Below are 72,089 nucleotides of genomic sequence, written 5' to 3' on the forward strand. Positions count from 1 at the left end.
CGCGTACAGCAGCTTCTGAACTTGTGGGTAGCGGATCTTGGTTTCGGACAGTACCTCGCTGACGAAGTAGACTGGCCTCTGAACGGGCAATGCATGCCCCTCTTCTTGCCTCTCGACCACAATCGCGGCGCTAACCACCTGAGTGGTCGCGGCGACGTAGACCAAGAGGGCTTCTCCTGCAGCTGGGGGCACCAAGATAGGCGCCTTCGTGAGGAGCGCCTTCAGGTTCCCGAGGGCTTCCTCGGCCTCAGGGGTCCAAGTGAAGCACTCGGCCTTCCTTAAGAGGCGGTACAGAGGTAGACCTCTTTCGCCGAGGCGTGAGATGAAGCGGCTTAGAGCCGCGTGACATCCCATGACCCTCTGTACGCCTTTCAAGTCCTTGATGGGCCCCATGCTGGTGATGGCTGCGATCTTCTCCGGGTTGGCTTCGATGCCCCGTTCGGAGACGATGAACCCCAAGAGCATGCCTCGGGGCACCCCGAAGACACACTTCTCGGGATTGAGCTTGACGCCTTTCGCGTTGAGACATCGGAATGTCACTTCAAGGTCGGAAAGGAGGTCAGAGGCTTTCCTCGTCTTGACTACGATGTCATCGACGTAGGCCTCGACAGTGCGGCCAATGTGTTCGCCGAACACATGGTTCATGCACCGCTGGTACGTCGCGCCCGCATTCCTCAAGCCGAACGGCATAGTGACATAGCAGTACATGCCGAAGGGTGTGATGAAAGAAGTCGCGAGCAGGTCGGACTCTTTCATCCTGATTTGGTGATACCCTGAGTAGGCATCGAGGAAAGACAGGGTTTCGCACCCAGCAGTGGAATCCACGATTTGATCGATGCGAGGCAGAGGGTAGGGAACCTTCGGACATGCTTTGCTGAGACCAGTGTAGTCTACACACATCCACCATTTCCCCCTTTCTTTCTCACAAGCACAGGGTTGGCAAGCCATTCGGGATGGAATACCTCTTTGATGAACCCTGCCGCCATTAGCTTGTGGATCTCCTCGCCTATGGCTCTGCGCTTCTCCTCGTCGAATCGGCGCAGAGGCTGCTTGACGGGTCGGGCTCCGGCTCGGATGTCCAGCGAGTGCTCGGCGACATCCCTCGGTATGCCGGGCATGTCCGAGGGACTCCACGTGAAGACGTCGGCGTTCGCGCGGAGAAAGTCGACGAGCACTGCTTCCTATTTGGGATCGAGCTCGGAGCCGATCCGGACTTGCTTGGAGGCATCACTGCTGGGGTCGAGGGGGACGGACTTAACTGTCTCCGCTGGCTCGAAGTTGCCGGCCTGACGCTTCACGTCTGGCACCTCCTTAGAGAGGCTCTCCAGGTCGGCAATGAGGGCCTCGGACTCGGCGAGGGCCTCGGCGTACTCCACGCACTCCACGTCGCATTCGAACGCATGTTTGTACGTGGGGGCCGACGGTGATGACCCCGTTGGGGCCCGGCATCTTGAGCTTCAGGTAGGTGTAGTTGGGGACGGCCATGAACTTCGCGTAGCATGGCCTCCCCAGTACCGCGTGGTAGGTTCCTCGGAACCCGACCACCTCGAACGTCAGGGTCTCCCTTCGGAAGTTGGAGGGTGTTCCGAAGCAGACGGGAAGGTCGAGTTGTCCGAGGGGCTGGACGCGCTTCCCGGGGATGATCCCATGGAAAGGCGCAGCGCCTGCCCGGACCGAGGACAGATCGACACGCAGGAGCCCTAGGGTCTCGGCGTAGATGATGTTGAGGCTGTTGCCTCCGTCCATGAGGACCTTGGTGAGCCTGACGTTGCCGATGACGGGGTCGACGACGAGTGGGTATTTCCCCGGGCTCGGCACGTGGTCGGGGTGGTCGGCTTGGTCGAAGGTGATGGGCTTGTCGGACCAGTCTAGGTAGACTGGTGCCGCCACCTTCACCGAACAGACCTCCCGACGCTCTTGCTTGCGGTGCCGAGCTGAGGCGTTCGCCGCTTGCCCACCGTAGATCATGAAGCAGTCGCGGACCTCGGGGAACTCTCCTGCCTGGTGGTCTTCCTTCTTGTCGTCGTCGTGGGCCCTGCCACCCTCCGCGGGTGGCCCGGCCCTGTGGAAGTGGCGCCGAAGCATGACGCACTCCTCAAGGGTGTGCTTGATGGGCCCCTGATGGTAGGGGCATGGCTCCTTGAGCATCTTGTCGAAGAGGTTGGCACCTCCGGGGGGTTTCCGAGTGTTCTTGTACTCGGCAGCGGCGACAAGGTCTGCGTCGGCGGCGTCGCGTTTCGCTTGCGACTTCTTCTTGCCCTTCTTCTTGGCGCCGCGCTGAGTTGACGCCTCGGGGGCATCTTCCGAAGGGTGGCCCTGGGGCTGCTTGTCCTTCCGGAAGATAGCCTCGACCGCCTCCTGGCCGGAGGCGAACTTGGTGGCGATGTCCATCAGCTCGCTCGCCCTGGTGGGGGTCTTGCGACCCAGCTTGCTCACCAGGTCGCGGCAAGTGGTGCCGGCGAGGAACGCGCCGATGACATCCGAGTCGGTGATGTTGGGCATCTCGGTGCGCTGCTTCGAGAATCGCCGGATGTAGTCTCGGAGAGAATCGCCGGATGTAGTCTCGGAGAGACTCTCCCGGCTGCTGTCGGCAGCTTCGAAGGTCAGAGGAATTCCTAGGGCGCACGTACGTGCCCTGGAAATTTCCGGCAAAAGCTTGGACCAGGTCGTCCCAGTTGGAGATCTGCCCCGGAGGCAGGTGCTCCAACCAGGCGCGAGCGGTGTCGGAGAGGAACAGGGGGAGGTTGCGGATGATGAGGTTGTCGTCGTCCGTTCCACCCAGTTGGCAGGCCAGACGGTAGTCCGCGAGCCACAGTTCTGGTCTCGTCTCCCCCGAGTACTTCGTGATAGTAGTCGGGGGTCAGAACCGGGTCGGGAACGGCGCCCGTCGTATGGCCCGGCTGAAGGCCTGTGGACCGGGTGGTTCGGGCGAGGGACTCCGATCCTCCCCGCTGTCGTAGCGTCCCCCACGCCTGGGGTGGTAGCCTCGGCGCACCCTCTCGTCGAGGTGGGCTCGACGGTCGTGGTGATGTTGCTCGTTGCCGAGGCAACCCGGGGCCGCAGGCGCTGTGTTGCGCGTGCGCCCGGTGTAGACCGAGGCTTCCCGCATGAATCGGGAAGTCGCGGCATGATGTTCCGAGGGGTACCCCTGCCTTCGGGAGGCGGAGCTCTCGGCCCGCCGGACCGCGACGCCTTCCAGGAGATTCTTGAGCTCTCCCTGGATTCGCCGCCCCTCGGTGGTTGATGGCTCCGGCATCGCGCGGAGGAGCATTGCTGCTGCAGCCAGGTTCTGGCCGACCCCACTGGATGCGGGTGGCGGCCTGACCCTGACATCGTTGGTGATGCGGTGCTGGAAGCCCTAGGGTAGATGACGTATTTCTCCGGCCGGAGGTTGGCTCGCCCATGCCTGCCCGACATCCCGGCAGATTGGCTCAAGCGCTCCTGCTCCCTCGTCAAGCCTGGCCTGCACCCCACGGATTTGCTCAAGCTGTGGGTCATGGCCCCCCGCCTGAACGGGGACCACAACTAGCTCCTGTGGGATGTCAACGCGAGGCACCGGCCTAGGGAGATCGCCGTCCTCCGGCACGCCGAGATGGTTGCCTTCGGAGGGACCCCCTAGATCGACGTGGAAACATTCGCGGCATGGGCCGCAGTCCTCGTTGCCGAGGCTACGGCTATCGTCGGAACACTCGGAAAGGCAGTAGTCGCATGCGGTCATGAAGTCCCGCATGGCACTGGGGTTGCCAAGTCCAGAGAAATCCCAACAGAAGTTGGGCTTGTCGTCTTCCTCGGACCCAGAGGGCCCGTAGGTCGAGACGTCCGCCAGCCGGTCCCAAGGTGACCGCATACGAAACCCCAGGGGGTTTGGACTTGCCTCTACGAGAGCGCCCGCCAAAGCGAAGCCGCTAGGCGGGTCGAGGCTGAATCCGAAAGACGTGGGATGGGAATTGGTCGGTACCTCTTGGTCGACGGGCGGTGATGAAGTCACGTCGGGGACTGACTGCACCGTCGTCTCAGGTACGAGGGTGACGTCCAGCAAGCCTTTCGCGAGCGCGCTGGCGTCGTCCGTTTGCCCGGAATCGGCGCGTTGCGGGGAGACGACGCTCGTCTTCGTCTCAAGCGCGAGGTCGATGCCCGGTGCGCCCCCCGTTGGGGTGCTGGCGCTATCGACTCGCTCGACAGCCGACGAGGCGCTGCCTCCTGCTTGGCCTTGGTTGCCCCGCCTCCCCCTCCGTCGGCGGGGAAAAGGGCGGGGTGAGCTCGAAGGTTGTTCTTCCACCGCGCGGGGAAGACGTCGTCGATTCCGCCGCCGGCGGGCGGGCTGTCGGCCGCCATTGTCGTTGTCGCCCGGCGGTGGAATGAGTATTATGTCGTAGCTGCCGTCGAGGGACATGAACTCAAGACTCCCGAAACGGAGCACCGTCCCGGGTTGGAGAGGTTGCTGGAGACTGCCCATCTGGAGCTTGACGGGAAGCTGTTCGTCAACACGCAGCAGGCCCCTACCTAGCGCGCCAACTGTCGACGTTTCGAGACCGGGGGGTCCCTAAGCCGACGAGTGAATGTCGCCGCGTGCCCCAGCCCAGATGGGTCGACACGAGGCCGAGCGCGAAGGGGGGGGGGAAGTGAGGTGGCCAGAGACAGGCGTGAGAGAGGTGGAAATCCTGCGGCCTTCGTGTTCGTTTCGCGCCCAGGTCGGGTGCGCTTGCAGTAGGGGGTTACAAGCGTCCACGCGGGAAAGGGAGCGCGCGGCTTCAAGCGAGCGCCTGTCTCGTCCTCGTCCCCGCGCGACCAACCCTCTCTAAGAGGGCCCTGGTCCTTCCTTTTATAGGCGTAAGGAGAGGATCCAAGTGTACAATGGGGGGTGTAGCAGAGTGCTACGTGTCTAGCGGGGGAGAGCTAGCGCCCTAAGTACATGCCATCGTGGCGGCTGGAGAGGTTTTGGCGCCCGGTTTGTGTGACGTCGTGGCCGTCGGAGGAGAGCTGGATCCTGGCGGAGGGACAGTTGTCGGGGCTGTCGAGTCCTTGCTGACGTCCTCTTGCTTCCGTAAGGGGGCCGAGAGCCGCCGTCGTCACGGAGTATGCGGGGCGCCATCATTGCTTGTCTGGCGGAGCGAGCCAGATGGGACGCCGGTCTTGTTCCCCGTGGCCCGAGTCAGCTCGGGGTAGGGTGATGATGGCGCCTCCTGTTGACGTGGCTGGTCTGCGCCCTAGGTTGGGCGATGTGGAAGCTCCTCCAAAGCCGAGGTCGAGTTTGTCTTCTGTGGCTGAGGTCGAGTCCGAGCCCCTGGTTCGGGCGAGGCGGAGACCGTCGGCTGAGGCTAGGGTGGAGTCCGAGCCCTGAGGTCGGGCGGAGCGGAGTTCGCCGCCTTCTGGGGTTGAGCCCGAGTCCGAGCCCTGGGTCGGGCGGAGCGGAGTTCGCCGTCTTCTGGGGCTGAGCCCGAGTCCGAGCCCTGGGTCGGGCGGAGCAGAGTTCGTCGTCTTTTGGGACTTAGCCCGAGTCTGAGCCCTGGGTCGGGCGGAGCGGAGTTCGCCGTCTTCTGGGGCTGAGCCCAAGTCCGAGCCCTGGGTCGGGCGGAGCGGAGTTCGCCGTCTTCCGGGGCTTAGCCCGAGTCCGAGCCCTGGGTCGGGCGGAGCAGAGTTCGCCGTCTTCCGGGGCTTAGCCCGAGTCCGAGCCCTGGGTCGGGCGGAGCGGAGTTCGCCGTCTTCTGGGGCTTAGCCCGAGTCCGAGCCCTGGGTCGGGCGGAGCGGAGTTCGGCGTCTTCCGGGGCTTAGCCCGAGTCCGAGCCCTGGGTCGAGCGGAGCGGAGCTTCTTATGGTGCCTGCGGCCGGGCCTGACTGCCTGTCAGCCTCACTCTATCAAGTGGCACCGCGGTCGGAGTGGCGCAGGCGGCGCTGTCTTTTTGTCAGGCCGACCAGTGGAGCGGCGAAGTGACGACGGTCACTTCGGCTCTGTCGGCTGAAGGGCGCGCGTCAGGATAAAGGTGTCAGGCCACCTTTGCATTAAATGCTCCTCCGATTTGGTCGGTCGGTGCGGCGATTTGGTCAGGGTTGCTTCTTGGCGAAGACAGGGCCTCGGGCGAGCCAGAAATATGTTCGCCGCTGGAGGGGGGCCTCGGGCGAGACAGAGATCCTTCAGGGTCGGCTGCCCTTGTCCGAGGCTAGGCTCGGGCGAGGCGTGATCGAGTCCCTCGAATGGACTGATCCCTGACTTAATCGCACCCATCAGGCCTTTGCAACTTTATGCTGATGGGGGTTACCAGCTGAGAATTAGGAGCCTTGAGGGTACCCCTAATTATGGTCCCCGACACATATGAAATATATTTATGCAAGTTATATTGTAGATCTGTTGAGATCGAGCACAACAACCCGTTTAAATAGAACAAAAATCATTGTAATGATTTGAAATATGTTTGAACAATTATCCCATGTAAGCAAGATCTACCTATGTAATATATAAAAAATTTTGTAGCACAATGACACTAACCGGTGTGGTTTATATTTCCACAAGCTAAAAAAGTATGGTCTATATCTGTCGGAGAGGAAATTCTCCGGCCGGGTGGCGAAACGCACCCGCCCTAAATCCTAAGATGAGGAGGGGGCCTAAGCGTTTTGCCTGCTACGTGGATTCGAGACGAACACAAGAACACACAAGGGTTTAGAGTGGTTCGGGCCGCCGGAGCGTAATACCCTACCCCACTATGTGTAGTATTGAGCTTGAAAGCTTGTATGAACTTGTGAGTTTGAGTGAGTGTGAGAGCGTGTAAGTGAGTCTGCCTTGTAACGTAGTGTGCCTTCCCTTTTATAGTTCAAGGGAGGCATACAAGGATACTGAGCCCCGACATGTGGGCCCAGGGGCAAAACAGAAGGAAGTAACTAACGCCTATAACGCCTGGGCGATCTCCGAGCGCCATAATGTCTGTAGTGCATATAGTATTGATATGCCACGCTGCTTCCTCGGTAACGCGTGAGTGATGATGAGCATAGTGTACGCCACAGCACGGGCGTACTGCCTGCCAATGGAATGGATAGGCACGCCGCCTGCGGGATGGCCTGGCCGCCGCCTGCCAGCGGAGTGGACAAGGCACATTTAATGTTGAGGCGGCACATTGCCTGCCAGTGGAATGGACATGGCTCATTAAATGCCGAGGCGGCACATCACCTGCCAGTGGAATGGACAGGCGGCGCGCCTTATTCGCAATAAATGCAGGGGCCGCGCGGCCCAGAGGCCTTACGTCAGGCTCCACCCGCCGGCTTACGTCACGGGCAGTAGGCCACGTGGCAGCGTCGGGTCTCCGCTTGAGCGGGGAGCAGAAGCGTACACAGTATGGTCCGGACACGTGTCGGCTTCGGACCCCCGCCTGGTCTTGATTAAGGCCTGAGTATTCTTTGTCCCAGAATTCCGGGACCTTGCTGTGAGTGGCCCGGACCCCACACAGAGGGGTCCGGTTCGCGCCCGTGGAGGTTCTGGACCGTACCCGGAGGTCCAGTCCGCATATACAGGGGTCCGACACTTTCCCATGAGGGTCCGGACTCACTGTTGATGCCTTGGAGTATATCGTCTTCTCTGGGCACGTGCCGGCCCCAGAGCCGTCCACGTGGTGGGGTCGGGTGCTGTTTACCACGTGACTAAAGATAGCCGCGTGGGCACCACGTCTTCATACTGTAGTAAGGGGCACCCCTGTTTCAGGGTACCGACAATATCGAACCACCACCCGAGTGTGACCTAGGGCCAGCTTGGCAAGGCTCTGTCTTGCCAAAAAACAGCTCTAACTCTACTTTTTTTTCTAGAAAGCAGTTTTAGGTAGAGTTGAAGCCATTTCACAAATTGGTTGGCAGAAATGGCTTATCCTAGAGCTAGAGCCATTTCCCTGTATTAAAGTGCTAGAGCCAGAGCTAGAGCCGGTGAAGCTACTATCTGTGGCTTCTTATTCATAGCACAAAAATTACTCTATTTTTAGGTGCTTTTCGCAGTAAGCCATTTTAAAAAACAATGTGTGGTAGAGCTTTGACTTTTTCCAGAGAGAAGGCAGAGACGAAGCCCTGTGAAACGGTCTCCTAATACGACCATATGACTGTGTGCCTCTATAGTATAGGTCCCCCTATTCTTGTGCGCTTTTGATCTAGTTCACCTCTCACTTTCTTCCAGTGATCCAGTCAGTTGCATTGTTTATTCATCTTTCACTCGTTTACCCGCCGGGAAGAATTTTTCTCATTTTACATTCCCGTGAGGAATAAACTTCGCATTCCCATCCCTTAAGGGCTAGTTTGGGAGACATAAAACCGGAGGGGATTGAAGGGGCTAGATTTTCCTTCTTATTCAAAATTGAATAAGAAGGGAAACCTAGCCCCTTAAGGGCTTGTTCGGTTATTTTCAATCCATATGGATTGGAGGGGATTGATACGGATTGGAGGGGATTTTGACTTACTAGGGATTGAAACCCCCTCAATCCCCCTCAATCCATATGGATTGGGGCAGAACCAAATAAGCCCTAAGGCTTTATTCGTTTCATCCCTAATCCACGAGGATTGAGGGGGATTGGAGTGGATTGAGGGGGATTTTGACTTGTAGGAGATTCAACCTCTTTCAATCCTCATGGGTTTGATAAAAACGAACATGGCCTAAATTGAATAAGAAGGGGAATCTAGCCTCTTCAATTTCCTCTGATTTTCATGCTATCAAACTAGTCCTAATAGAAGAATTCCCCGTGGAGAATCGGGGATCAACTCTCATTGCCATCTCTAGTAACAAGTTGACCTCAAAATAAAAGCAAACAAAAAGGAAAAAGTCATGGGGCATGTACAAAAAGAACCTTTGCTTCCATTGACCCTTTAGCCTTTTTTTTTTACACTTTCGCCGATAAAAGGAGCAAAGCGCGGTGCTTGGGCCGAGATCTTCAGGGATCAGGATGCACTAGCCGGAAAGGGAAGGTTAGCTCTGAAGCGTTCTCCGCAGAGCACGGAGCACCGTATTGCTGGTGTACGTACATGTAAAGCAACTTGGTTGTACTGCAGAGAGAGCACCCTAGCCTGCATGTAAAGCAAGCTGCTAGTTTAGGAGATTCTGATTGATGTAGGGTTTACGGAGGGATTGTGGATAATAATCGGCTATTGAACCGCAGTCCGCAGGGCTACTGCTCAGCATTTGAACTCCTCCTTCCCCACACGGCCACACCCCATCCGATTCGATTCAATTCAACTCAATAAATTCTCTTGGCAATAACTCAGCCCGATTCCGATCCCTATACCTATACCTACTTTAATATACAAATGCGTAATACACCAGGTCACCAGCTAGCTCGGGGTCCAACCATCTCTTTCTCCCTCCCCTCCCCTGCTTGCGGTAGGATGGGGTGGGTGGACTTCTCACCAACACCCATCCCACTGACCGTGGGTCGGACGTTGCATCGACCCCACTTACCAGCGGCTGCTAGCCTGGGACCCTCTCGCCCGCTCTGGAACCCGTCCGTCGTAGCGGAGCGGCGACGGAGCGAAGCACGCGCGCAGGCATCTGGGTGAGGGGAAATGGTGGAAAGCCAACGCACTTTTCGCCTCGCTCCGCTGCTCCGCTTTGCGGTGCTCCCCCACTCCCCCCGTCGGCTTGTCTTTTCCGCGGCCCGCCTGCGCCCCTCCGGCCCCCTGGCTCCTAAACCCCCCGCATCCCGCGCCCGGTGATGCCCTCGCGGCAGCCTACGCCGTCGCCGGGCCCGGCCGCCGCCGTCGCGGTCTCGGACCCCCGATCCCGCGGGCCCCGCCACCGCCGGGCCCCGCCCGCCGGCCCCGTCGCCGCGTGGGCGTCGGCCGCGGCGCTGGTCTTGGTGGCTGCCGTCGCGCTGCTGCTGCTGCTGCTGTGGCGGAGGCGCCGCCGCCGGAAGCTCACCGTGGCGGCCGGCGCGCAGCCCGCCGCCGACCTGCGGAGGTTGTCGTACCAGCAGCTGCGCCGCGCCACGGGCGGCTTCGCGGCGGGGAGCAAGCTGGGGCAGGGCGGCTTCGGCCCGGTCTTCCGCGGCGCGCTGCCTCGGTCGGGGCAGCCCGTCGCCGTCAAGGTCATGGACGCCGCGGGCTCCCTCCAGGGCGAGCGCGAGTTCCACAACGAGCTCTCCCTGGCCTCCCACCTCCTCGGCTGCGCCGCCACGGCCCACGGCGGAGGAGGAGGGGGAGGGCCCCCCGCACCCGACCCGCCCCCCATCCTGCTCCCGTTCGCCTACTCCCTCTCCACGCAGCCACGCCGCTGCCGGATGATGCTTGTGTACGACCTCATGCCCAACGGCTCGCTGCAGGACGCGCTGCTCGGGAAGAGGTGCCCCGACCTGGTGTCCGGCTGGCCGCGCCGCCTCTCCGTCGCCCGAGACGTCGCCACCGCGCTCCACTACCTTCATTCCGTTGTGCAGCCGCCCGTCATCCACGGGGACGTCAAGCCCAGCAATGTGTTGCTGGATGCGGATCTCCGCGCCCGCCTCTCAGATTTCGGACTCGCACGGATCAGGTCTGAAGAGGAGGATGAGTTGGGGAGCGGTGCCATTGGGGCCGACGCAGACGGTAACGCCAATCCCAGCGGTGGATGTGACGAGGATATGTCGGTGGCCGGCGAGAGCACCACTGCTGTCGTGGTTAATGGGGAAGACAATGCTGCCAAGTCCCCGGAGGATGATGAGGCACTCACCACGGCGTCTCCTGCTGCAGAGGCTGTGTCCACTTCCGGATGTGACAAGACTAGTGTTGGTAGTGGATGTAATGCCCGAAGCTGCAATGGGGGAGGTGCAGGAGGATCAGGAACTGGGAGTGACTGGTGGTGGCGTCAGGACAATGGTGGTGGTGGTAGTGGCGGCGGCGGCAGTGGCGGCGTTAAGGACTATGTGATGGAATGGATTAGATCGGAGATCAAGAAGGAGCGACCGAAGAATGACTGGATTGCAGGGCCATCTGCAGTAACCCCTGTTGCTCCAACAGAGAGGAAGAAGCCAAAGAGGAGGGCACGGGAGTGGTGGCGCGAGGAGTATGCAGAGGAGCTCACGAAGAAGCAAAAACGAAGGGCACTTGCCAAGTCAAAAAGTGATGCTGGTGCGATGTCTGGTTTGCAATGGTGGGAGAGGGATTGTGATTTTGAGGAGAAGGGCCATTCAAGGTGGACGATGATGAAAAGCTGGAGCCGGAGGAGCAGCAATGGCAATGGCAATAGCAATTCCAGCATCAGTTGGTGGGTGGACGGTGTGAGAAGGAGCAGCAGGGATTGGGCCAGCGGGGAATTTGTGCCTAAGAGTGGTGGAGCAGTGAGCAGCACACCGAGCATGCGTGGCACAGTCTGCTATGTGGCTCCTGAGTATGGTGGAGGAGGGCCTCTATCAGAAAAATGCGACATTTACAGCTTTGGTGTGTTGTTGTTGGTCCTTATATCTGGACGACGCCCACTCCAAATGACAACCTCACCAATGTCAGAGTTTGAGAAAGCGAGCCTCATTTCGTGGGCAAGGCATCTTGCTCAAGTTGGCCGCTTGCTTGATCTTGTAGACCCTGCACTGCAGGATGTTGACCGAGACCAAGCGCTGCTATGCATTACTGTTGCACTCCTTTGCATTCAGAGGTCACCAGCTCGCCGCCCATCAAGTGCAGAGGTGCTTGATATGCTTGCTGGTGAGGGTGAGCCACCGCCTCTTCCGATAGAGTTCTCACCATCACCTCCTGGCGGATTCCCCTTCAAGTCACGAAGGAAAGGCCGGTGAGTTTAGTTTGTTGGTTAGATGAAAAGGCAGTGTTAGTATTCTATCCTTATGTTTGTTTCTTCTTGTACTCAACTCCTAATTTTATCTGTTTAATTTGTTGATGTATAAAGATCTTGGTGGGACAAAAAAGTATCCAATTGGGTTCAGATTTGACAAGAATTGCTGTGCCCCATTAATCAATTGGATAATCTTAGTTTGGTTATTCCTTGTGCAAACTCCTTTCTATCTAGTGAAATATCGATTGCAAACAAATATGAATTTCAGTTGTAATTGACAAGAATTGTGTTCTCAACCAACATGCTTTAGCGTTTATTTGTTAACAGCAGGAATGCCAAGTTGATTTGATACTTGCATGGCCGCATGAGGTTTGGAGTTCCCCCTGTTTTTTTTGCTGGGAAATAGAGAAGCATGTTGCCATTTGGACATGCTTTCGGTGTTTTGGATGTAGTGCCCTTCCAGGCCCTAGTGCAGTGGATTTTCACCCCGTTTGACAACCATTTTCTTCTAAACAAGAACATCCACTTGTGTGATGATTTCAACTTTCAAGCTTTTGCTGTTCACGGCTCCCTGTCACTTTTCTCTTTCCACTAGGGTGGTACACTCACTTTCTCCAGCGATATATTCTACCTAGTTGCTTCAAACAACAACAACAAAGTCTTTTATGCTAAGCAAGTTGAGGTAGGCTAGAGTTAAAAACCCAATAGAACTCATAAATCATGGTTCAGCCACATGAATAGCTGTTTTCCATGCTTTCCTATTCAAAGTTAAACCTTTGGGTATATCTCATCCTTTCAAGTCTCTTTTTATTGCATCTTCCTATGTCAACTTTGGTCTTTCTCTTCTCTTCTTATTACTATCGCACCTTAAAATGCCACTACACACTTGTGCCTCTGGAGGTTTCTGTTGGATATGTCCAAACCATCTCAACCAGTGTTGGACAAACTTTTCTTTAATTGGTGCTACCCATAGCCAAAAGAAACGAGTACAGTGGTAATGACCTTCGACCCTGGAACGTACCACCATGTAAAAATATCTCACAGGTAGTGTACCACATTCCTCGATCGTATCGATCCGGGAACTTTGTGACTATGGTGTGATCCTTAACGTATCACGTATATCATCATTCCGAACTCGATCCCTTCTTGTATGGCCACAAATCCAACGCAGCATACGCATTCTGCAACATGTATGAACATGTCTTTTTGTAGACCAATATTCTGCACCATACAACATAGCGAGTCTAATTGTCGTCCTATAAAACTTGCCTTTTAGTTTATGTGGTACCCTCTTCTTATATAGAATGACTTTTAGTTTATGTGGTACCCTCTTCTTATATAGAATGACAGATGCTTGACGTCACATCATTCACCCTACTTTGATATCAATATCTCCTATAGCATTGATCCTAAATACCTTAAGGTGTCCTTTCTAGGTACTACTTGACAATGTTTTCAAGTCGTCCGATTAATCATGATTAGTCGCAATTAATCGCCCTAGTCGGTCAGCCAGAACGACCATCAAGTCGTCCGACTTGAAAACATTGCTACTTGACCTTTTAAACTAACATCTTCTTCCTCATGTGTAGTACCGAAATCACATATCATATATTCTGCCTTAGTTATATGAGTCCAAAACCTTTGGATACTAAAGTCTCCCGCCACAACTCTAGTTTCCTATTTACTCATGTCCGACTTTCATCAACTACCACTACACCACTACATGGTCTGCAAAAAATATACACCAAAGGATGTCCCCTTGTATGTCCCTTGACCTTATCCGTCACCAAGACAAAAAGGTAAGGGCTCAAAGCTCATCCCTGATGTAGTCCTATTCTAATTAGGAAATATAATAAACATCAAGTAGACTGTAGACCACTTTACTATCTGAAAAAAGGCCTTTCGTGATTTCAACATAGCTAGTGCGGGCATGGTTTAATGCCACAAAGCAATTGTTTAGGCATAAATCTTTAATTGGGATTGGCTGCCTGAACTGTGAACTCTGAAGCCTGAACCTGGCATAAGATTCTGGGTCCTGTTTCAAAGCATTTAGCGAAAAGTCCAAGCTTGTGCACAGTACTACTACAACCCCATGCTCTGTACCTAATATGAGAGATGTTCTTTTAGCGAATTCTTAGACTTGTATCAGATATTCAGCTGGCATCTAAGACTCTCGATTGAACTGGATTGCTAATTTGACACCCCTTTTTTGCTATCCTTTACTTTTGTATGCATTGGTTTAGTCTTTGCTAGCTGAGTTGGTTAGATAGTCTGAGTAGCAAGCCTTAGGTCTTGAGTTCGTCTCCCCGTGAGAGCGAATTTCAGGCTAGGGTTACAAAAGTCCCCTTATCTGTCCCACGCCAAAGCACAAGTCTAAGGTCCGGCTCTTGTCGTGGTCGTTCTCATGTAGGCTACGGTGCCTGCGTGAAAACGTCTTCTTCTTAATGTAATGGGCTGTCTTACTGGTCGAGTTTTAAATGGAAAGTAAATAGAAGCTCAAACCATTCACATTCTAATACTATATTAATTATAGAACTTCAGTGCATCTGAAGGGAAAAAGGTAAATCAGATAAGGGTTGCCTATTTAATGAGATTATTTAATGAGATGAGGTTACTTGACACAGTGATGAGTGAAATAACCTCATCTCAGTAAATAGGCATGATGAGTGATTAAACAGTAAAAGGGCCTCTAGCTGAGTTGGTTAGATGAATTGAGTAGCACTTCTCGGGTCCGGATTTCGAATCCCAGTGGAAACGAATTTCAGACTGAGGTTTTAAAAGGTCACTCGCTGGTTCCTCTGGTCGTGTGCATATGAGATGGACTTATCTATGGGGGGCACATCCTCGTGTAGAGGCTGGGAGGGCTCAAAGCACGAGTAAAGATATGATCTATAGGGCTGCATCGGGACCAGCTTTCGTGACTTTTCTGGGTTAAGGCTATGATTGAGCTTCTTCTTAATATAATACTGTGGGGTGGTTTTCCCTCTACCGACCGAGTTGTTTATGAGTGATTAAACCTTTGTAAAGATCTGTGTTTTTCAAAGTCAGATACTCGGATGTCGTCATGGTTTTCAAGAAGTATCAATTTCTCATATGGGTTGTACAGAAACAACTGGTGTGAAAATAGTCGTGGAGTACGTGTCAAAAATTGTTTTGATTGACCTCTGCTTCTTTGGGCTGATTGAAGTTGATTATCATATGCGATTTGTTCTCAGACCCTTTTATGTAAGAAAGCCTTGCAGGTGGAAATGTTGAACTTGCTATTACTGATTGAACATTTACCAGTCCAGTTTGTGCTGCTCTTAGGGCAACTACAGTTGAGATGATGAACAGAAGAGGAAAAATACCTTGATACAAGCAGCAGGTTTCTGATGTGAATGTTTTCCTGTTTGGTCGGCCAATGTTAACTCTGGCACGGTACTTGAATTGTAAAATGTTTGTGATGATTACCCTGTTGCAATATTATCATAATTCTGCTGGTGTTTGATACATTAATCAATGTATTATACTCTCACATCAGTCATGCTTTGATTCCAAACTTCACATTTATTACCATTAGATATACTATCTGTCGATTCTGAGCTGCTTTGAGGTTTGGACTAGGAGCGGTAATAGGCTCTAAACTTTATAAAATTTAAGGAACGAATCTAATTAGTATCAGACTCTATTTTTTATCAATTTTGTATTAAAATTAATTAAGGGTTCAAACAAATTATGAAGAAACATTTGGATCGCGATCTATTATCATCCTTAGTCTTGACTCAGTAGTCATCGATGCAACAAATGCAGTGTTGACAAAGACCCAAATTTGGGAACTTTTCTACATTATTGGCAATGCTATTATATTGTGCTCAATTTAAAAGTGAAAGGGCCATGATGCCCAAACGAAGAGATAAAATAGCCTTTTTAAAAAGTTCTTGTGATAGTTAAACCTCAAGAGCATAGCTTTACCCTAGTGCCTAGTGTGTTCACAAGAAGATAAATGCATTAGATTAAGCTAATTGCTATTATGACAATACTTTGGACGAGCCTAAAGAAGACTTTTAGACTGGTTTGGAGAATTCTCCTACGTCTATTATGGTGTTGAAGTCTTTGTTGCTAATTTTGGATGTTACACAGTGGAGCGTTGAGCTCTCTTGATTGTGTGAGAAGAATATAGGCTGAGTTTACTTGGGTTTTGTTATAGGAGGCCACATTCGTTTATATGGTCGAGGGAGCGGGAGACCTTGTCACATGGAGATTTTGGTGGAGGTGTCACTCCTATCCTTTGGACGCGAATCGCTTCCCGTGCTTTCGAAGGCCTATCGTAGCAGGTTCATGTGTTCCCATGCCCTTGTCATCCCTGAGATGACTGGAGCATGAAATGACTAGACCATGAGGGCAGCTAGACCTTATAGGTGTTCGAAGCCTTATCATGAGGCACGTCTCTAGGAGTCATGCCGGTGGTTTCTCAAAGTTCTCTTCTTCTGCTCTTGTCTTGTTTGGTTCTTTTGACTTTTTTACACATAAGGCGAGGTCCATCATGGCCTATGGGTCCTTGTTCGTACTTCTAAGGGCAAAGTAGTTGGATAGGGGAGTTCCTAGAGTCCTTCGTACTAACCTATCTTTGCCCATTGCATGCCTCGGTCAGAAGCCAAATGGTTGAGGGTCATAAATGAATAAGTGTTTCCTAGAGGTTTATGCTATATTTTGGTCATGGAGTCTTATATAGGATGTATGACCTATGTGAAAGTCGCCTAGAGGGGGGGTGAATAGGGCGAAACTGAAATTTACAAATATAAACACAACTACAAGCCGGGTTAGCGTTAGAAATATAAACGAGTCCGCGAGAGAGGGCGCAAAACAAATCGCAAGCGAATAAGTAAGTGAGACACGCGGATTTGTTTTACCGAGGTTCGGTTCTCGCAAACCTACTCCCCGTTGAGGAGGCCACAAAGGCCGGGTCTCTTTCAACCCTTCCCTCTCTCAAACGGTCCCTCGGACCGAGTGAGCTTTTCTTCTTCTCAATCAAACGGGAACAAAACTTCCCCGCAAGGGCCACCACACAATTGGTGCCTCTTGCCTTGGTTACAATTGAGTTTTGATCACAAGAACAAGTGAGAAAGAAAGAAAGTGATCCAAGCGCAAGAGCTCAAAAGAACACGGCAAATCTCTCTCGCTAGTCACTAAAGGCTTGAGTGGAATTGGAGAGGATTTAATCTCTTTGGTGTGTCTAGAATTGAATGCTAGAGCTCTTGTAGTAGATGGGAAGTAGAAAACTTGGATACAATGAATGGTGGGGTGGTTGGGGTATTTATAGCCCCAACCACCAAAAGTGGCCGTTGGGAGGCTGTCTGTTCGATGGCGCACCGGACAGTCCGGTGCACACCGGACATGTCCGGTGCCCCCGCCACGTCATCACTGCCGTTGGATTCTGACCGTTGGAGCTTCTGACTTGTGGGCCCGCCTGGGTGTCCGGTGCACACCGGACATGTACTGTTTGCTGTCCGGTGTGCCAGTATGGGCACGCCTGACTTCTGCGCGCGCTGCGCGCGCATTTATTGTCCTGCAGGTAGCCGTTGGCGCGGAGGTAGCCGTTGCTTCGGAGTCACACCGGACAGTCCGGTGCACACCGGACAGTCCGGTGAATTATAGCGGACTAGCCGTTGGCGTTTCCCGAAGCTGGCGAGTTCCTGAGGCCGCTCTTCCTTGGCGCACCGGACACTGTCCGGTGTACACCGGACAGTCCGGTGAATTATAGCGCGAGTGCCACTGGAAATTCCCGAAGGTGGCGAGTTTGAATTGGAGTCCTCTGGTGCACCGGACATGTCCGGTGGCACACCGGACAGTCCGGTGCGCCAGACCAGAGGTGCCTTCGGTTGACCCTTTGCTCTTTTGTTGAACCCAACATTTGGTCTTTTTATTGGCTAAGTGTGAACCTTTAACACCTGTATAACTTATACACTAGAGCAAACTAGTTAGTCCAATTATTTGTGTTGGGCAATTCAACCACCAAAATTAATTAGGGACTAGGTGTAAGCCTAATTCCCTTTCAATCTCCCCCTTTTTGGTGATTGATGCCAACACAAACCAAAGCAAATATAGAAGTGCATAATTGAACTAGTTTGCATATATATAAGTGTAGAGGTTGCTTGGAATTGAGCCAATATAAATACTTACAAGATATGCATGGATTGTTTCATTGTTATATAACATTTTGGACCACGTTTGCACCACATGTTTTGTTTTTGCAAATTCTTTTGTAAATCTATTTCAAAGTTCTTTTGCAAATAGTCAATGGTAAATGAATAAGATTTTTGCAAAGCATTTTCAAGATTTGAAATTTTCTCCCCCTGTTTCAAATGCTTTTCCTTTGACTAAACAAAACTCCCCCTAAATGAGATTCTCCTCTTAGTGTTTAAGAGGGTTTTGATATATCATTTTGAAATACTACTTTCTCCCCCTTTTGAACACAAAGGGATACCAATTGAAAATATTCATCACTTAAGTTTTTGAAATTGAAATTGGTGGTGGTGCGGTCCTTTTGCTTTGGGCTCTTACTTTCTCCCCCTTTGGCATGAATCGCCAAAAACGGAATCATTAGAGCCCTCGAAGTACTTTCTTCCCCTTTGGTCATAAATGAACGAGTTAAGATTATACCAAAGACGAAGTCCTTTTGCTCTCTCCCCCAAAGATGGAGAGTGGCTTGAAGCGATGGCGAAGGTTGAGTTACGGAGTGGAAGCCTTTGTCTTCGCCGAAGACTCCAATTCTCTTTCAATATACCTATGACTTGGTTTGATATAGACTTGAAAACACATTAGTCATAGCATATAAAAGAGATATGATCAAAGGTGTATAAATGAGCTATGCGTGCAATCTAGCAAAAGAAATTGCGTGAATCAAGAATATTGAGCTCATGCCTAAGTTTGGTAAAAGTTTGTTCATCAAGAGGCTTGGTAAAGATATCGGCTAATTGATCTTTAGTGTTAATGTAAGAAATCTCGATATCCCCCTTTTGTTGGTGATCCCTAAGAAAATGATACCGAATGGCTATGTGTTTAGTGCGGCTATGCTCGACAGGATTGTCGGCCATTTTGATTGCACTCTCATTATCACATAGCAAAGGGACTTTGGTTAATTTGTAACCGTAGTCCCGCAGGGTTTGCCTCATCCAAAGCAACTGCGCGCAACAATGGCCTGCGGCAATGTACTCGGCTTCGGCGGTGGAAAGAGCGACCGAATTTTGCTTCTTTGAAGCCCAAGACACTAAGGATCTGCCCAAGAACTGGCAAGTCCCCGATGTGCTCTTCCTATTGATTTTACACCCCGCCCAATCGGCATCCGAATAACCAATTAAATCAAATGTGGATCCCCTAGGATACCAAAGCCCAAACTTAGGAGTATAAGCCAAATATCTCAAGATTCGTTTTACGGCCGTAAGGTGAGCTTCCTTAGGGTCAGCTTGGAATCTTGCACACATGCAAACGGAAAGCATAATGTCCGGTCGAGATGCACATAAATAGAGTAAAGACCCTATCATCGACCGGTATACCTTTTGATCCACGGACTTACCTCCCGTGTCGAGGTCGAGATGCCCATTAGTTCCCATGGGTGTCTTGATGGGCTTGGCATCCTTCATCCCAAACTTGTTTAGAATGTCTTGAGTGTACTTCGTTTGGCTAATGAAGGTGCCCTCTTGGAGTTGCTTTACTTGAAATCCTAGAAAATACTTCAACTCCCCCATCATTGACATCTCGAATTTCTGTGTCATGATCCTACTAAATTCCTCACAAGTAGATTCGTTAGTAGACCCAAATATGATATCATCAACATAAATTTGGCATACACACAAATCATTTTCAAGAGTTTTCGTGAATAGAGTAGGATCGGCTTTACCGACTTTGAAGCCATTAGCAATAAGGAAATCTCTAAGGCATTCATACCATGCTCTTGGGGCTTGCTTGAGCCCATAAAGCGCCTTAGAGAGCTTATAGACATGGTTAGGATACTCACTGTCTTCAAAGCCGGGAGGTTGCTCAACATAGACCTCTTCCTTGATTGGTCCATTGAGGAAAGCACTTTTCACGTCCATTTGATAAAGCTTAAAGCCATGGTAAGTAGCATAGGCTAATAATATACGAATTGACTCAAGCCTAGCTACGGGTGCATAGGTTTCACCAAAATCCAAACCTTCGACTTGGGAGTATCCCTTGGCCACAAGTCGGGCTTTGTTCCTTGTCACCACACCATGCTCATCTTGCTTGTTGCGGAAGACCCATTTGGTTCCTACAACATTTTGGTTAGGACGTGGAACTAAATGCCATACCTCATTCCTAGTGAAGTTGTTGAGCTCCTCTTGCATCGCCACTACCCAGTCCGAATCTTGTAGTGCTTCCTCTACCCTGTGTGGCTCAATAGAGGAAACAAACGAGTAATGTTCACAAAAATGTGCAACACGAGATCTAGTGGTTACCCCCTTATGAATGTCGCCGAGGATGGTGTCGACGGGGTGATCTCGTTGGATTGCTTGGTGGACTCTTGGGTGTGGCGGTCTTTGCTCTTCATCCTCCTTGTCTTGATCATTTTCATCTCCCCCTTGATCTATGCCGTCATCTTGAGGTGGCTCATTTGCTTGATCTTCTACTTCATCAACTTGAGCCTCATCCTCATTTTGAGTTGGTGGAGATGCTTGCATGGAGGAGGATGGTTGATCTTGGGCTTTTGGAGGCTCTTCGGATTCCTTAGGACACACATCCCCGACGGACATTTTCCTTAGCGCGATGTACGGAGCCTCTTCAATACCTATCTCATCAAGATCAACTTGCTCTACTTGAGAGCCGTTAGTTTCATCAAACACAACGTCACATGAGACTTCAACTAGTCCAGTGGACTTGTTAAAGACCCTATATGCCCTTGTGTTTGAGTCATAACCAAGTAAAAAGCCTTCTACAGTCTTAGGAGCAAATTTAGATTTTCTACCTCTTTTAACAAGAATAAAACATTTGCTACCAAAGACTCTAAAATATGAAATGTTGGGCTTTTTACCGGTTAGGAGTTCATATGATGTCTTCTTGAGGATTCGGTGAAGATATAACCGGTTGATGGCGTAGCAAGCGGTGTTGATCGCCTCGGCCCAAAACCGATCCGAAGTCTTGTACTCATCAGCATGGTCCTTGCCATGTCCAATAGAGTTCTATTCTTCCTCTCCACTACACCATTTTGTTGTGGCGTGTAGGGAGAAGAGAACTCATGCTTGATGCCCTCCTCCTCAAGAAAGCCTTCGATTTGAGAGTTCTTGAACTCCGTCCCGTTGTCGCTTCTTATTTTCTTGATCCTTAAGGCGAACTCATTTTGAGCTCGTCTCAAGAATCCCTTTAAGGTCTCTTGGGTTTGAGATTTTTCCTGCAAAAAGAATACCCAAGTGAAGCGAGAATAATCATCCACAATAACTAGACAGTACTTACTTCCGCCGATGCTTATGTAAGCAATCGGGCCAAATAGGTCCATGTGTAGGAGCTCCAGTGGCCTGTCGGTTGTCATGATGTTCTTGTGTGGATGATGAGTGCCAACTTGCTTTCCTGCCTGGCATGCGCTACAAACCCTGTCTTTCTCAAAATGAACATTTGTTAGTCCTAAAATGTGTTCTCCCTTTAGAAGCTTGTGAAGGTTCTTCATCCCAACATGGGCTAGTCGGCGGTGCCAGAGCCAACCCATGTTAGTCTTAGCAATTAAGCATGTGTCGAGTTCAGCTCTTTCAAAATCTACTAAGTATAGCTGACCCTCTAACACACCCTTAAATGCTATTGAATTGTCACTTCTTCTAAAGACAGTGACACCTATATCAGTGAAAAGACAGTTGTAGCCCATTTGACATAATTGTGAAACTGAAAGCAAATTGTAATTTAAAGAATCTGCAAGAAAAACATTGGAAATAGAATGGTCAGGAGATATAGCTATTTTACCAAGACCTTTGACCAAACCTTGATTTCCATCCCCGAATGTGATAGCTCGTTGGGGATCTTGGTTTTTCTCGTAGGAGGAGAACATCCTTTTCTCCCCTGTCATGTGGTTTGTGCACCTGCTGTCGATGATCCAACTTGAGCCCCCGGATGCATAAACCTACAAAACAAGTTTAGTTCTTGACTTTAGGTACCCAAATGGTTTTGGGTCCTTTGGCATTAGACACAAGAACTTTGGGTACCCAAACACAAGTCTTGGAGCCCTTGTGCTTGCCCCCAATATATTTGGCAACTACTTTGCCGGATTTGTTAGTCAACACATAAGATGCATCAAAGGTTTTAAATGAAATGCTTTGTTCATTTGATGCACTAGGAATTTTCTTCTTAGGCAACTTAGCATGGGTTGGTTGCCTAGAGCTAGATGTCTCACTCTTATACATAAAAGCATGGTTAGAACCAGAGTGAGACTTCCTAGAATGAATTTTCCTAATTTTGTCCTCGGGATAACCGGCAGGGTATAAAATGTAACCCTCGTTATCCTGAGGCATGGGAGCCTTGCCCTTAACAAAGTTGGACAATCTTTTAGGTGGGGCACTAATTTTGACATTGTCTCCCCTTTGAAAGCCAATGCCATCCTTGATGCCCGGGCGTCTCCCATTATAAAGCATGCTACGAGCAAATTTAAATTTCTCATTTTCTAAGTTGTGCTCGGCAATTTTAGCATCTAGTTTTGCTATATGATCATTTTGTTGTTTAATTAAAGCCATATGATCATGAATAGCATTAACATCAACATCTCTACATCTAGTACAAATAGTGACATGCTCAATGGTAGATGTAGATGGTTTGCAAGAATTAAGTTCAACAATCTTAGCATGAAGAATATCATTCTTATCTCTAAGATCGGAAATTGTAACTTTGCAAACATCAAAATCTTTAGCCTTAGCAATTAAATTTTCATTTTCTACTCTAAGGCTAGCAAGAGAAATGTTCAATTCTTCAATCCTAGCAAGCAAATCATCATTATTATCTCTAGGATTGAAAGTTGAAACATTGCAAACATGTGAATCAACCTTAGCATTTAAACTAGCATTTTCATTCCTAAGGTTGTCAATCATCTCACGGCAAGTGCTTAGCTCACTAGATAATTTTTCACATTTTTCTACTTCTAGAGCATAAGCATTTTTAACCTTAACATGCTTCTTATTTTCTTTAATAAGGAAGTCCTCTTGAGTGTCCAAGAGATCATCCTTTTCATGGATGGCACTAATCAATTCATTAAGTTTTTCTTTTTGTTGCATGTTGAGGTTGGCAAAAAGGGTACGTAAATTATCTTCCTCATCACTAGCATTATCATCACTAGAGGTTTCATATTTAGTGGAGGATCTCAATTTTACCTTCTTTTTGCCGTCCTTTGCCATGAGGCACTTGTGGCCTACGTTGGGGAAGAGGAGTCCCTTGGTGACGGCGATGTTGTCGGCGTCCTCGTCGTCGGAGGAGTCGCTTGAGCTTTCGTCGGAATCCCACTCCCGACAAACATGGGCATCGCCGCCCTTCTTCTTGTAGTACCTCTTCTTTTCCTTTCTCCTCCCCTTCTTGTCGTCGCCCCTGTCACTGTCACTTGATAATGGACATTTAGCTATAAAGTGACCGGGCTTACCACACTTGTAGCAAACCTTCTTGGAGCGGGACTTGTAGTCTTTCCCTCTCCTTTGTTTGAGGATTTGGCGGAAGCTCTTGATGACGAGCGCCATTTCCTCATTGTCGAGCTTGGAGGCGTCTATTGGTTGTCTACTTGGTGTAGACTCCTCCTTCTTTTCTTCTGTCGCTTTGAATGCGACGGGTTGAGCTTCGGATGTGGAGGGATCATCAAGCTCGTTGATCTTCCTCGAGCCTTCGATCATGCACTCAAAACTTACAAAATGCCCGATTAATTCCTCGGGGGTCATTTTAGTATATCTAGGATTACCACGAATTAATTGAACTTGAGTCGGGTTAAGGAAAATAAGAGATCTTAGAATAACCTTAACCACTTCATGGTCATCCCACTTTCCGCTCCCGAGGTTGCGCACTTGGTTCACCAAGGTCTTGAGCCGGTTGTACATGTGTTGTGGCTCCTCCCCTTTGCGAAGCCGGAACCGACCGAGCTCCCCCTCGATCGTTTCCCGCTTGGTGATCTTGGTGAGCTCGTCTCCCTCATGCGTGGTTTTGAGCACATCCCAAACCTCCTTGGCACTCTTCAACCCTTGCACTTTGTTATACTCCTCTCTACTTAGTGAGGCGAGGAGTATTGTTGTCGCTTGAGAGTTGAAGTGCTCGATTTGGGCCACCTCATCCTCGTCATAGTCTTTATCCCCTACCGACGGTACCTGTGCACCAAACTCAACAACATCCCATATACTTTTGTGGAGTGAGGTTAGATGAAATCGCATTAAATCACTCCACCTAGCATAATCTTCACCATCAAAAGTTGGTGGTTTGCCTAAAGGGACGGAAAGTAGAGGTGCATGTTTAGAAATGCGAGGGTAGTGTAAGGGGATCTTACTAAACTTCTTACGCTCTTGGCGTTTAGAAGTTACGGAGGGCGCATCGGAGTCGGAGGTCGATGTTGATGAAGTGTCGGTTTCGTAGTAGACCACTTTCCTCATCCTCTTTTGTTTGTCCCCGCTTCGATGCGGCTTGTGGGAAGAAGATTTTTCCTTCTTCTCTTTGTGGTGAGAAGAAGATTTCTTTTCCTTCCCTTTGTTGGAGGAGCTCTTCTTCTTTTCCCTCCTTTTGGTGCGGGACTCTTCCGATGAAGTGCTCCCGTGGCTTGTAGTGGGCTTTTCGCCGGTCTCCATCTCTTTCTTGGCGTGATCTCCCGACATCACTTCGAGCGGTTAGGCTCTAATGAAGCACCGAGCTCCGATACCAATTGAAAGTCGCCTAGAGGGGGGGGGTGAATAGGGCGAAACTGAAATTTACAAATATAAACACAACTACAAGCCGGGTTAGCGTTAGAAATATAAACGAGTCCGCGAGAGAAGGCGCAAAACAAATCGCAAGCGAATAAGTAAGTGAGACACGCGGATTTGTTTTACCGAGGTTCGGTTCTCGCAAACCTACTCCCCGTTGAGGAGGCCACAAAGGCCGGGTCTCTTTCAACCCTTCCCTCTCTCAAACGGTCCCTCGGACCGAGTGAGCTTTTCTTCTTCTCAATCAAACGGGAACAAAACTTCCCCGCAAGGGCCACCACACAATTGGTGCCTCTTGCCTTGGTTACAATTGAGTTTTGATCACAAGAACAAGTGAGAAAGAAAGAAAGTGATCCAAGCGCAAGAGCTCAAAAGAACACGGCAAATCTCTCTCGCTAGTCACTAAAGGCTTGAGTGGAATTGGAGAGGATTTAATCTCTTTGGTGTGTCTAGAATTGAATGCTAGAGCTCTTGTAGTAGATGGGAAGTAGAAAACTTGGATACAATGAATGGTGGGGTGGTTGGGGTATTTATAGCCCCAACCACCAAAAGTGGCCGTTGGGAGGCTGTCTGTTCGATGGCGCACCGGACAGTCCGGTGCACACCGGACATGTCCGGTGCCCCCGCCACGTCATCACTGCCGTTGGATTCTGACCGTTGGAGCTTCTGACTTGTGGGCCCGCCTGGGTGTCCGGTGCACACCGGACATGTACTGTTTGCTGTCCGGTGTGCCAGTATGGGCACGCCTGACTTCTGCGTGCGCTGCGCACGCATTTATTGTCCTGCAGGTAGCCATTGGCGCGGAGGTAGCCGTTGCTTCGGAGTCACACCGGACAGTCCGGTGCACACCGGACAGTCCGGTGAATTATAGCGGACTAGCCGTTGGCGTTTCCCGAAGCTGGCGAGTTCCTGAGGCCGCTCTTCCTTGGCGCACCGGACACTGTCCGGTGTACACCGGACAGTCCGGTGAATTATAGCGCGAGTGCCTCTGGAAATTCCCGAAGGTGGCGAGTTTGAATTGGAGTCCTCTGGTGCACCGGACATGTCCGGTGGCACACCGGACAGTCCGGTGGCACACCGGACAGTCTGGTGGCACACCAGACAGTCCGGTGCGCCAGACCAGAGGTGCCTTCGGTTGACCCTTTGCTCTTTTGTTGAACCCAACATTTGGTCTTTTTATTGGCTAAGTGTGAACCTTTAACACCTGTATAACTTATACACTAGAGCAAACTAGTTAGTCCAATTATTTGTGTTGGGCAATTCAACCACCAAAATTAATTAGGGACTAGGTGTAAGCCTAATTCCCTTTCACTATGCTTTATCTGTCTTAGCGCGACTGAGTCAAAGCCGACTAACTGAGATGACCTAGATCCGGGTTTACTCGAGGTGATCGATGTCATCACCGATCTAGATAGAGAATCAGGTCAGGGGAACTCTAGAGAGGTTTGCTTGGGTCTAACCTAGTCGATGCGACTTGGACGGAGAACTAGGTCAGGTTTTCCATGGGCAGGTCTATTGTGGATGGGTCTAACTTGGCCGAGGAGCTAGGTCAGGTGTGCTATGGTCAGGTCTAACCTGGTTGGGGTGATTAGGTCTGGTTTGTTGTGGTCGAGTTCGACCTATTTGGGTGACACGATTGTGGTTGTCTAGCTCGAGGGTCGTCCTGGGCCATGCAAAGCTCTTATCTTTTAGAGTGGACTTTTTGTGCTATCTCAAGGTACCCTAAGTATGGGTACACATCACTAGGTGTAACATATATCATCATTTCATATTTGATTCCTTCATGTATAACCACAAATCCAACACAACATACATATTTCTACAACACTTACCTATTGAACATGTCATTTTTGTAGACAAAATTCTATACCAACATACAACATAGTAGGTCTAATCACAGTCCTATAAAAAATTCCTTTTAGCTCATGTGGTACCCTCTTTTCATATAGAACATCAGATGTTTGACGTGACTTCATCCACCTGCTTTGATTTTATGACTAACATCTTCATCAATATACTTGTCTTTTTATAGCATTGACCCTAAATACCTAAATGTGTCCTTGCTAAGCACTAACTAACATCTTCTTTCTCATGTGTAGTAGTTCCAAAATCACATCTCATATATTTTGTCTTAGTTCTACTGAGTCTAAAACCTTTGGATTCTAGACTCTCCACTCACAACTCTAGTTTCCTATTTGCTCCTTCCTGACTTTTATCAACTACCACTACATCATCCACAAAAAGCATACACTAAGTGATATCTCCTTATATGTCCCTTGTGGCCTTATCCATCACAAAGGCAAAAAAGGTAATGCTCAAAATTGATCCTTGATATAGTCCTATTCTAATTGAGAAGTCATTTGTGTCACCATCACTTTTTTGAACACTAGTGAATTATTGTACATGTCCTTAATGAGTCCAATGTACTTCATTGAAACTTTAAGTTTGTCTAAAGCCAACCACATAACATTCCTTGGTATTTTGTTATGATCCTACTTCGAGTCAATGAAAACCATATGTAGACCTTTCTTTTGTCCCCTAAACTGCTTCATCACTTGTTTTTTAAGAAAATGGCTTCCAAGGTTGACCTTCTAGACATAAAACCAAATTGGTTCAAAGATGTCCTCATTATTTATATCCAACATTTATCAATAACTCTCAGCTTCATAGTATGGATTATCAACTTAACTCCTCGGTAATTAGTACAACTTTGAATATCTCCCCTATTCTTGTAGATCGGTACCAATATACTTCTCCACTCATCAGGCTTCTTGTTTAGCTGAAAGATGTTGTTGAACAACTTGGTCATTCATATTATAGCTATATCCCCAAGACATCTCCATACCTTAACTGGGATACTGTTGGGGGCCTTCGTCTTCCGAAGGTCCTCAAAAACATGATTTAACAATGTTTCCGGAGTTGTAATACATGAACAGGTACCTTCGGATTCGAATCAGAACCACAGTAGGAGAAGCACAAAGGATACGAAGGTTGATGCAGCGCCGAAGCTACGCGCAAGGGAGCTTCGGCATGACAGCAGGAAAGGAAACCGACTTAAAAGGTGTTGGGACCATGCTTCGTCGCCGAAGGTCCTGCAGTAAGAATCAGCTTCGGCTAAAGCTGCTTATACGTGATGCCGAAACTACCACTCATGAAGCTTCAGTTTTATAACGTATCCGAAGATGAAGGATCGAACCGACTTAAAGATAGAATGACCTTTTAGTCCATAAGGGTCTAAGTCATTGTTGTAAACTTTTATAAGGGGTATGATTGTAATTCCTTACAAGCTGTGTCCTGTGCCTATAAATAGTGAACAATATTCCTTTACTGTTCACGCAATCCTGTAATTGCAAACGCATTGCTCTGGAATTATTGTTTTCTGTCAAGGCCAAGGTATAAATATGCCTAAACATTATGTTTTGATATTTAAATTCATATAATTAAATATGTGAATAATGTTGTCTATCTAAGGCATTTCTCTCTCTAATACTTCATGTTTTTATATTTTATTTCATATTGTTTTATAAGTTTGATCACGAAGGTATGACCTTCGTGATATTTCGCTCATGATCTTCGTCCGAAGTTCATTAAATCCTTGGGGAGATAATGCTTCAGCGGACGAAGGGCATTAATATTTAACATTTTATGTTGCCTTGTTCTTGATTCAAAGCATTTGAGAACAAGTCCCCAACATTGGCGCCCACCTCCGGTGAACTCACTTCCACTTTTTGAGCTGATGGCTTCGATCAAGAATCAAGCTGGAACTGCTTCGGCTCCGAAGCTGATTCTCCCGATAACAGGCGGTTCATGCTCAAAGCCGGCCAACAAGAAACAGAAGAAGGAGGCACAGAGAAGAGTACAACACGTAGGGGTACAAGGACCCTTCATCAAATCAAGATGGTCTCACATCCCAATTACCTTTTCTCAAGAGGATCTTCAGCTCAAGGATTACCCACACAATGATGCTATGGTTATCTCTTGTGTGATCAAAGGATTTCTGGTCCATAATGTTTTGGTTGATACAGGCAGTGCAGCTGATATCATATTTGCTAAGGCCTTCAGACAGATGCAAGAGCCCGAAGACAACATCCATGATGCCACACATCCCCTTTGTGGCTTCGGAGGAAGGCAGATTGTAGCACTCGGAAAAATCACAATGCCAGTAACCTTCGAATTTATCAACAACACAAGGACTGAACAAGTTGTGTTCGATATTGTTGACATAGAATATCCTTACAATGCAATCATTGGTCGTGGTACTCTTAATGCCTTCGAAGCAATTCTTCATCCAGCATATCTTTGCATGAAGATACCTTCGGACCAAGGACCCATTGCTATTCATGGAAGTCAGGAAGCTGCCAGAAGGGCCGAAGGAAACTGGACAGACTCAAAAGCAATCCATAACATAGATGGAGCTGAAGCTTGTGAGCAGTACAAGTTTAGAAGGGAGAAAGCTGCTTCGGCCGATCAGCCGAAGCCCATGCTCTTATGCGAGGACATAGCAGAGCAGAAGGTGCTATTGGGATCCCAACTGTCCGAAGAACAGGAGAAGACCTTAATAAGGTTTCTGTTCAACAACAAAGATGTTTTTGCATGGTCAGCCAATGATCTTTGCGGAGTCAACAGGGATGTTATTGAACACTCGCTCAATGTTGATCCATCCTTTAGACCCAGAAAGCAGAGGCTTCGGAAGATGTCTGATGACAAGGCCGAAGGTGCTCGGAATGAAGTTAAAAGACTCCTCAGTGCCGGAGTTATCAGAGAGGTAAAATACCCAGAGTGGCTGGCTAACACTATTATGGTAAAAAAGGCCAATGGTAAATGGAGAATGTGTATTGATTTTACTGATCTCAACAAGGCCTGTCCGAAGGACGAGTTTCCATTGCCAAGGATAGATTCTCTAGTTGATGCAGCAGCTTCATCAGAGCTTATGAGTCTGCTGGATTGTTATTTAGGCTATCATCAAATTTGGATGAGGAAGGAGGATGAGCCAAAAACCAGCTTCATAACCCCTAGTGGAACATAGTGTTACCTTCGGATGCCTGAGGGGCTCAAGAATGCTGGAGGAAGCTTCAGCAGAATGACAGCGAAGGTTCTTCATTCTCAGATAGGCAGAAATGTGCTAACTTATGTTGATGATATCATTGTAAAAAGCACGAAGCAAGATAATCACATTGCTGATCTGCAGGAGACCTTCGCTAATTTTAGACAGGCCGGTTTAAAGTTGAATCCAGAAAAATGTGTCTTCGGAGTGAAGAAAGGGAAATTTCTTGGTTGCCTAGTTTCAACAAAAGGGATTGAGGCTAATCCAAATAAAATCGATGCTATCCTTCGAATGGAACCACCAAGTACAAAGAAGGGGGCTCAAAGATTGACAGGAAGACTGGCATCTCTCAATAGATTCATATCTAGATCAGTAGAGAGAAATTTACCATTTTTCGAAGTGCTGAAGTCAGCCAAAGTTTTTCAATGGGGACCAGTCCAGCAGAGAGCCTTCGAAGAGCTGAAGCAATATTTGATAGACTTAACAACACTAACTCCACCAACGCCAGGGGCTCCTCTGTTGTTATATGTGGCAGCCTCGCACTCAGCGGTAAGTGCAACACTTGTCCAGGAGAAGCTTGAAGGCCAAGTCAAAAAGCAAGCCCCAATATACTTTGTATCCGAAGTTCTTAGTTTATCAAAGAAAAATTATACAAAATTGGAGAAGGTGTTGTATGCTATTTTGATGGCCTCCAGGAAGCTTCGACACTATTTTCAAGCATACAATATAGTTGTTCCTTCTTCACAACCGTTGAAGGATATTATAAGAAATAGAGAAGCCACTGGAAGGGTTGGAAAATGGGCTGCGGAACTCAATGAATTTTGTATTGATTATGTGCATAGATCTTCGATTCAGTCCCAAGCGTTGGCAGACTTCATTGCTGACTGGACGCCAGGGGCTCAGGAAGAAGAAACGAGTAAAGATGTCGAAGTTTGGACAGTATTTTGCGATGGATCTTGGGGAACCTTCGGAGCAGGAGCAGCTGTTGTGTTGGTCGCACCTTCCAAAGTCAAAACTTGTTATGCAACAAGACTTGATTTCAGTTGCACAAATAACATTGCTGAGTACGAAGCTTTGCTCTTGGGTCTTCGGAAGTTAAAGGCGATGGAAATTAGAAGGGCGGTTCTTAAAACTGATTCCCAGGTTATTTCTGGTCATATTGACAAAAGTTATAAAGCAAGAGATCCGAAGCTTGAAAAATATTTAGACACGGTTCGAAGGATTGAGGCTTCCTTCGAAGGGTTTTCTGTTAAAAATATTCCTCGTGGAGAAAATGAATATGCTGATTTATTAGCCAAGTCAGCAGCATAGGGGCTGCCCTTACCTTCGGAAGTATTTTTCGAGACAATAAAAGCACCCTCGGTCGAACTTCTTGAAAGAGCAGTCCTCAACATATCCCTTGTCTATAGTGAAGACTGGAGAACTGAGATCATCTCTTTCCTTCAGGGTAACTTTCTTTCAGATGACGAAGCTTATAACAGGAGGATAGAGGCAAGAGCTCGACCATATGTTATAATAGAAGGGGAGCTGTACAAGCATGGAGTCTGTGCTCCATTACTCAAGTGTTTATCCAGAGCCGAAGGTATAGAATTGATGAAGGAAATACACGCAGGCCTGTGTGGATCTCACATTGGATCTAGGCCTTTGCTTGAAAAAGTTTTTCGTCAAGGATTTTATTGGCCAAAGGTAGCTTCGGATGCAGCGGAATTAGTCCAAAAGTGCGAAGGTTGTCAGAAATGTGCAAGAGATCAAAAACAACCTTCGTCTCTAACCCAGTTAATACAACCCACTTGGCCGTTGCAAAGGTGGGGCCTTGATTTGTTAGGTCCGTTACCACCAGCACAAGGGAACTTAAGATATGTTGTAGTGGCAGTGGAATATTTTTCTAAATGGATTGAGGCAAAGCCTTTAGCCACAATAACTTTGGTCACTATTCAAAAGTTTTTCTGGCAAAATATTGTTTGTCGTTTCGGAGTGCCGAAGGCTATTACTGTGGATAATGGAACGCAGTTTGATTCCGAAGCGTTCAGAGAATTTTGTGAACAAATTGGCACGAAGATCCATTTTGCATCAGTTCGGCATCCGGAGTCGAATGGACTTGTTGAAAGGGCTAATGGCATCATAATGACAGGAATAATGAAGTTAATCTTCAATCAGCCTAGGGGAAAGTGGCCAGACGAATTAATCAAAGTGGTGTGGAGCCACAACACAACAATATCAAGATCAACAGGCTTTACACCATTCAAACTATTGTTTGGTGACGAAGCAATAACTCCGGAAGAAGCCAAAACAGGATCAATAAGAATAGTAGCTTCGACAGAAGACGAAGCTGAAGCTAATTACTCTGTGGAAAAAGATGCTATAGAGGGGATCAGGCTTCAGGCTGTGGAAAACATCAACAAATACCAAGCTGAAACAATAAAATGGCGTGATAGAAAGGTTAGGCTAAAGAACATTGAACCAGGACATTTGGTGCTTCGAAGAGTAGCCAACCCAGAGACAGTAGGCAAATTACAGCTGAAGTGGGAAGGACCTTTTCTGGTAGTAGCTTCGTCAAGACCCGGTTCCTACAGATTGAAGGATATGGACGGCAACGACATTCCTAGATCATGGAATGCAGACGAGCTTCGGCGATATTATGTTTAGCTTGATGTAATTTTTTCTATTCTTTCTTATGGCACCCTTTTCCTTTCCAAAGGGGGAGAAACGTTTTTAATGGGGCCACAACATGTAATTTTTCTTTTCCTTATTTCAATTCTATAAGAGCGATATCCCCCAAAGATGTAAATGTAAAAGCCGAGAACGCACCATCGAGTGCAAAGGAAAAAGAAAAGAAAACAGGGAGAAGCTCAAAAGTCGTTCCTAAGGGAATGCAGAGCTTACAGCGAAAAATAAACGCTGATTCTGCCGAAAGTAAAAGGCGAAGAAGCTCCTAAGGGAGGCTTACAGCGAAAAATAAACGCTGATTCCACCGAAAGTAAAAGGCGAAGAAGCTCCTAAGGGAGGCTTACAGCGAAAAGTCAGCGCTGATACACAGAAAAGTAAACGGTGAAGCCGAAAAATAAACGGCAAAAAGATTTGAATCATTCCCAAGGGAATGAAGGCTATGATTATGGTTTTGGATGTACATTCGGATAATCATTTGCACAATACATTACATCATGACATTTGCATTCATAAACATTCATTTAGACATATATAGGATCATCATCATCATACCATACAGAAAAGGCAGATGCTTCGGCTATGAGGAAAAACTTCGGAGAAAGAGGAAATTTTCATGCTTCGTTGTGTACGAAAAGAAGGGAAGGTGTTTTTCGCCTTCGGCTCAAAAATGAAATTTCGTCCATAGCAAAGCAGATCGTACACGAATAAAGGGGAAAAGATATATTACAAGGTATGCACAAATTTACATAAGTTTTTCTACAATTATATTACAAAGATTTCTCCAGAATTTTTTGCAGAAAAGTCTTTTGCAGCAACTGTTAAGCTTCAGTCCGTCATTCTTCAGCTTCGTCATCCTGTACATATTGAAACAAAATAAGAAAGGTGCAGAATTCAAGGAGAAGGTAAAAGTAACAAGTATAAGTTTCTCACCGGCTTAAGATGGCTCCGAGCTTCGTCACCAGCCATTTTTCGCCCGCCGTTTATCTAAATTTGGGTCATAAATCTGTTTCCTATGCTTTGGACTAGGCTTGGGATGTCAACCAAATCTGCCGGTGACAAGCTGAAATTTGGCCTATTTACAATTTTTCCGTGCGTACAGCCAGCCTTCAGGAAAGCGGTAGCTGTGCCTCGAGAAGCTAGCAGGGCGCAGAAATCAGCATACCCAGCAATAACTTCGTCAAGTGCATCAACTTCGCCCTCAATGTATTCCAAGGTGCTTGGCAAGTTTTCAGCTGAAGGTGTAAATTTATCAGAGCTGGCTCCAATTGAGTCAAACACATCCTTCAGCCGCTGCACGCAACGGTTCCCGAAATCTAAGCATTTCTCCTGAAGCTCCTTCAATGATTTTTGCAAAAATCGAATTCTTCTCGATTTCGGTCTTGAGATTTGTTTCGAGATTCTTCTTTTCCTGCTCAGACTTTTCTGATTTTATAAGTAATTCATTGTTTAATTTGTTATTTTCGGCTTGGGCTTTAGCTAATGAACCTTCTATAGAATGAATGACGAAGTCTTTCTTTTCCAAGGCAGCTTCGTGATCTTTAACTTTGATTTCAAGATCTTGAACGACGGAGTCTTTTTCCTTCAGAGCAGCTTCGTAATTTCTGACTTTGTTTTCTAGATCTTTGATGGTAGCTTCGTTCTTCTCATCTTCAAGATCTTGTTGCATTCTCAGCACTTTACTTAGAAGTATACTCTGCTAAAACAACCTTCGTCAGAAAACAACTTAATTCAAAATAAAAATAATAATAAAAAAAATCGAGAGTTTTTTACCTTGAAATTAGCATAGAGCAGGCTACCGGCGATATGCTGTCGCTGGTATCTGCAGAGGTCCGCTTCTATCTTCGGCAGACCAACGCTTTTGGAGAAGGTCCTAACAACCTTGGCCTCGGTTCGGTTCCGAAGGCATCTCAGCTTCCCTTCATTGACCCCACCAAATAGCAGAGACCCTGGTTTGTATCCACAGGATATAGCATATTTCTTTAGCTCTTCTTTTTCAGCGTTTGATAACTCTTGTCCAAGTATATCTTGAAAATTAAAATTTTCTTCTTCCAAAATATCTTCAATCTGCTCTTTTCCTTTTTTCTGTTGCCGTGTTCACTGCAACCACAACAGCTTCTTCTTCAGCCATTCTCAGAAGTATATTGTCAATATCATCAAGCGTGGTTTCCAGGTTAGGATCTTCGTTGGTCCCGGTTTTGGCTCCGGTGGCTTCGGCTTCAGTGCTTGCTCCAGTACCTTCGGCTCCGGTGGCTTCGGCTCCGGTGGCTTCGGCTCCCCCGGTTTCGGCTCCGGTGGTTTCGGCTCCGATGGCTGTGGTTTCGGCAGTGACAATTTTTGATGCCGATGTCGGTGGCGGTGTCTGATGAATGACATCTGCCACTTGGATAATTCTTCGTTTTTTCGGCTTTGGGGGACTTTCTGCTGCCGAAGCTTCTTTGCCCTTCTGAAAAAACTTCGTCAGTTCTGGCGCCAGCGGACTTAGCTTGACAGGCAAAGGTTTAGTCATTACCTTCAGAATCTCTTCCACTTCGGCAGCAGAATGTGTCGCAGGAGCTTCCTCCTCTCGGGCCGATGTCTTTGGTTTTGGAGATGCAAGTTTTGGAGATGCAGCTTTTCTTTTCCTTGGAACAGCTACCTTCGGCTCAGGGCTCAATTTTTCAGAAATTTCTTTTTCCTTTTTAGCCAATTTGGTGCTTTCTTTGTCCAGGGCGCTAGCAATCCTCTTTCTCTTTGGGCCTTCGGCATCTCCGCCCAGTTGCTCATAATCAGGGTAATCAAAATTCAAGGCATCTAGCACACGATTCAATCTTCGCTTCGGACGAGTGCCGAAGGCTGCAGTCATCAACTGATCTTCTTTCTTAGAATAATTTCCGAGGATATCGTTGCACATAATCTCGATTGTGTCCAACCATTCCTGGCAGGGTTTTTTAAAGTGTTTCTTAAACTTGTAGTAATAAGGCAATCGAACAAGTTCTCCCTTTTTCTTTTCTCCCTCCAGCTTCGGCATCTCCCAATCCCTCATTGTTGGGAACACTTTAAAAGCCAGAAATTCCTGCACCAAGTCTCTAGTGCCAATATGATCTGAAATCACGCGAAATTCAGCCAAAGCAATTTGGCTCGGGCTCCCCCTTATCATGTTGCATCGGGGCCTCGTTTCTCCGAAGGTTAGCTCTAGCGGACTCTGGACCAATTTATCCTCATCTTTATCGACTTTAACATAAAACCATTCAGACTTCCATCCGGCTGGCCATTTGCTTCGGTAGCTTATCACTGGAAACTTCGTAGTCTTGCGATAAGCAAAGTTGTAACATCCAAAATTCTCATGAAGACCATCTCCTCTGGCTTTAGTCTGATAGTGTAGTTCATGAACTCGGCAGAAACCCTCACCGAACGGTTCCACTCCCTGGCTACGAATGGCCCAAATATAAACGCTTAATCTAACAATAGCATTAGGGGTCAGCTGATGAAGGTAAACCCTAAACTTCTTCAAAACATCAGCAATCATCCCATTCAAAGGAAATCTTAATCCTGCTTTAAAGAAGCTTTTGAACACTACAACCTCATTCTTTTCCGGCTTCGGAGTAATTTCCTATCCGCCAAAACGAATCAGCTCCTTTTTTGCTTCACTGAAGTAGCCCAGTTTCACCATTTTGGGAAGATCAGCTTCAGAGATGGTGGACTTTCCAAAATCCAAATGACTAGGTTTACTTGGCATCCCGTAGCTGTACTCATCTTCGGAACCAACTTCTTCAACATCAGCTTGTGTTGCTTCGGCAGCAGGTGTGCCGAATTTTTTGTATTTTAGCCCTTAAATAGAAGTAAAATCACGTTTAGACCTAAAAAATTTTTAAACTCAGTTTTGGACCCTTAGCTCGGCGCCATAGCCTGTGGCGCCGAGCTAACACAGCTCGGCGCCACATCCTATGGCGCCGAGCTATGACGTGGCAGCAACGGCTAGTTGCGTCTAGGGCTGACCTGGCTCTGACGTGGTGGCGGCGCGGCCTCGTAGCTCGGCGCCACAGATCTTGGCGCCGAGCTACGAATTCCTATAAAAACGCCCACGCGGCTGGCCGAGAGCAGCTCATTTCATCACATTTCCAAACTTCGTCAAAAATTGCTGGATTCAAAGATTTGAGTTGGTTCACTTCGTAGACCAAGGTATGATTTCCAACTGATTCGTTTTGTATATTGGGTTGTTAGGTTAATAATTTGTATACACCTATTATATTATCATTTCGATTATTAGTTTGTGTAAACTTATTATAAAGCATAATAGGTACAAGTGATAATTATAATCGTTTATTAGATGAAAGACATGTACCGAGAGGCGTTGTGGCAGAAGAGAGGTCGTCCTCGGGAGTTATGGACGTATCTAGTAAGGATGCTCCTGTTCCTCCTGAACTCCCCGTGCCTAACTGTGACTGTGGCAGACTGGCTTGGGTACATCAATCACAACATCCAGACACGGCTGCTCGCTGCTACTACCTTTGTGGCACTTTGGACGTACGTAGCTTATGACTTGTCACTTAATTTTGTTTGCATTCATTATTTTTTAGATATGTAATAGTGCATCTTTCCATTATTTTAGGGACATCAGAGGTGTTTCTTTTTCCAGTGGATCGATGGTCCTGATAAATTTGACCCCCGATATCTTCTTTTCGTTAATTGGTTGAGTGGAAAGACCAGTCATGAGCGTTTTAAGCGTTGGGTACCTCCTCCCCCGAATCCTCGACCAATGACGGATGCGGAGAAGGAGGTAGCAACAGAAAGACGGATGGACTCACCGCCTCGATGTGATTGTGGAGACCGTGTTGTCATCGACGAAGACTATGACAAGCAGTTCTGTTGTCCGAACATTGATTATGTGAGCCCATTGATACGCTAAATGTATGAACTAGTTTTTATTTACAATAAATTACTAATTTTTTCTCCTGCAGCCATACGGGTGGCGTAAGTGTCGTTTCAGAGAGTGGTTGTATGGTCCTTTGTCCCATTGGCCAGAGCCAGAGGTAAAGGAAAAGAGATACATGGGGTGGGCGGCAGAAGAGGTCAAATTTGATCCAGTACTCTGCAAATGTGGTATTGAAGCTAAGTATGGATTAGTTCCTTCGGAGCTTGGTGTTGGATATTTTTGTGGACATATGGTCGATTACGATGAGGTTGGTATTTTTTTTGCACCAGATGTAATGTTATAGCGGTACTTACTATTTTTTTGTAGGAGACGAGGAAATGCAGTTGGGAGAGTTACGACGACAAAGGAGAGATGATGCGCACAATAGAGTCCAAGAGAATAATGGGACAGAAGATGCGTTGTGGATCTCGGCTCGTCGATTCGTACATTAACGATCGCATACGCGACATGCGTAGGGAAGCAAAATCTGTCTTTTATGATAGCCCGAAGCGTGCAGAGTATAGGAGGTTGAAGGCGGCAGATGAGAAGAGAGCACAGGATGCAAGGGAATGGGAAGCGGCTCAAGCCGAGAAACAGATGTTGGATAATCTTGCTGATCGCCTCAAGGGAAGTAAGTGAGATAAATGATATTATAATTATGTTAGTACAATTTATTTATCCTGACTTTGCTAACTTAATTTTCTCATTATATTTGCAGAGATTGGAAGCGGCGTAAACTATTTGGACGATGAGGCGCATGCGAGATATGTTCAGGATAAAATGGCAACGGTTGAGCTGATGGAGGAGGAGGACGACGACACATCTAGATTGAGTGAGCTTATCGCCCTCGCAGAGGCAGGATTACATGAAGAAGAGGAGGACGACACGTCAAGGTTGAGTGAGCTCATCGCACTAGCTGAGGCAGGATTACGTGCTCAAGAGGAAGAGGATGAGTTTATGTCTCAGGCCGCCGCAGAGGTAGAGGCATCTTATTACAAGAAGAAGTCTGATGAGGCTGAGGCTGAGGATGAGCTATTCTCCCAAGCTGCAGATGAAGCAGAAGCCAATTATTACAAAAGAACTGGTGACAAGTGTGATGCAGGACAATGCAGCAAGTGGAATGAGGTTGTTGTTGAGGATTGCGCGACGGATGACTCCAAAGATGAGTTACTCATAGATTGTGATTCAGACTGAAGAATTGTAGCCTATTATGTAGTATTTACGTATCAAAAATAATTTAGAACTCTAAAGATGCGTTACTTATTGCTTATTATGTTTTTTACAGTTCACAAAATTTTTTTGCAAGAGTTCCCCTTGTTTTATTAACAACCACAGTTCAAATAATCACATATTATAAGACATATAAGCATTTCAACATATAATACATCACAAAATAACATCGAATATAAAAACATCCACAGAACATAGTTCTTCATACAATGTCCACAAACAAAGTCCAAAATACAAGTTGCACAACACATAGTCCAAAACACATAACATAGTTCATATTACAACGTCTCCAGCATGAGTCCAAATCACACAGTTTTCAGGATAAGACCAACATCACAAAAGTATTCATTTCCTCCTAGTGTTACCCTTGCCCTTGGCCCCAAGAGCGTCGGTGCCTGGAGTGTAAGGGTCTCGTGGACGCCTTCTACGTGGTGTCAGCTGTGATGACTGAGTTGTAGGAGCATCCTGCAACTGAGACGGTCCAATCTCCACCTGACCTGCGGCGCCAGCGCCAGCGCCAGCGTCGTCGTCGTCGTCGTCGTCATCGTCCTCGTCGTCCTGGGCCACGTTCTCAAACGTGTCCCGCGTCGATCGCGACGAGCTGAGTCCTGCTGTAGATGGTCCAACTGCACAAATGGGAGGCTGAACGTCCTGCTGCATACGAGGCACAGGCAGCTGCACGTCAACGCCCGCTAGAGACCGGCATCCACACCGAGCCGCTGCTCGACGAAGACGACGTGATACCCTCTGTAATCGAAATGTTAGTTAAAGACATATGTTACAACATACAAATAAACAAGTTTTCTGTTAGACATTGATACTCACTGATAGTAACGATAGCGTAGTAGTATCTGAAGTTCTCTGTGAGATACGCTCGAGTTCAACAACAGATACGAGCATAGAGTTTCCCTATCACAAGTTAAGACATTAGGATGCTCAAAACTAGACATAAAACATTGAATTGAAATCTCTAATTTTAGTAAAGAAATAGTTACCACTCTATCAAGGATTGGAGCAACCTGCAAAAGTTAGAACCATATATTAACGACTAACTGATATTTCAATTATTTGTTAGAATAACAAGTGCATGTAGTAACTCACTTATGAAGTTCTATTGAAGTCGAGAATGGCTCCACCGGAAACTCCTGGCGCAATCCGAACTGTCGAGCAACTCTGTGGGGCAAGTGGTACTAACAGCATAAAAACAGATGAGTGGACACCTCATGAGGTAGAGGTTCTCGTCTATTGAGCACATGCTGCTCAACTGTATGCTGGCGAAATATGGATCAAGATACGGTTGCCAAGTCACCTGCAAAAGTTTTAGAAAGCCCATGTAAGCACGCTGGTGTCGTGCGATAAAAGTAGAAAGGACATGTAAAAAGATAAAAGGAGACAACTCACCATCGAAGGAGTAAGTGCGTCGAGCTCGTTTGAGTACTCCACGTAAGCACGCTGGTGTCGTGCGAATGGCTCCTCGACCTGGTCCCAGCGGTAAGCAGCCGTGGGCTTAAGCCGATGTCCGGCTACCACGAACCACTCACGAGGAGGAAACTCTCTGGGTCGCCCGACGGGTATGTGTGCCCACATCCACAGCTGTAGTAGGTAGACACATCCACCTAAGCTGGCGGTCCTCGACGAACGACGACAAGCCTCGCAAAGTTGCCTGTACAGGAAGGCCAACACTGCTGAAGCCCAGCTGTAACCTCCGGTCGTATCCCAGTCAGTCAGGCAGGGCAGAAACATCCATGACGCGCTGTCGCCTGTCGCGTCTGGAAAAAGAACTGAACCAAAGAGATGGAGAATCCAAGCTCGACAATGGTATCCAACCGTCTGCTCATCTGCACCAGGTGGACACTGCCCAAAGGTCTGCCTAAGCCAGGTCAGTGGGACTCCGGTGTTGTGGCTACCTCGTAGCTCATCCGGAAGCAGTCTCCCAAGAAAAGCCTCCACCCTCTGCCTCCAACCGCCTGGTGATGCCTGACCGGTCACTGGACGGCCAATAATGCTGAGACCAAGAATCTTCTGGCAATCTTCAAGCGTCACGGTCATCTCACCGCAGGGAAGGTGGAAAGTGTGAGTCTCTGGCCGCCACCTATTGGAAGACAAACGAATACAAAATCATTAGTATGCAAAGTAGATTTGATAATTGTAAATATTAAACAACTAGAGAAGTCTTTACCTGTCGACCAGAGCCGTCAACGCCGCTGGGTTGAAAGTGGGCAGCCCACGGCGGACCTGGTAAGATAAGACGTCCAAGCCAGCCCTCTGTAGGAGAGGAGTGTACCTCTCATCGTACCTCATCTCCTCCAGAAACCGGTCGTGGGTCCGGACCCGCAGAACGGGCAACACCTATCAATCAAAAGAATTTTCATTAGTCAAATATAGGTCGCATATATTAATTCGAAAATTTAATTTATGTACAAAATATTACCTCTCCCTCTGTGGTGAGACGGCCCCTGTGGTGCTCGTCGTAGTGAGGGTCCAGCAAGTGGAACTGCGCCATCCTGCAAATTAAGATATCAACATATTAGAATATAAGTTGTGTACAAAGTGTAACAAAAACATCGACATATTAGAATAAAATTTGTGTATAAAAAAATATATCACACCTGACTAAGTGTCCAAATGCATGTACGTGAGTTGTGGCCAAGTCTACCGCATTTTCCGCATTCATTCTGCTCTGGGTCCACGAGAAAGGGGGACGCTCGACCTCTCCTACTACGACCGGAAACCTGATCCATAACCATGTTGCACCGGCTCCTTTTCCTACTACCACGTTTGTCTCATCGATGCGCTGGATCAACAACGTATACCGGACCGGTGTATGTTGGCCATTGTGACTCATCAAGAAATGGCTCAAAACGAGGGCTCCAGGTACGTACTAAGCTCTCTACACTGAACTCAGAAGGTATTCTGCTCTCAAATGCAAAGTTACGATGACGTGCGGTCGCAACATAATGAGAACATGGAAAATGGTATTGTCTAGGTTTACCACATCCGCACCAGAATGCATCAAGTAACACGACATGTGTCCTCGAAGGTCGCACCTCACCGTCGGAAGTTATGCCGCTTAGTGTTGTTACCTCGTATTTACCCAACTCCTCATCAAAGCATTGTACCTCATGTCTATGGGCACGTTCCTTTGCATTATTAAGGTGTGATGTTGGTTTAGGTGCCCATCTCTGCCCTCGGGTCTGCATTGCCTTGGCCTGCGCGTGTCTCTCATTAAACCAAGCCACAAGCCTATAAAAAGTGAATGTTACTATAGCATTGACTGGCATGCCCCGTATACCCTTGAGCACACTGTTAAATGACTCGGCCATGTTGCTAGTCTGAAACTCGAACCGCCAGCCACCTTCGTCGTAGGCCCTTGTCCATTTCTGCGGTTCCCTCAGCAATCCAGCAATCCAGTTCTTACCTTCAGCATTTGTTGCATCTTTTAGTTCCTTCAACTTATCCTCGAAAAACGAAACCTCCAACTGTCGACATACCTCCTCAAAAAGGGGGAAGTTAGCCTTGCTATGATCCTTTCGAAGAAGATTTTCTGCTAGATGTCGAGTGCACCATCTGTGGTGCATGGGTGCGTAGCCAGGAATCTGCTCTTGCACTGCATTAAGAATACCTTGGTGTCTGTCAGATATGACACCAACCTCGCGTCCAGGGCCTACGACATGGATGCGTACAAGCCGCAAGAACCAAGACCAACTATCTCTGTTCTCTCTCTCCACCAAAGCAAATGCCAAAGGAACCAGTGCGTTGTCTGCGTCGCATGATATGGCAACCAACAATGTGCCCTTATACTTCCCAAGCAGAAAAGTACCATCAATAGAGAGCACGGGACGACAATGCCTGAAGGCCTCTACGCACTGCGAGAAACACCAGAAAGCACGAAAAAATATCTCTCTGCCGTTCCTCCATTCATTAGGTTTGGGGATGTACTCGTAATGCATGCCTGGGTTTTTTGCTTTCATTGCATTGAACAATGCTGGTAACTTCTCATAACCCTCCTCCCAATCCCCGTATATCATCTTCCTTGCTCGCTGCTTTGCCCTCCATGCTTTCCCATATTTGATCCTGTAACCAAACAGCTCCGAAGTCATGGTCATAATTGACTTCACCTTCAAGTTTGGCTGACCCTTCAATATCCCCAATATCCTTTTCGCAATCAGGGTAGATGTCAACTGACGATGCTTATTGCTCAGCTCTATCTGGGCACAAGTGTGTGGACCTACAATTTTGGTGATCTTAAACTTTCCGGTGTCCTTCTGCCTTCGGGCACATACCCTCCAATTACATTCCGACACCTCGCACACAACAGTGTAACGACGCTGTGCATACGAATGTCTCACCTTGAACGACCTCTTCCGGTTCACTGAATATTCCTGTAGCCATCGTCTCAGTGTAGGCAGGTCCTTGAAAAGTAAGCCTACCTTAATCTCAATGCTGTCGGCGTTATCCGAAGCCTCTAGCAGTTCATCGTCACATCCTTCAGCATAAGCACGGGTGGAATGACTTAAACTGCTAAATTCATGTACTGCAGGGTCTCGCTCCGGACACAAACGTCTTATGAGTTCAATTTCTTGCTCCGTCATTTCTTGAACCGGACGGTCATCATCAGAATCTAAGGCCCGTGCAGCCTCATATGGCTCCTCCTCATCCTCAATCTGAACATCAACACTATTGGATGTCCTGCATATGTTGTCCATATTATATGACACAGGCACATCAAGATAAGCAGCATTATCCATATGTGGAGATCCTGCATCGTGTCGGAGCAAGAAAAACCACATTAAAAAGTCTAATCAAACGAAATAACGATGGATACGAACAATGTGTCGAAGACACTTACTAGGATGATCGTGCACTGGATCCTGGGTCAATGGGATCTCTTGGGGGGTACCACCGCATTAGAAGCCCCACAAACGCCAGGAAGAGGACGAGAAATCCCATACTCGTGCGGACCCGATTGAGCATCGGGCACAACAACCACTTCTTCATGAAGCTATACCAAAGGAGCTTCAATACGAGATGCATTTGGCATTTGTGGAGACAACCCGACTGGACCATCGCAATGACTAACAGATAACTTTTGAACAACCACATCCAAACATGGTGGAACCATCGTCTTCACAATTCTTAAATATATCACCCAATCATCTTCTGAGGTAATGGAGATCAACCGTCGGACAATTGTTCCATATGTAATATGGGACAACAAACCCTGAATTGATATTCTAGGGTCGTTTATGTCGCAACTAATCTCCTCACAAGCTCGAGCCAAAAGCTTGTCAAAAGATGGTCTTTCATCGAACAACATGGTCACGATCTTCATACCATCAAAAGTAACACTCCCATAAGCATCTATCTCCACCCTTCCTCCATGGTATAGTGTTACTAGGCTGTCCATCTATTACAAAAATGGATTACTAACTCAATAATGGCTATATACTTAAGCCTACTAACTTACTAAGTAATAAATATATATTAACTAATAACTATATAGTAAATATTAAATGAACACATCAAACGAAATTACATAATCTATAAATAATGTATGAAAACATTGTATACCTGAGAACGCGTACGAGTCCAGCTAACGGTGGGGAAGGTCAAGTCGGACGAACACCTACGTACAAAAAAACCTATTGTCAGTAAAAAATTTGGCAGCACCTCCCCTGTAAAGTGATGTTTATAGAACCTGCGAATAAACGACAACACGATGGTTGCCAACACAGAAAACATGTAATATCAATGCGCTAAACAAAATGCTAACTATATAATCACTAAGAATTTACTAAACACTAACAATATGCTAAGCAAGAAACTAGCTAACTATTTTAATAAACACGAACAAGAGCTAACAATTTACTAAACAATAAAAAAATACCTAACAATAGCTAACAATTTACTAACTAATACCTAACAATTTACTAAGTAAATACCTAACAATAGCTAACAATTTAGTAACTAAAAAATAAAAAAAAATACCTAGCGGCAGCCGGTGGCCGGGCCGGGACGGTGGCACAGGCGCTCCGGGGCGGTGGCCGGGCCGGGGAGGTGGCGCGGCGGCGAGGGAGCTCGGCGGCCGCGACGGCGCGGGAGCTCCGCGGCGAGCTCGGCGGCCACGGCTGGCGGGGCGCTCGCGGCGAGCTCGGCGGGCGGGGCGCTCTCGGCGAGCTCGGCGGGCGGCGGGCGGGGCGCTCTCGCCGAGCGCTGGCGGCGGCGGCGGCGGTAGGCGCGGCGGCGGGCGTAGGAAACGGCGGCAGCGGGCGTCGGTCGAGTGAAACAGAGAACAAACGAAGAGGAAAGGGGGTTACGGTTAAGTTTCCTAGCTCGGCGCCAAGATCTGTGGCGCCGAGCTAGGTGTGCCACGCGGACTGCCACGTCACGAAGCTCGGCGCCATAGGCTGTGGCGCCGAGCTGTGTTACCTCGGCGCCACAGCCTATGGCGCCGAGCATCGGGTCCAAACGTGGAAATAAAAATTCTGGGGGTCCAAATGTAAATTTTTGTCACGAAAGGGGCTAAAAAACAAAAAGTTCGGACAGGTGTGTCCTCTGATGAAACCAGCCCAGAGCGCCTCATTGCTTCAGAAATCGGAACAGTTTCAACGGCTTCGGTCTCGTCTCCATCACGCTCAACCCTAGCAGTAGAGCGTACTCTGGCCATTTGATTTTAAATTTTCTTGAAAAATTTCTTGGAAGTTAATAGCCTTTTTTTTTTCCGAAGCTCTTCTCGTGACGAAGCACAATCCAAACTGGAGCTTCGTTTGAATGCAAAAGTCAAGCTTCGGCTATGGTTAAATTTTTGGCAGCGAAACAGTGCAATAGCAATGAATGTTGTGGTAACTTCACACCTACCTGTCTGTTTATATAGTGCTGCAGGTAAGAAGGTGAATCATCAAGATTTTTACACCGGGCAAACAGTCGCTCGCACCCACTGAACGGTGGGCTGCAAAAACCAAGAAAGTGAACCTGCATGGTGGGACCCACTGAACTGTATCGTTTCTCGACAACGAGCTCAGGGAAGGTGTTTTTCGGACCTTCGGCTTCCCGAAGCCTAAGAGACTTTTTTCACGGATCAAGCTCGTTACGAAAAACGATCTAGCACCGCGAAGGGGCTACTGTTGGGACCATGCTTCGTCGCCGAAGGTCCTACAGTAAGAATCAGCTTCGGCTAAAGCTGCTTATACGTGATGCCGAAACTACCACTCATGAAGCTTCGGTTTTATAACGTATCCGAAGATGAAGGATCGAACCGACTTAAAGATAGAATGACCTTTTAGTCCATAAGGGTCTGAGTCATTGTTGTAAACTTTTATAAGGGGTATGATTGTAATTCCTTACAGGCTGTGTCCTGTGCCTATAAATAGTGAACATTATTCCTTTACTGTTCATGCAATCCTGTAATTGCAAACGCATTGCTCTGGAATTATTGTTTTCTGTCAAGGCCAAGGTATAAATATGCCTAAACATTATGTTTTGATATTTAAATCCATATAATTAAATATGTGAATAATGTTGTCTATCTGAGAGCACCTAGAGGGGGGGGGTGAATAGGTGATCCTGTAAAACTTAAACTTATAGCCACAAAAACTTGTTAAGTGTTAGCACAATTATTGCCAAGTGGCTAGAGAGGAGTCTCAACAAAACACAGTACCACAAGAGATCAAACACAGAGAGAACACAATGGTTTATCCCGTGGTTCGGCCAAGACCAACGCTTGCCTACTCCACGTTGTGGCGTCCCAACGGACGAGGGTTGCAATCAACCCCTCTCAAGCGGTCCAAAGACCAACTTGAATACCACGGTGTTTTGCTTTGCCTTTCAATATCCCGTTTGCGAGGAATCTCCACAACTTGGAGTCTCTCGCCCTTACACTTAAGATTCACAAAGAAATACGGAGTAAGGGAGGGAATGAGCAACGCACACAAGACTTCAAAAGATCAGAGCAACACGCACACAAGCAGCAACAAGAGCTCGCAACACAACTCAAAGAGTTCACAACTCCACAAGAGCTCTATATGCTATCACAATGAAACGAATGCGCGAGATCGATGTCTTGGTGCTTAGGAATGTTGTAGGAATGCTTGGTTTCATCCTCCATGCGCCTTGGGGTCCCTTTTATAGCCCCAAGGCAGCTAGGAGCCGTTGAGAACAAATCTGGAAGGCCATCCTTGCCTTCTGTCGTCGGACGCACCGGACAGTCCGGTGCACACCGGACACTGTCCGGTGCCCGATTTATTTCCATAAACAGCGCAGCCGACCGTTGCTGACCGTTGAAGATCTGGGAGCCGTTGGCGCACCGGACATGTCCGGTGCACACCGGACAGTCCGGTGCCCCCTTCCGACCGTTGGCTCGGCCACGTGTCTCGCGCAGATTGCGCGGCCGACCGTTGGCCCAGCCGACTGTTGGCTCACCGGACAGTCCGGTGAATTATAGCCGTACGCCGTCGGCAAATTCCCGAGAGCGGCGTCTTTGCCCGAGGCAGCCTGGCGCACCGGACACTGTCCGGTGCACCACCGGACAGTCCGGTGCCCCAGACCGAAGCAGCCTTATGGCTGTTCACAGCCAACTCTTCTTCTTTCTTCTTCTCTCTGTTTCTTTCACTTAGACAAGTATATTAGTACACAAAACCAATGTACTAAGGCTTAGAAACATACCTTTACTTGTGATTTGCACTTTGTTCATCCATGGGCATAGATTCACATTTAAGCACTTGTGTTGGCACTCAATCACCAAAATACTTAGAAATGGCCCAAATGCACATTTCCCTTTCAATCTCCCCCTTTTTGGTGATTTATGCCAACACAACATAAAGCAACTAGAACAAGTGCAAAAACACTTCAAATAGAACTCAAATCTATTTTGATTCATTTTTGGCATATATGGATCATCCTTTGCCACCACTTGGTTGGTTTTTGTAAATCAAACTCAAATCTCTATCTCTAAGTCAAACACACATGTTGAAGCATAAAGAGAGTCATTCCAAAAGAGATTGATCAAAGATTTCAAAAACTCCCCCTTTTTCCCATAATCACTACTTCTCCCCACAAGAAGCCAACTTTTGACAAAAGAGATAATAAGAGAGTTTTGACAAAACAAAAAGCTCTATTTCACTATTTTCATAATTTCTCAAGTGGTAGCTGATCCATTTATTTCTTTGGCCTTTATTTTCTCCCCCTTTGGCATCAAGCACCAAAACAGGATCAATCTTGGCCCTTTAACCCCATTGCCTCACCAAAATCTTCAATAAGAATACAAAGGCAATAAGAGTACGTGAGATGGACTTGGAATAAGTTACCCTCTCATCGGAGTGCAGTGGAAGTCTTTCGTGGTCCAAGTCCACCTTTTCCCTTTCAATTCTCCTTCGAGACTAAATCAAGCAAACTCAAGCATATGGTTAGTCTCAAAGGGTCAAGTTGTAACACATCTCCCCCTAAACATGTGCATCACTTTGCAACGGACTTGTGAGGTCCAGGGAGTGTTTGTACAACTTGAGCACCACAATAAGCAACAGTATGCAGAATGAACATGATCAAAGGCATAAACATATGTATGCTACACGTCAATCCAGGTTCCGCGAATCTAAGACATTTAGCTCACTACGCAGCCTGCAAAAGGTCTTCTCATCTAGAGGCTTGGTAAAGATATCGGCTAGCTGGTTCTCGGTGCTAACATGAAACACTTCGATATCTCCCTTTTGCTGGTGGTCTCTCAGAAAGTCATGCCGGATGTCTATGTGCTTTGTGCGGCTGTGCTCAACAGGATTTTCCGCCATGCGGATAGCACTCTCATTATCACATAGGAGTGGGACTTTGCTCAGATTGTAGCCAAAGTCCCTGAGGGTTTGCCTCATCCAAAGTAGTTGCGCGCAACACTGTCCTGCGGCAACGTACTCGGCCTCAGCGGTGGATAGGGCAACGGAAGTTTGTTTCTTAGAGTTCCACGACACCAGGGACCTTCCTAAGAATTGGCACGTCCCCGATGTACTCTTCCTATCGACCTTGCATCCAGCATAGTCGGAATCTGAGTACCCAACTAAGTCAAAGGTAGACCCCTTTGGATACCAGAGCCCGAAGCAAGGCGTAGCAACTAAATATCTAAGGATTCGCTTCACCGCCACTAAGTGACATTCCTTAGGATCGGATTGAAATCTAGCACACATGCAGACGCTAAGCATAATATCCGGTCTACTAGCACATAAGTAAAGTAATGACCCTATCATTGACCGGTATGCTTTTTGATCAACGGACTTACCTCCTTTGTTGAGGTCGGTGTGTCCGTCGGTTCCCATCGGAGTCTTTGCGGGCTTGGCGTCCTTCATCCCAAACCACTTTAGCAGATCTTGCTTGTACTTCGTTTGGGAGATGAAGGTGTCGTCCTTGAGTTGCTTCACTTGGAACCCAAGGAAGTAGTTCAACTCGCCCATCATCGACATCTCGAATTTCTGCGTCATCACCCTGCTAAACTCTTCACAAGACTTTTGGTTAGTAGAACCAAATATTATGTCATCGACATAAATTTGACACACAAACAAATCACCATCACATGTCTTTGTAAAAAGAGTTGGATCGGCTTTCCCAACCTTGAAAGCATTAACAATTAGAAAGTCTCTAAGGCATTCATACCATGCTCTTGGGGCTTGCTTAAGTCCATAGAGCGCCTTAGAGAGCTTACACACATGGTCGGGGTACCGTTCATCCTCGAAGCCAGGGGGTTGCTCCACGTACACCTCCTCCTTGATTGGCCCGTTGAGGAAAGCGCTCTTCACATCCATTTGGTACAACCTGAAAGAGTGATGAGCGGCATATGCTAGCAAGATACGAATTGATTCTAGCCTAGCCACAGGAGCAAAAGTCTCCTCGAAATCCAAACCTGCGACTTGGGCATAACCTTTTGCCACAAGTCGAGCCTTGTTTCTCGTCACCACCCCGTGCTCGTCCTGTTTGTTGCGGAACACCCACTTGGTTCCCACAACAGTTTGCTTCGGACGAGGTACCAGCGTCCAAACTTCATTGCGCTTGAAGTTGTTTAGTTCCTCCTGCATGGCCAACACCCAGTCCGGATCTAGCAAGGCCTCCTCTACCCTGAAAGGCTCAATAGAAGAGACAAAGGAGTAATGCTCACAAAAATTAACTAATCGAGATCGAGTAGTTACTCCCTTGCTAATGTCACCCAGAATTTGGTCGACGGGATGATCCCTTTGAATCATCGCTCGAACTTGGGTTGGAGGTGCCGGTTGCGCTTCTTCCTCCATCACATGATCATCTTGTGCTCCCCCTTGATCACGCGCCTCCTGTTGATGAACCTGTTCATCGTCTTGAGTTGGGGGATGCACCGTTGTTGAGGAAGAAGGTTGATCTTGCTCCAAGTGTTCCTGTGGTCGCACATCACCAATCGCCATGGTGCGCATAGCGGCCGTTGGAACATCTTCTTCATCTACATCATCAAGATCAACAACTTGCTCTCTTGGAGAGCCATTAGTCTCATCAAATACAACGTCGCTAGAGACTTCAACCAAACCCGATGATTTGTTGAAGACTCTATACGCCTTTGTATTTGAGTCATAACCTAACAAAAACCCTTCTACAACTTTGGGAGCAAACTTAGAATTTCTACCTTTCTTCACTAGAATGTAGCACTTGCTCCCAAATACACGAAAGTAAGATACATTGGGTTTGTTACCGATTAATAGCTCATATGACGTCTTCTTGAGGAGGCGATGAAGGTAGACCCTATTAATGGCGTGGCAGGCCGTGTTCACGGCTTCCGTCCAAAAGCACTCGGGGGTCTTGAACTCTCCTAGCATCGTCCTCGCCATATCGATGAGCGTCCTGTTCTTCCTCTCTACCACACCATTTTGCTGTGGTGTGTAGGGAGCGGAGAACTCGTGCTTGATCCCTTCCTCTTCAAGGAACTCCTCTACTTGAAGGTTCTTGAATTCTGTCCCGTTGTCGCTCCTTATCTTCTTCACTTTGAGCTCAAACTCATTTTGAGCTCTCCTGAGGAAGCGCTTGAGGGTCCCTTGGGTTTCAGTTTTATCCTGCAAAAAGAATACCCAAGTGATGCGGGAAAAGTCATCAACAATAACTAGACCATACTTACTTCCTCCTATGCTCAGATAGGCGACGGGTCCGAAGAGGTCCATATGCAGCAGCTCCAGAGGTCTTGAAGTGGTCATCACATTCTTGCTGTGATGTGCTCCTCCCACTTGTTTACCTGCTTGACAAGCTGCACAAGGTCTATCTTTTTCGAATTGAACGTTAGTCAAACCTATCACGTGTTCTCCCTTTAGAAGCTTGTGAAGGTTCTTCATCCCCACATGTGCTAAGCGACGATGCCACAGCCAGCCCATGCTAGTCTTAGCTATTAAGCATGCATCTAGACCGGCCTCTTCTTTTGCAAAATCAACTAAATAAAGTTTGCCGTCTAATACACCCTTAAAAGCTAGTGAACCATCACTTCTTCTAAAGACAGACACATCTACATTTGTAAATAGACAGTTATACCCCATGTTGCATAATTGACTAACAGATAGCAAATTATATCCAAGAGACTCTACTAAAAACACATTAGAGATAGAGTGCTCATTAGAAATTGCAATTTTGCCTAACCCTTTTACCTTGCCTTGATTCCCATCACCGAATATAATTGAATCTTGGGAATCCTTATTCTTGACGTAGGAGGTGAACATCTTCTTCTCCCCCGTCATATGGTTTGTGCATCCGCTATCAATAATCCAGCTTGAACCCCCGGATGCATAAACCTGCAAGGCAAATTTAGGCTTGGGACTTAGGTACCCAACTCTTGTTGGGTCCTATAAGGTTAGTCACAATTTCCTTAGGGACCCAAATGCAAGTTTTATCACCCTTGCATTTTGTCCCTAACTTCCTAGCAATTACCTTTCTATCCTTTCTACAAATTGCAAAGGAAGCATTCAAAGCATGATATATTGTAGAAGGCTCATTAACTTTCCTAGGAATATTAACAACATTTCTCCTAGGCATATTATGAATAACATCCCTTCTACCAACATTTCTATCATGCACATATGAAGAACTAGAAGCAAACATGGCATGAGAGTTAAAATCATCATATGTATTATAACTTCTATAAGCATTTCTAGTTTGTCTCCTATCATGATACATAAATGCATGATTTCTCTTAGTACTACTTGCCATCGGGGCCTTCCCTTTCTCCTTGGCGGAGATGGGAGCCTTATGGCTTGTTAAGTTCTTGGCTTCTCTCTTGAAGCCAAGTCCATCCTTAATTGAGGGGTGTCTACCAATCGTGTAGGCATCCCTTGCAAATTTTAGCTTCTCAAAATCACTTTTGCTAGTCTCAAGTTGGGCATTAAGACTAGCTACCTCTTCATTTAATTTAGAAATGCAAGCTAGGTGTTCACTAACAGCATCAATGTTAATATCTTTACACTTAGTGCATGTTACAACATTTTCTACACAAGAGGTAGATTTACTAGCAATCTCTAACTTAGCATTCAAATCATCATTAATGCTCTTTAATTTAGAAATTGTCTCATGGCAAGAAGATAATTCACAAGAAAGCATTTCATTTCTTTTAACTTCTAGAGCATGAGATCGTTGAGCTTCTACAAATTTATCATGCTCTTCATACAATAAATCCTCTTGTTTCTCTAAGAGTTTATCCTTCTCATTCAATGCATCAATCAATTCATTGATTTTATCAATTTTATTTCTATCCAATCCCTTGAACAAACTAGAGTAGTCTATGTCATCATCATCACTCGACTCATCACTAGAAGAATCATAAGTACTAGCGTTACGAGTGATTACCTTCTTTTCCCTTGCCATAAGGCAAGTGTGATGCTCGTTTGGGAAGAGGGATGACTTGTTGAAGGCAGTAGCGGCGAGTCCTTCGTTGTCGGAGTCGGACGAGGAGCAATCCGAATCCCACTCCTTTCCAATATGTGCCTCGCCCTTTGCCTTCTTGTAATTTTTCTTCTTTTCCCTCTTGCTCCCGTGTTCCTGGTCACTTTCATTATCGGGACAGTTAGCAATCTTACCGCATTTGAAGCATGAGCGCTTCCCCTTTGTCTTGGTCTTGCTTGGCTGCCCCTTGTGACCCTTTAGCACCGTCTTGAAGCGTTTGATGATGAGAGCCATCTCTTCATCATTAAGTCCGGTCGCCTCAATTTGTGCCACCTTGCTAGGTAGCGCCTCCTTGCTTCTTGTGGCTTTGAGAGCAAGAGGTTGCGGCTCGTTGATCGGTCCATTCAAGGCGTCGTCCACGTACCTTGCTTCCTTAATCATCATTCGCCCGCTGACAAATTTTCCTAGGACTTCTTCGGGCGACATTTTGGTGTACCTGGGATTCTCACGAATATTATTCACCAAATGAGGATCAAGAATGGTAAAGGACCTTAGTAGTAGTCGGACGACGTCATGGTCCGTCCATCGCGTGCTTCCGTAGCTCCATATTTTGTTGATAAGGGTCTTGAGCCGGTTGTATGTTTGGGTTGGCTCCTCGCCCCTTATCATCGCAAATCTTCCAAGCTCGCCCTCCACCAACTTCATTTTAGTGAGCATGGTGATGTCGTTCCCCTCGTGAGAAATCTTGAGGGTGTCCCATATCTGCTTGGCATTGTCCAAGCCGCTCACCTTATTGTACTCGTCCCTGCACAAAGAGGCTAGCAACACAGTAGTAGCTTGTGCATTTTTATGAATCTGTTCATTAATAAACATAGGGCTATCCGAGCTATCAAATTTCATTCCATTCTCTACAATCTCCCATATGCTTGGATGGAGAGAGAATAAGTGACTACGCATTTTGTGACTCCAAAATCCATAGTCCTCCCCATCGAAGTGTGGAGGTTTGCCAAGAGGAATGGAAAGCAAATGCGAATTCGAACTATGTGGAATACGAGAATAGTCAAATGAAAAGTTCGAATTGACCGTCTTCCTGTAGTCGTTGTCGTCGTCCTTTTGGGAAGAAGTAGACTCATCGCTGTCGTCGTAGTAGACAATCTCCTTGATGCGCCTTGTCTTCTTCTTCTTCCCTTCCTTTCGTCTATGACCCGAGCCGGAGTCGGTAGGCTTGTCATCTTTGGGCTCGTTGACGAAGGACTCCTTCTCCTTGTCGTTGATCACGATTCCCTTCCCCTTAGGATCCATCTCTTCGGGCGGTTAGTCCCTTTCTTGAAGAGAACGGCTCTGATACCAATTGAGAGCACCTAGAGGGGGGGTGAATAGGTGATCCTGTAAAACTTAAACTTATAGCCACAAAAACTTGTTAAGTGTTAGCACAATTATTGCCAAGTGGCTAGAGAGGAGTCTCAACAAAACACAGTACCACAAGAGATCAAACACAGAGAGAACACAATGGTTTATCCCGTGGTTCGGCCAAGACCAACGCTTGCCTACTCCACGTTGTGGCGTCCCAACGGACGAGGGTTGCAATCAACCCCTCTCAAGCGGTCCAAAGACCAACTTGAATACCACGGTGTTTTGCTTTGCCTTTCAATATCCCGTTTGCGAGGAATCTCCACAACTTGGAGTCTCTCGCCCTTACACTTAAGATTCACAAAGAAATACGGAGTAAGGGAGGGAATGAGCAACACACACAAGACTTCAAAAGATCAGAGCAACACGCACACAAGCAGCAACAAGAGCTCGCAACACAACTCAAAGAGTTCACAACTCCACAAGAGCTCTATATGTTATCACAATGAAACGAATGCGCGAGATCGATGTCTTGGTGCTTAGGAATGTTGTAGGAATGCTTGGTTTCATCCTCCATGCGCCTTGGGGTCCCTTTTATAGCCCCAAGGCAGCTAGGAGCCGTTGAGAACAAATCTGGAAGGCCATCCTTGCCTTCTGTCGTCGGGCGCACCGGACAGTCCGGTGCACACCGGACACTGTCCGGTGCCCGATTTATTTCCATAAACAGCGCAGCCGACCGTTGCTGACCGTTGAAGATCTGGGAGCCGTTGGCGCACCGGACATGTCCGGTGCACACCGGACAGTCCGGTGCCCCCTTCCGATCGTTGGCTCGGCCACGTGTCTCGCGCAGATTGCGCGGCCGACCGTTGGCCCAGCCGACTGTTGGCTCACCGGACAGTCCGGTGCACACCGGACAGTCCGGTGAATTATAGTCGTACGCCGTCGGCAAATTCCCGAGAGCGGCGTCTTTGCCCGAGGCAGCCTGGCGCACCGGACACTGTCCGGTGCACCACCGGACAGTCCGGTGCCCCAGACCGAAGCAGCCTTATGGCTGTTCACAGCCAACTCTTCTTCTTTCTTCTTCTCTCTGTTTCTTTCACTTAGACAAGTATATTAGTACACAAAACCAATGTACTAAGGCTTAGAAACATACCTTTACTTGTGATTTGCACTTTGTTCATCCATGGGCATAGATTCACATTTAAGCACTTGTGTTGGCACTCAATCACCAAAATACTTAGAAATGGCCCAAAGGCACATTTCCCTTTCACTATCTAAGGCATTTCTCTCTCTAATACTTCATGTTTTTATATTTTATTTCATATTGTTTTATAAGTTTGATCACGAAGGTATGACCTTCGTGATATTTCGCTCATGGTCTTCGTCCAAAGTTCATTAAATCCTTGGGGAGATAATGCTTCAGCGGACGAAGGGCATTAGTATTTAACATTTTATGTTGCCTTGTTCTTGATTCAAAGCATTTGAGAACAAGTCCCCAACAAAAGGGAAAAGGCTATTTGGACCTCGATGGATCACTATAGAGTCATTAGCAAATGTAAAGGGCATGGGTGTAATTTTACATGGGCTGCGTCTCGTGCCTATAAATAGATGAACAGTGCTCCCGTACTGTTCACACTGACTTGGCATTTTGCTTTTGCATCACGCTTGTACCTTTGCTATCTATCAAGTCGAAGGTATAAAATGTAATTCAATATTGTTTTATTTCCTCATGATAATATAAGGAAGATGAGTCAATAATGTTACACGACTGTTTATGTTATCTTTTGTATTCGTTTCCTTCTGTTACCTTCATACCTTCGATGTTCGAAGGTATGTCCTTTATGACCTTCGTCTGAAGATCATTATGTCCTAAGGGAAATAATGTTTCGAAGGACGAAGGGTGTTAATATTTAACATTTTGTGTTGCCTTGTTCTTAATTCATAGCATTTGAGAAGAAGTCCCCAACATTGGCGCCCACCTCCGGTGAACTCTTTTCGACCACCTTCGGCAAGCATCGACCTTCGTCATGCCACCGAAGAAAGTTTCAGCGCTAGGGGCTGCCGCTCTGCAGCCACTGGACCTAAATCAAGAGACCCTTTCTCTTCGAGAGGCCCGAAGCCAGAAGAGGAAGGCCACTAGTCCAACACCCCAAGAGGATTAGTTGGACCAAGAAATCAGAAACATGGAGATGCTTCATTAGCAAGTGCAAAAGAAGAAGGAGAAAATGGCTCGACTAGCTGACCTTCAAAGATAGATTGACGAAGCCACTGAAGAAGTACGTCACCTTGCTCAAGACGAGCAAGATCGAAGGCCCCAACACAGGGAGCTTCATCAAGAGGGCTTGTTCAACGATGATGGATGGTATGATGATTTTAATCATGATACCTTTACTTTTGACGATGCTTCTCCCTTGGCAGCAGAACTGCAGGCTATCCTGTGGCTTCCATCATACAAGCCACCTCAGCTTCCAATGTATGATGGGCATTCAGACCCGAAGCAGTTTTTGATGAGTTATGAAGCAACTATATCTTCATACGGAGGCAATGCAGCTGTCATGGCCAAGTCCTTCGTCATGGCAGTTAAGAATGTGGCTCAAATGTGGTATTCTTCTCTTCGGCCAGGAACTATCACTTCATGGCAGAAGCTCAAGGACATGCTGGTGATAAGTTTCTAGGGCTTTCAGACAAAGCCAGTCACAGCTCAGGCTCTGTTTCAATGCACGCAAGATCATGAGGAGTATCTCTAGGCATACGTTCGAAGGTTCTTGCGTCTGAGAGCACAAGCGCCTACAATGCCCAATGAAATTGTCATTGAGGCCATGATCAAGGGGCTTCGTCCAGGACCTACTGCCCAGTATTTTGCTAGAAAGCCTCCACAGACTTTGGAGAAGCTGCTTCAAAAGATGGATGAATACATCCGCACTGACAATGACTTTCGTCAAAGAAGGGAGGAAGCCTACAGGTTCTCTGAGATGACTAGGGGCTTCGGCGGGAGAATCCACCCAAGGCATGTCAGGTCAATCCACTCCACCCAGAGTGATGACAGAGGAAGTCAACAACAGAGGCCACAATATTCCTCGCAAGCTTCGAGGCAGCAACAAAGCTATCTTCGGCCGCCAGCTCCAAGAGGCAGAGGCGTCAGGGGCTTCGGAGGAAGGTTTGGGGATCAACCTAGGAAAATTTATTGCTTATTCTGTGGTGAGGACAAGGGCCATACTACAAGAATGTGCCATGTCACCATTTAGAAACAAAAAGAAATAGCAGAAGCCGCAGCTCAGCAGAACCAGCCGAAGCAGGTCATGCATACTGCTTCGTATCACTCTCCCTACATACCAGAGTATGTGGGTAACCATCCTGCAGCGTCTGTTGCTTCGGCTAGTCAGCCACAGGCATCCTGGCCACAGCCTCCACCTCCGCCACCACTACAACCTGCATATTCACGAGGCCAGCAGCCAGAAGGGAGTCAACAGACCCATCAGCAGCGAGATTTCAGGGAGGAGTCCGAAGCTCGCACAGTCAACAGTACTGTGCCAGAATCGAAGCATATCTACTAAGAGATATCCTACCCCTGAAACAGTTTTTACATTCGTTGTCATTTTTTTAATAAGGAACAAGTATTGAAAACCTAGTTCTTTTGTCGTTTTCAATTTCCTGTAATAGCTTCGTTCTTGCCATAGTAAAATATATCTTCTCCACAGACTCACGAAGTCGCTGAAGCACAAAAGTCGTCCCTAAGGGAACACGGGGCTAAAAATCACATTACAAGTATCATCGAAGCTACAAAAAGTCGTTCTAAGGAACACATCGTAAGTTTGCTGAAGCTACAAAAAGTCGTTCTAAGGAACGCAGCGTAAGTTTGCCGAAGCTACAAAAAGTCGTTCCTAAGCGCAGTGTAAGTTTTCTGCTCAAAAGTCGTTCCAAAGGGAATGCAAAGCCAAATACCGCTTATATAAGGCGAAGCGCGAAAAGTCAACGCGAATACCGCCGAAATAGAAGGCGAAGAAGTTCAAAAGACGTTCCTAAGGGAATGCAGAACTTACAGCAAAAAGTCAGCGCTGATACACCGAAAAATAAGCGGTGAAGCCGAAAAATAAACGGCCAAGAGATTGTGTATTTGTCACACCCGGGTTTTAGGGGCACCAAGACCCGGGCGCGAACATAATCACCAGGTGTGCTGGGACCAAGTCTCACACATATGATGAATCATGGCACAGGATCGAATGTCACATCTTTACTACATAACAAGAGTTATGTACAAAAATAAATAATTACATTATATGGAGACAACGGTCCAGCAACCCAAAGTTGACTGGGAGACGACGACCTAGACCTCTCACGAACTCGTCACAGCATCCTCCATGTGCCTCATCCTGCGGTACCTGTTCTTGACCTGTGGGGGTGTGAGACAGCAAGAGTGAGCTCACATACGTTCATCGCTCAACAAGTTGTGGGGAATAATGTGCATGAACTCGCCAAAGGTGGGAGCTCACGTGAAGTGTAAGGCTTACCAAAGAGGATGGTTAGAGCTGAGCATTGCTTTTAAAGTTGTTCAAAATTTTATTAGCAGTTACTAAGTATAAGTGAATACCAACCCAATTAAGTAGAAGAACAAAAATAACAACCTCACCTGCGATGCAATGCATATGACAAATTGAGTTTAAGTTCCATAATTTAATCATGTGAGTGTCCGAGCTGCTCATGACCGTGAGCACGGCTAGTATACCAGTTTTACACTCTGCAGAGGTTGCACATCTTTACCCACAAGTCATGTTACCCATCTGCCAAGAGACGGCCAATCCCATACACCTCTACCGAGGAGGCGAGGCAGGGTAACACTACGAGGGCTTTACAAAGTTCCACTAGCTTCAGAAAACCCGCTACAGTTTATAGGAAGCTCCAGTGCAGGAGTCCCTCGACTGACCGCCATCGCAGCAAAATCAACCAAGGACCTCCCTACACTGACCACTCCCCTACTGCCCTTGCCCCTTTCGGGTAAGGTAATCATCCACTAGCTTTCCTAGTTAATCAGCCAAGGGCGTCCATAAACCCTTGTGGTAGCACTGTTTTCCCGGGTGGTTCTCCATGTTCCAATTAACATAATGATCTTAACATGAACAATAAATAACAACTGATAACCAAAGTATAATCATGAATAGTGTAATCTTCATACCCAAAACCACATAAAGCAATAGCAGGTACTACCCAAAAAGTTTAGTGGAGTCAAGGTATAAAGATAATCAAACTAGGGTAACCTGTTGGGTCCCATCAAAATTAACCTATGCAGATCATTATGATTAATCAGAACATGACTGGGTAAAAAGAAGTGATCAAGGGCACAACTTGCCTGGCACTTGAGATTCCAGGTATCAACTTGCTCTTCAGGTGACACGTAACCTCGCTGCTAGTCGTAGCAATACAAACAAACATGGTATGGGCAAAATTAACATCACACCAAACATAAGAATAAACCACATAATAATAGTCTACGCGCTGATACGATATCGTGGGTTTGTGAACTACTAAAATCAGAGCCATAGTTACGAAGTTATGACTTATGGAAGATAAATGTGATTTAAATATTAAACTAGATTATAAATTGGTTAATATACATCATATGAGAAAATATACTCCAAATAGTTAAGTAAACTTTAATTCATATTATAACTTGTTTAGAAATCATATTATAGTCAAATCACTATCATGGTCTAGTTTAACTTTAGTTAAAAGGTATAATTTACTACATAGGCTAAACAAATATCTAATTATAAAAATATGTTCTATGGTATAATTAATGTTGCCACTATGCATACAATAATTTTATGAAGCTAACGCAATTTGAATGGATCAAATCAGAGTTACGGTTCTCAAGTTACGATTTTCCGAAGTCATTAAATACTTAGTATAGAATAAATCAAATGGGATAATTTTGATCTAGGTTTCATGACTAAACAGAGTTACTAGGTGATAGATAATATTAAAACAAAATTATTGCAAGTGGAATAAATCAATTTGGAGCTAAAATGAATTAAATATGAATTTCACAAGTTTCTAGTATTGTTTTTATATTAAAAATCATTTTCTAAAATAAATTCTAAATTTCCTCAGGCTTCTGGACTGGGCACATTATTTTAACAAAGCCCAGGGGTGATTTTGTATAAACCAGGGACCTGCTTGTGATTAGTTTCAACAGAAAAGGATGGCGGGTTAGTTTTATAAAAGTGGAAGGGCTCTTTTGAAAGACTGTCAGGCCGAAGGGGTAAGAAGCAACCAGAGCCGTTGGATTATGCCCCGAGGGCCAGGATTAGATCTGAAAGGGAAATGTGCCCTTGGGCCATTTCTAAGTATTTTGGTGATTTAGTGTCCAACACAAGTGCCTAAGTGTTAAATGGTGGACAAAGTACAAATCAAGTATAAATGTATGTTTCTCAGACTTAGTACATTGTTTTAGAGACTAATGTATTGTGTCTAAGTGCTGGAAACAGGAAAAATCAAGTTGAAATTAAAGATGGCTTTGTTCAGCCAAAGTCAGCTCTGTCTGGGTGCACCGGACTGTCCGGTGGTGCACCGGACAGTGTCCGGTGCGCCAGGCTGACTCAGGCAAACTTGCTGCTCTCGGGAAGTGATTAACGGCGTACGGCTATAATTCACCGGACTGTCCGGTGTGCACCGGACAGTGTCCGGTGAGCCAACGGTCGGTCGCGCGATCCGCGCGAGACACGTGGCCGAGCCAACGGTCGGAAGGGGGCACCGGCCTGTCCGGTGTGCACCGGACAGTGTCCGGTGCGCCAACGGCTCCCAAGTGCCAACGGTCGGCTTCGCCAAATAAGGAAAGAGATCCGCACCGGACAGTGTCCGGTGGTGCACCGGACTGTCCGGTGCGTCAGGCGACAGAAGGCAAGAATTGCCTTCATGGAATGCACTCAACGGCTTCTAGCTGCCTTGGGGCTATACATGTCCATCCGGACCGGGCCGACTGGGCTACCCGTGGCACGGCACGAAATTGGCCCGTCACGGGCACGGCACGACCCGGAACAAAATGGGCTCGGGCCAGCCCGGCACGCCAGCCGTGCCGTGCTTGGGCTGATGTAGTAGCCCGCGTGCCAGCACGAGCCCGGCCCGGATTTTGGCTAGGCACGGCACCGGCCCGAGCCAACATAACCCTAGCCGCCCAAATCTCAATCCCCCCACCCCACTCACTCGCTCGGGCACACCGCACACGGCCGCCACTCTCCCAGTCTCCCTCGGTCTCTCTCCTTCTCTTGGCGACTGGCGACTAAACCAGTAAACCCTAGCGGCCTAGCCCCAATCCCGCCGCTCGCCGACCACCGCCGGCCGCCTCACTCGCAGGCTCGCAGCTCGGTCGTCGTCGTGGGCTCGTGGCCTCGTCGTCGTCGGTGTGGCCTCTTCTCGGCTACTCGGTCGTCGTCGTCGCATCGCCGGTTGAGGAACCGCCGAACCGGAGGTCCGGAGCCTCTTCTCTCCCTCCGGTCATCCACGTCGCCGCGTCGGTATGGACTAGGTCTTTCCTTCCTCGGCTTCCTCCCTTCCCGTCTTCCCGTGCGGCCGTGCCTCTTCTCTCCCTCCGGTCGTCGTCGTCCGGTCGTCGCATCGCTAGTTGAGTTGATCCGTTGAGGAACCGCCGAACCAGAGCCTCTTCTCTCCCTCCTGTGTACTGTGGTTGTGGATCTACCTCTACTGTCTACTCGCAAGTCCCAACCCCAAGCAGCTAACGCCAACCCTAACCCTAACCGTCGTCGGTGGATCTCCATCTTCCTCTCTTCTCCGGTGCTCCGCCTGCGCAGGTATTCTCTATCTTCCTCTCCTCTGAGTCCTCTCTAATCCACTAATTTGTCGGCTGTCGCTAATCCTCTCTTGTTTTGTGGTAAGGTCGCCGACCGATTAGGTTGGTGCCGCGCTCGTCGTTGAGGAACCGGAGCCGCAGAGGAATTGGAGGTCCAGCAGGCGCGCGGCCATGGAAATGGAGATAGATCCGGTCGCCGAGGCCGCTGCTATTGCCGAGGAGTTGAGGCTGCAGGACCACAATGACGCTGAGGATGCTCGACATTTCATCCTCGGCAGCAGCGCAGATGCTGCTGTCAATGTGGACCCTGTGCTAGAGCCTGTTGGTGGTGGTACTGGGACGGGATCGACGAGCCCGACTGATGAGAGCACGGTTCAAGGTGATAGAGCAGGGAAGAAGAGGTCTAAAGCTTGGAATGACTTCACAGAGGTAAAAGATTTGGTGAATGGTAAGAGGGTAAGGGTCTCTGCCATATGCATCCACTGTAAGGCTAAATTTTCTGCTAAATCCTCTGGTGGCACTGGACATTTGCTACGCCATGTTGATACTTGTGCTGCTAAGAAAGAAAAGGAACGATCTGGTAGAATTCAATCTATGCTTAAATATAATCCTGATGGTTCACTAATGCGTTGGGAGTACTCTGATGCTAGGGCACGTACTGAATTGTGTCGTTTGATTGCTAGAACTGATTTACCTATTTCCTTTGCTGAATGTGATGCATTTGAAGAATATATTGTGAATGCTCATAATCCTAGATTTGTTAAAACATCTAGACAAACTATTGCTAGAGACCTAATCAAGCTTTATAATGAACGTATGGACAAATTAATTGAAACTTTGAAAAAGTCTGTGTCATCTATTGCTATTACATATGGTAAAAACGAGGTGTGAGTTTTTACCTAGGAAGGTTTTTAATGAGGCAGCATTGCACTAAAGCTCCCTTAGTATATATTGTTTGCATAAACTTGTGATCTGTGATTGTCTCTGGGTTGTTTTGTGAACTGTTTGAATTTCTGTGAATTTCCATATGTGTATGTAAATTTCTGTTAATATATGTGATTGTTGTGAATTCTGTGATTTATGTAAATCGTGCTTCGGGCCAGCCCAGCCCTATGGGCTGACCGGGCTACAGGCACGGCACGACCCGTTTCTGCCTCTTTCGTGCCGTGCTTGGGCCAGGCTTTCAGCCCGCGGGCTAGCACAGCACGGCACGGAATTGAATCGGGCCGTGCCCGGCACGTCCAAACTCGTGCCGTGCTTTGCCGTGCTCGTGCCGTGCCGGCCCAGCACGCACGAATGGACATGTATACTTGGGGCTATAAAAGGGAACCCTAGGCGCATGGAGGAACATACCAAGCATTCTCTAAGCACTCCTAAGCACCAAGACTTCGATTCCGCGCATTTGATTCTTTGTGATAGCAATTAGAGCTCCATTTGAGTTGTGAACTCGCCGAGTTGTGTTGTGAGCTCTTGTTACTTCTTGTGTGCGTGTTGTCGCTGTGATTTCGTGTCTTGTGTGCGTTGCTCATCCCTTCCTTACTCCGTGCTTCTTTGTGAACATCAAAGTGTAAGGGCGAGAGGCTCCAAGTTGTGGAGATTTCTCACAAACGGGATATAGTAAAAGCAAATAAAAACACCGTGGTATTCAAGTGGGTCTTTGGACCGCTTGAGAGGGGTTGATTGCAACCCTCGTCCGTTGGGACGCCACAACGTGGAGTAGGCAAGTGTTGAACTTGGCCGAACCACGGGATAAACCCCCCCTCTAGGTGCTCTCAATTGGTATCGGAGCCGTTCTCTTCAAGAAGGGACTAATCGCCCAAAGAGATGGATCCTAAGGGAAAAGGGATGGTGGTCAACAACAACGAGAGGGAGTCTATCTTCAATGAGTCGAAAGATGACAAGCCTACGGACTCGGGCTCGAGCCACAAAAGAAGAGACGGGAAGAAGAAGAAGACAAGGCGCATCAAGGAGATCATCTACTACGACGACAGCGACGAATCCACTTCTTCCCAAAAGGACGATGACGACTACGAGAAAAAGAAAACGGTCAATTCAAACCTTTCTTTTGATTATTCTCGTATTCCGCAAAGCACAAATGCTCATTTACTCTCTATTCCACTTGGTAAACCTCCTCACTTTGATGGAGAAGACTACGGATTTTGGAGTCACAAAATGCGTAGTCATTTGTTCTCTCTCCATCCAAGCATATGGGAGATAGTTGAGAATGGAATGCATTTTGATAGTAGTGATAGTCCCATGTTTATCAATGAGCAAATTCACAAAAATGCACAAGCTACTACTATTCTTCTAGCATCATTGTGCAGGGATGAATACCATAAAGTGAGCAGCTTGAATAACGCCAAGAAGATTTGGGACACCCTCAAGATCTCACATGAGGGGAATGACGTTACCATGCTCACCAAGATGGAGTTGGTGGAGGGCAAACTTGGTAGATTCGCGATGATCAGGGGCGAGGAGCCAACTCAAACATACAACCGGCTAAAGACCCTCGTCAACAAAATAAGGATCTATGGAAGCACGCGATGGACGGACCACGACGTCGTCCGCCTAATTTTAAGGTCCTTTACTATCCTTGATCCTCATCTTGTGAACAATATTCGTGAGAATCCTAGGTACACAAAGATGACACCCGAGGAGATACTTGGAAAGTTTGTAAGCGGGCGTATGATGATCAAGGAAGCAAGGTACGTTGACGATGCATTGAATGGCCCAATACAAGAGCCTCAAACCATTGCTCTCAAAGCAACGAGGAGCAAGGAGGCGCTACCTAGCAAGGTGGCACAAATTGAGGCGGTCGGACTTAATGATGAAGAAATGGCCCTCATCATCAAGCGCTTCAAGACGGCACTAAGGGGTCGCAAGGAGCATCCAAACAAGACCAAGACAAAGGGGAAGCGCTCATGCTTCAAATGTGGTAAGATTGGTCATTTTATCTCTAACTGTCCCGATAATGATAGTGACCAGGAACAAGGGAACAAGAGGGAAAAGAAGAAGGCATACAAAAAGGCTAAGGGCGAGGCACACCTTGGAAAGGAGTGGGACTCTGATTGTTCGTCATCTGACTCCGACAACGAAGGACTCGCCGCCACCGCCTTCACCAAAGCGTCCCTCTTCCCAAATGAATATCACACCTGCCTCATGGCAAAGGAGAAGAAGGTAAACTCTCGAAAATCCACTTATGCTTCTTCTAGTGAGGATGAGTCTAGTGATGATGATGAAATAGACTATGCTAGTTTATTCAAAGGCCTAGATAGAACTAAGATTGATAAAATAAATGAATTGATTGATGCTTTGAATGATAAGAATAGATTGTTAGAAAAGCAAGAGGATCTCTTATATGATGAACATGCTAAGTTTGTAGAAGCTCAAAAATCCCTTGCTTTAGAAATAAAGAGGAATGAAATGCTTTCTTGTGAATTGTCTACATGCCATGACTCTATTTCTAGTTTAAAGAGCATAAACGATGACTTGAGTGCTAAGTTAGAAATAGCTAATAAATCAACATTTTGTGTAGAACATGTTGTAGTTTGCACTAGGTGTAAAGATTTTAATATTGATGCTTGTAGTGAACACCTAGTTTCAATTTCCAAATTAAATGATGAATTGGCTAGTCTTAATGCCCAACTTAAGACTAGCAAGAGTGAAATTGATAAAATAAAATTTGCAAGGGATGCCTACACAATTGGTAGACACCCCTCAATTAAGGATGGTCTTGGCTTCAAGAGGGAAGTCAAGAACTTAACAAGTCATAAGGTTCCCATCTCAGCCAAAGAGAAAGGGAAGGCCCCTATGGCTAGTAGTGCTCATAAGAACCATGCTTTCATGTATCATGATAGGAGACATTCTAGGAATGCTTTTAGAAGTTATGATGCTTTTGATTCTCATGCCATGATTGCTTCTAGCTCTTCTATTATGTATGATAGAAATGTTGCTAGGAAAAATGCTATGCCTAGAAGAAATATTGTTCATGCTCCTAGGAAAGTAATGAATGAACCTTCTACAATCTATCATGTCTGCAATGCTTCATTTGCAATTTGTAGAAAGGATAGGAAGATAGTTGCTAGAAAATTAGGGGCAAAATGTAAGGGAGACAAGACTTGCATTTGGGTCCCTAAGACTATTGTGACTAACCTTGCAGGACCCAACATGAGTTGGTTACCTAAGACCCAAGCCTAAATTTGCCCTGCAAGTTTATGCATCCGGAGGCTCAAGCTGGATTATCGACAGCGGATGCACAAACCACATGACGGGGGAAAAGAGGATGTTCTCTTCCTACGTCAAGAACAAGGATCCCCAAGATTCAATCATATTCGGTGATGGGAACCAAGGCAAGGTGAAAGGGTTAGGAAAAATTGCTATTTCTTCCGAGCACTCTATTTCTAATGTGTTTTTAGTTGAGTCGCTTGGATATAACTTGTTGTTTGTTAGTCAATTATGCAATATGGGATATAATTGTCTATTCACTAATGTAGATGTGTCTGTCTTTAGAAGAAGTGATGGTTCATTAGCTTTTAAGGGTGTATTAGACGACAAACTCTATTTAGTTGATTTTGCAAAAGAGGAGGCCGGTCTAGATGCATGCTTAATTGCTAAGACTAGCATGGGCTGGCTATGGCATCGCCGCTTAGCACATGTGGGGATGAAGAACCTTCACAAGCTTCTAAAGGGAGAACACGTGATAGGTCTAACTAATGTAACCTTCGAAAAAGATAGACCTTGTGCAGCTTGTCGCAGGGAAACAGATGGGAAGCTCTCATCATGCCAAAAATGTGATGACAACATCAAGACCCCTGGAGTTACTTCATATGGACCTCTTCGGACCCGTCGCCTATCTGAGCATAGGAGGAAGTAAGTATGGTCTTGTTATAGTTGATGATTTTCCCGCTTCACTTGGGTATTCTTTTTGCAGGATAAATCTGAAACCCAAGGGACCCTCAAGCGCTTCCTAAGGAGAGCTCAAAACGAGTTTGAGCTCAAAGTGAAGAAGATAAGGAGCGACAATGGGTCCGAATTCAAGAACCTTCAAGTGGAGGAGTATCTTGAGGAGGAAGGAATCAAGCACGAGTTCTCCGCTCCCTACACACCACAGCAAAATGGTGTGATAGAGAGGAAGAACAGGACGCTTATAGACATGGCGAGGACGATGCTTGGAGAGTTCAAGACCCCCGAGCGCTTTTGGTCGGAAGCCGTGAACACGACTTGCCACGCCATCAACCGGGTCTACCTTCATCGTCTCCTCAAGAAGACTTCGTATGAGCTACTAACCGGTAACAAACCCAATGTTTCGTATTTTCGAGTTTTTGGGAGTAAATGCTACATTCTAGTGAAGAAGGGTAGAAATTCCAAATTTGCTCCCAAAGCCGTAGAAGGGTTTGTGTTAGGTTATGACTCAAATACAAAGGCGTATAGGGTCTTCAACAAATCATCGGGTTTGGTTGAAGTCTCTAGCGACGTTGTATTTGATGAGACTAATGGCTCTCCAAGAGAGCAAGTTGTTGATCTTGATGATGTAGATGAAGAAGACGTTCCAACGGCCGCAATACGCACCATGGCGATTGGAGATGTGAGGCCAATGGAACAAAAGGAGCAAGATCAACCTTCTTCCTCAACAATGGTGCATCCCCCAACTCAAGGAGATGAACAGGTTCATCAAGAGGAGGCGTGTGATCAAGGGGGAGCACAAGATGATCATGTAATGGAGGAAGAAGCGCAACCGGCACCTCCAACCCAAGTTCGAGCAATGATTCAAAGGGATCATCCCGTCGACCAAATTTTGGGTGACATTAGCAAGGGAGTAACTACTCGATCTCGATTAGTTAATTTTTGTGAGCATTACTCCTTTGTCTCTTCTATTGAGCCTTTCAGGGTAGAGGAGGCCTTGCTAGATCCGGACTGGGTGTTGGCCTTGCAAGAGGAGCTCAATAACTTCAAGAGAAATGAAGTTTGGATACTGGTGCCTCATCCCAAGCAAAATGTTGTGGGAACCAAGTGGGTGTTTCGCAACAAACAAGACGAGCACGGGGTGGTGACAAGGAACAAGGCTAGACTTGTGGCAAAAGGTTATGCCCAAGTCGCAGGTTTGGACTTTGAGGAGACTTTTGCTCCTGTGGCTAGGCTAGAGTCCATTCGCATTTTGCTAGCATATGTCGCTCACCATTCTTTCAGGTTGTTCCAAATGGATGTGAAGAGCGCTTTCCTTAACGGGCCAATCAAGGAGGAGGTGTTCGTAGAGCAACCCCCTGGCTTCGAGGATGAACGGTACCCCGACCACGTGTGTAAGCTCTCTAAGGCGCTCTATGGACTTAAGCAAGCCCCAAGAGCATGGTATGAATGCCTTAGAGACTTTTTAATTGTTAATGCTTTCAAGGTTGGGAAAGCCGATCCAACTCTCTTTACTAAGACTTGTGATAGTGATCTTTTTGTGTGCCAAATTTATGTCGATGACATAATATTTGGTTCTACTAATCAAAAGTCTTGTGAAGAGTTTAGCAGGGTGATGACTCAAAAGTTTGAGATGTCGATGATGGGCGAGTTAAGCTATTTCCTTGGATTCCAAGTGAGGCAACTCAAGGATGGGACCTTCATCTCCCAAACAAAGTACACGCAAGACTTGATCAAGCGGTTTGGGATGAGGGACGCCAAGCCCGCAAAGACTCCAATGGGAACCGACGGACACACCGACCTCAACAAAGGAGGTAAGTCTGTTGATCAAAAAGCATACCGGTCTATGATAGGGTCTTTACTTTATTTATGTGCTAGTAGACCGGATATTATGCTTAGTGTATGCATGTGTGCTAGATTTCAATCCGATCCAAGGGAGTGTCACTTAGTGGCGGTGAAGCGAATTCTTAGATATTTAGTCGCTACACCTTGCTTCGGGATCTGGTATCCAAAGGGGTCTACCTTTGACTTGATTGGATATTCAGACTCCGACTATGCTGGATGTAAGGTCGATAGGAAGAGTACATCGGGGACGTGCCAATTCTTAGGTAGGTCCCTGGTGTCATGGAGTTCTAAGAAACAAACTTCCGTTGCCCTATCCACCGCTGAGGCCGAGTACGTTGTCGCAGGACAGTGTTGCGCGCAACTACTCTAGATGAGGCAAACCCTCAGGGACTTTGGCTACACTCTGAGCAAAGTCCCACTCCTATGTGATAATGAGAGTGCTATCCGCATGGCAGATAATCCTGTTGAACACAGCCGCACAAAGCACATAGACATCCGGCATCACTTTTTGAGAGACCACCAGCAAAAGGGAGATATCGAAGTGTTTTATGTTAGCTCCGAGAACCAGCTAGCCGATATCTTTACCAAGCCTTTAGATGAGCAGACCTTTTGCAAGTTGCGTAGTGAGCTAAATGTCTTAGATTCGTGGAACTTGGATTGATTTATAGCATACATGTGTTTATGCCTTGATCATGTTCCTTAATGAATTATGTTGTTCATTTATGGTGCTCAAGTTGTACAAGCACTCCCCGGACCTCACAAGTCCATTTGCGAGTAATGCACATATTTAGGGAGAGATGTGCTACAACTTGACCCTTTGAGGCTAACTGTGTGCTTGAGTTTGCTTAATTTAGTCTCAAAGGAGGTTTGAAAGGGAAAAGGTGGACTTGGACCATGCAAGACTTCCACTGCACTCCGATGAAAGAGTAACTTTTTCCAAGTTCATCTTTGTACTCTTATTGCCTTTTTACTCTTAGTTGAAGATTTTGGTGCGGCAATGGGGTTAAAGGGCCAAAATTGATCCCGTTTTGGTGCTTGATGCCAAAGGGGGAGAAAATAAGGCCAAAGCAATAAATGGATCAGCTACCACTTGTGAATTTTGAAAATAGTAGAGTTAGAGTTTTTGTTTGTCAAAATACTCTTGTCTCCCTCTTATTGTCAAAAGTTGGTCTTTTGTGGGGAGAAGGCTTAATTATGGGGAAAAGGGGGAGTTTTTGAACTCTTTGATCAATGTCTCTTGAAATATCTCTCTTTATGTTTCAACAAGTGTGTTTGACTTAGAGATAGGAAATTGAGTTTGATTTGCAAAAACAAACCAAGTGGTGGCAAAGAATGATCCATATATGTCAAATTTGAATCAAAACAATTTTGAGTTCTTACTTGAAGTGATTTTGCACTTGTTCTACTTGCTTTATGTTATGTTGGCATAAATCACCAAAAAGGGGGAGATTGAAAGGGAAATGTGCCCTTAGGCCATTTCTAAGTATTTTGGTGATTTAGTGTCCAACACAAGTGCCTAAGTGTTAAATGGTGGACAAAGTACAAATCAAGTATAAAGGTATGTTTCTCAGACTTAGTACATTGTTTTAGAGACTAATGTATTGTGTCTAAGTGCTGGAAACAGGAAAAATCAAGTTGAAATTAAAGATGGCTTTGTTCAGCCAAAGTCAGCTCTGTCTGGGTGCACCGGACTGTCCGGTGCGCCAGGCTGACTCAGGCAAACTTGCTGCTCTCGGGAAGTGATTAACGGCGTACGGCTATAATTCACCGGACTGTCCGGTGTGCACCGGACAGTGTCCGGTGAGCCAACGGTCGGCCGGGCCAACGGTCGGCCGCGCGATCCGCGCGAGACACGTGGCCGAGCCAACGGTCGGAAGGGGGCACCGGACTGTCCGGTGTGCACCGGACAGTGTCCGGTGCGCCAACGGCTCCCAAGTGCCAACGGTCGGTTTCGCCAAATAAGGAAGGAGATCCGCACCGGACAGTGTCCGGTGGTGCACCGGACTGTCCGGTGCGCCAGGCGACAGAAGGCAAGAATTGCCTTCCTGGAATGCACTCAACGGCTTCTAGCTGTCTTGGGGCTATAAAAGGGACCCCAAGGCGCATGGAGGAACATACCAAGCATTCTCTAAGCACTCCTAAGCACCAAGACTTCGATTTCGCGCATTTGATCCTTTGTGATAGCAATTAGAGCTCCATTTGAGTTGTGAACTCGCCGAGTTGTGTTGTGAGCTCTTGTTGCTTCTTGTGTGCGTGTTGTCGCTGTGATTTCGTGTCTTGTGTGCGTTGCTCATCCCTCCCTTACTCCGTGGTTCTTTGTGAACATCAAAGTGTAAGGGCGAGAGGCTCCAAGTTGTGGAGATTCCTCGCAAACGGGATATAGTAAAAGCAAAGCAAAACACCGTGGTATTCAAGTGGGTCTTTGGACCGCTTGAGAGGGGTTGATTGCAACCCTCGTCCGTTGGGACGCCACAACGTGGAGTAGGCAAGTGTTGAACTTGGCCAAACCACGGGATAAACCACTGTCTCTATCTGTGATTGATCCTCTTGTGGTTATCGTGTCTTGCAAAGACTTGTCTCTAGCCACTTGGCTTAATTGTGCTAACTCCTAATCAAGTTTTGTGGATTAAGTTTCAAGTTTTTACAGGATCACCTATTCGCCCCCCTCTAGGTGCTCTCAAGATCCTGAGTGTGGTGAGCCGGTATGCAATCGAGACCGCAGGATCTAGGATTGACCGTCTAGATTTTGAACACCCAGATCTGCTCCAAACCGTCCGATCCTATACCTATGGATCAGATCTTTGAGAGCACCTAGAGGGGGGGGTGAATAGGTGATCCTGTAAAACTTGAACTTATAGCCACCAAAAACTTGTTAAGTGTTAGCACAATTATTGCCAAGTGGCTAAAGAGGAGTCTCAACAAAACACAATACCACAAGAGATCAAACACAGAGAGGACACAGTGGTTTATCCCGTGGTTCGGCCAAGACCAACGCTTGCCTACTCCACGTTGTGGCGTCCCAACGGACGAGGGTTGCAATCAACCCCTCTCAAGCGGTCCAAAGACCAACTTGAATACCACGGTGTTTTGCTTTGCCTTTCAATATCCCGTTTGCGAGGAATCTCCACAACTTGGAGTCTCTCGCCCTTACACTTGAGATTCACAAAGAAATACGGAGTAAGGGAGGGAATGAGCAACGCACACAAGACTTCAAAAGATCAGAGCAACACGCACACAAGCAGCGACAAGAGCTCGCAACACAACTCAAAGAGTTCACAACTCCACAAGAGCTCTATATGCTATCACAATGAAACGAATGCGCGAAATCAATGTCTTGGTGCTTAGAAGTGTTGTAGCAATGCTTGGTTTCCTCCTCCATGCGCCTAGGGGTCCCTTTTATAGCCCCAAGGCAGCTAGGAGCCGTTGAGAATAAATCTGGAAGGCTATCCTTGCCTTCTGTCGTCGGGCGCACCGGACAGTCCGGTGCACACCGGACACTGTCCGGTGCCCGATTTCTTTCCTTAAACAGATGCAGCCGACCGTTGCCGACCGTTGCAGATCTAGCGCACCGGACAGTCCGGTGCACACCGGACAGTCCGGTGCCTCCTTCCGACCGTTGGCCAGACCACGTGTCGCGCACAGATTCCGCGGCCGACCGTTGGCTCGGCCGACCGTTGGCTCACCGGACAATCCGGTGCACATCGGACAGTCCGGTGAATTTTAGCCGTACGCCGTCGGCAAATTCCCGAGAGCAGCGTCTTCGTCCGAGGCAGCCTGGCGCACCGGACACTGTCCGGTGCACCACCGGACAGTCCGGTGCCCCAGACCGAAGCAGAGTCTTGGCTGCACACAGCCAAGTCTTTCTCTTTTCTTTTTCTTTCTGTTTCTAACACTTAGACAAT

The 72,089-nt window shown here is 47.2% G+C and overlaps 1 protein-coding gene across 1 annotated transcript; it reads left to right on the forward strand.

Annotated features, from left to right (window-relative positions):
* The first annotated feature begins 9,309 nt into the window (after positions 1-9,309).
* On the forward strand, positions 9,310-11,919 carry LOC103633628 (receptor-like serine/threonine-protein kinase At2g45590). Its single transcript, XM_008655354.3, has one exon. It carries the CDS (start codon positions 9,672-9,674, stop codon positions 11,715-11,717), a length of 2,046 nt encoding a protein of 681 aa, XP_008653576.1. The 5' UTR covers positions 9,310-9,671; the 3' UTR covers positions 11,718-11,919.
* The last annotated feature ends 60,170 nt before the right edge of the window (positions 11,920-72,089 follow it).

The sequence above is a fragment of the Zea mays genome, chromosome 1, assembly GCF_902167145.1.
Source record: "Zea mays cultivar B73 chromosome 1, Zm-B73-REFERENCE-NAM-5.0, whole genome shotgun sequence".
Classification (NCBI taxonomy): domain Eukaryota; kingdom Viridiplantae; phylum Streptophyta; class Magnoliopsida; order Poales; family Poaceae; genus Zea; species Zea mays.

What these genes read in the sequence shown, in the direction of transcription:
- LOC103633628 (XM_008655354.3), top strand. Translation starts at nt 9,672, where the DNA reads ATGCCCTCGCGGCAGCCTACGCCGTCGCCGGGCCCGGCCGCCGCCGTC.